Genomic DNA, 72089 nt, shown 5'->3' on the forward strand with positions numbered 1-72089 from the left:
CTCAGTGGAATAAGATTTCGGTAAATCTACAAAAAATGGTTGAAACTAAATATATAAAGAAATTAACAACTCAAAAAGTTATATTGAAAGCTGTGTGAAGAACTACCCAACTGCTCAATACCAACATAAGCAACAGAAGAGCCACAGACTTGCAATGCAAGCCCGAAATGGGTGGGAACAGACTCATCAACATAATACACAGAATACATGGCATGGTTATCGAGGCAGACTCGAACGTTACACAAGGCCTTGGAAAAGTGACACTTCGATCATACAACAGTACGCACATGACAGACGTGGCGTACCAAACTATAATTATAACCATTAGGTATGTCCATCTAGACACAATGATTATTATACATACACCTCAACCAATAATAAGTATCATGTTTTTGGAGATATTTGTTCCGACGGCATCTCTGTTCAAAGTACAAATTCTAATTGTACATGCCAAGGTTATGAGGTCTCTCCTACGGACTCGGGAATAACTAATAAATCTGTCTTCATTCCTACAACAACTAAGAAAAATTTAAACTGTACATCCTTTGGTCTGAAAATGAAAGGTTTGCAACTTATCAATATCAATATAAGACACATCTTACCAAAGATCGATGAACTAAGACTAACGATACAAAATGAACCCAACCTTGCAGTAATTGGACTATGCGAAACGTTTCTAGATTGTAATGTACCTGACAGTGCTATCTCTATTAGCAACTTTTCTTTGGAAAGACGAGATCGATCACAAGGCATAGGAGGAGGGATAGTCATGTACTTTTCAAATAGCTTAACATACAAGAGAAAAACAGATTTTGAAAATTCTACTATCGAATCAGTATGGATCGAGTTAAGTTTCCTCAGTAGCAAATCACTCTATATCTGCTCAGCATACCGACCCCCAAACTCCCTCTCCTCATGGACTGACCAATTTGAACACGAGTTAGAGGCTGCTTTATCTTCCAACAATGAAGTAATTATCATGGGAGACTTTAATATTGACCTCAACTCTGATACTAACACTAAATGGCTACATATGATACAACTGCACGTCCTTACACAGGTAATATATGCTCCAACAAGAGTAACAGCCTGTACTTCTACTCTGATCGACCACATCTATACTACCCATCCAACCAATCTCTACGAGATAAACGTACCATGTTTCCCTATTAGTGATCACTATCCTATATGTGCAACTCGTAAGCAACAGAGCGCAAAGAAAAACAACTTACACTTACACTTGCAATACAGATGTTTCAAAAACTTTTCTGAAAATGAATTTCTCTCCGAACTATATAAAAACATTAACGCAATATATTTCCCTAACATAGACCCAGACTATGACTTGTCTAACTGGAATCACTGTTTTCTTACTATCCTAAATAAACATGCCCCCATACGCATCAAGAGAATTAAACGATCAAAACAACCAGAATGGTATACTAATGAAATTGCAGAGGCACAACGCAAACGAAACTACTACCATATAAAGACTTCACAAACTATCGATTATGGCGAAACAAAGTCAAATCAATCATTGTAAAACACAAACGCTCCTTTTTCAAAGAAGCCATCACATCAAAGTCCGATAACAGATCCATCTGGAATCACTTACGAAATCTGACTTCAACGAAACCTGCGCCTCTAGCTCCATGTGAAATTATAGTCGATGGCACTAAATATACTAAAGAGCTCGATATTGCAAACCAGCTGAACCATTATTTTACTAATATCTCCCAAACGCTTGACAGGTCTAAGAATACAGAACCTAATTTAGACAAACTTACTAAATTCGTGAATGAAAGGGTACCCGATCATGTTAGTTTCAACATTCCCTTAATAACAATAAATGACACTTTTGATATTATAAATAAACTTGACACAAACAAATCAGCTGGTCTAGATGGAATTCACCCCAAAACTCTGAAAATGTCGGCTCTATCAATCTCAGAGTCGTTGAAAGAAATAATTAACTGTAGTATCACTTCCAATAAATTCCCGGAGTCACTGAAGTTAGCAAAAGTATTCGCAATTTATAAGGGAAATGAAAAGAATGACCCATCCAACTATCGACCCATATCTGTTCTATCCGTACTTTCAAAAATTATGGAAAAACATGTCAGCAAGCATATTTTCAGATATCTTGACAAGTACCAACTCCTCCATAGATCACAATCAGGTTTTCGAAAGAATCATTCATGTCAGACTGCAATGACAAAACTTATAGACCAAAATGGCTACTAGCAGTAGAATCAAGTGAACTTACTGGTGCAATCTTCATTGATTTTAAAAAAGCATTCGATTTGGTTGACCATTCGGTGCTCATTAAAAAACTTTCAGCCTACAAGTTTTCTCCAAACTCAGTTGCCTGGTTCACGTCGTATCTTACAAACAGACACCAAGTTGTTTGCACGGATAAACATATATCCTAACCAAGTCATATCTTAAGTGGTGTTCCTCAAGGATCTATATTAGGGCCTCTTCTTTTTCTACTATTTATCAACGACCTAGCCTTGTATCCAGCGCAAGCTAATACAGATCTTTTCGCTGATGATTCGACATTGCATTTATCTGATAAATCTCTAGACTCCATTAAAAATAAACTTCAAACTGACCTCAACAATATATCAGTTTGGTGTCATCAAAACAAAATGCATATTAACAGCTCTAAAACGAAATGTATGACAATTGGAGCAAGGCAGCGTCTATCCACTAACATGGATTTACTTCTAACTCAAAATGGCTTAGACGTATCTATTGTCAATAATCAAAAACTTCTTGGTATCTACATTGATCAACACCTCAGCTGGAATGCGCATATCGATCACTTATGTGCAATGGTAGTCAAAAGAATAACTCTATTAAAATTGCTTTCAAAATTTCTACCTCCACAATCACTTGAAATTTATTTTTCGGGTTATATACTACCACTGATAGATTACGGCTGTACCATATGGGGAAACACATCAAATTATAATCTGTCCAGAATTGATAGACTCCAGAAAAGGGCAGCCCGAATAATACTGTAACTTCCTGTTATGACTCCCTCAAATGTTTTGTTTTCACGTCTGAAATGGCTACCTATACAAAAACGTATTCTTTATTTTAAAGGAATCATGACATACAAGTCTTTAAACGGTCTTTCTCCAGATTATATATCTAACATAATTGAACTAAGATCATCAAATACTGAGCGTAATCTCCGATCGACGACAAACAACGATCTCCAGATTCCTTGGTCTAAAACCAATCATTACAAAAGCTCATTTTCTGTATCAGCACCTACTGTATGGCATTCCTTACCAATGAAGATACGTAATTCAACATCCCTTGCTTCTTTTAAATTATCATTAAAGAAATTCTTTCTAGACCAGCTGGAATGATATATTAAAAGCTCTGAATAGAAAACTTTAAAATCATATCCATAATTGATATATATTTGTATGTTTCCCAGTATAGTCACACAGTCATTCATGTAAATTATGTACACATGAGTGTGCGACGATATATGGTTATGTGCATGAACTTCTATTTTTATTATTTTATTACAAAAACTGAGGACCACATGGCAGATGGGTCAGTCATGACCAAATGTGTTATCCTCGTTAAAGATAGTTTATTATTATTATTATTATTACAGAAATCGTTCAATGATAGGTAGGGTACTTGCAAAATAAACTCTTGTTTTACCCATATTAATACACTTGTATTTCAATACTTCCAATCTAATTGCAAAAATAGAAAATAAAATGCTATCGTACCTGAATTTCAATGTGTACGGGGCGCTGAAGATGAGTGAATTAAACGTGCATCTTCGTACCTCTTTAAAACGAGGGACGGTCAATAAGACTCACGTGTATTCATGTGTTAGGTACATTACGATAACTTCAGTTCCAGGACTGTTTTATAATGAAAATAGAGTGTGGCAAAATTAGTCAAGACAACTATTGTTTGCTTTTAAAGTATATTTGAAATTTAGTGAGAAAATGGAACTATTCCGCTGGCTCATCAAAAACAGCTTTTGGAGGAAAAATCATTTTGGCAGTGTCTTTTTGGAAAGCGGAAACATGCATTCCGAATGAACATTAATCGCTTAATATTTCAAAAATGTGTCCTTGCCATCCAATGTTATGAAAACAAGTCTTAAAGATACTGGCCTGAACATTCTTTATGATTTAGCAGCCGATAAGAGAAATGTAAAACAGTTTGGAAGGATTAAATGAAATATTGGATGTATTTGTTGCAATCGATGTCCTTAATATCCAAAGCATGCAAAGATGTATTTTTTTTTTTTTTTGAATATATAAAATGCAAGTTTTGATAAGCAGAAGGATACATTAGACGACTAATGAAAACTAAACTCACTCAAATCTATTTACGATAATTTATTTTTAAAAAGAACAGCAAGGAAAAGCAGTACACTGCTAAGCAAGAATACTCCATGTAAACACTCGAGATTTATACTACGGTGATTTTGTTTTCTCTAAAGATACTAGATTATTCTCTTTTGTCTTTAACTTGTTCATTAAATACTCTTTACTAAAAATTTCTTTGACGATTTAAAGATATTAGATAAGGACAGATGTACTTTCTGTTAGAGGTGGAATGAACGTATTTGACATCTCTATGATTGCGATGTTACTTCAAATTTTTAGCACCGTTTTAAACAAGATTTTACATCGTTTTGCCCAAATATTGCATACTTGTCCAAGCAAAAAATATTCGTAGGGAAGTGAACAGTTATATATTTTATGTTAGTCTGGATTTCTTTAGGCTGAATATTATATTTACACTTGCAGATTAACTAAGCAAAATTCATTTTAGTATCATCATAGTTAAATAGTTCAAAGATCTATAAAGATTAAAAATATATCTCTAGATTAAATAAAATAGGCCAAAAAAAGTGACGCTGCAGTGGTGATTAGACAGCAAGTGCAATTAAATACTTTGTACACGGGAGGGGGAGGGGGACGACTGATTTTAGGAGAAGCAAAAACAAAATATTGTCACACCACAAAAAATGAATCTATCACCAGGACAGACTTTAAATACTTGAATTTGTGAATATATATTTTTATCTAAAGAGAGTTCGTGTTCATATGTGCGCAGGTGTTCATTAAAAATGATTGATTGCATATTTGCCTTAGCGTTGTCTTCCCCACCAAAATAAAGACATTTTTAAGAGGACAATGCAATCAAAACTGATGCAGCTTAGTTGTGAATGTAGCATTCTTGCATGGCAGACACACTCGCTTAGAGTACCAGTAATTCGCAATCCTCCAGATTCGCAGTCACTGTAAGTTGCAAATATACACTCGAGTGGAATGTGATATCTCTGGATCTTATAAAAAGATGTCTAATGACATGAAGCAAAATGACATGGAGGAAAATATTATAATAGAAGCAAGATAAATTACACTTCGTCCCGTCGCAATCTGATAATCGAATCAGTATCTGCGACATGGGAGAAATGAAAAAGATACATTGTATTTTCACCGATATATTCTTCACAAAGTTGAATGCATGTGTTACAGGTGTAGCTTTAGGCCTGGTTATTTCCTTGATAATTCAAACACAGCTGTTTATTATAGAATGAACTCACCATCTTCCCATGTCCAGTTCAAGACGTTTCTTGCTCCAACCCATACAGTTGTTATATTTTTTGTTAAACTGAGCGAGAGATTGGAAAATACACTCGTACTGACGTCTATTAACAAGATACCGCCTTTGTCGCTGCAAACATTGCTTGCTTCTGTCCATGTTCTTGTGGTATTGAAGTACTCGAAACAATGAGAGTTGTCAGAATAGATACCTAAGATTTCAGAGAAATTGCAATGCCAATCAATATAAAATGGAAGTATAAGACACGACTATATACAAAATATTGTTATCAAATTTAAAATTGATCGAAAGCAAAGCTATCAGAAATAAACCAATATTTTAAGTCAATCATCAACACTGATCTTCGCCGTAAATTATTTCAAAAGCATACAAGATTTACATGGTACAAAAGTATAAAAAAAAGTCCATATTACCATTAATAACCCTAGGGATGAAAAATACGTTTGTTATTAAAATGTATGCATACAAATGGATCTCAGTTAACTAAAAATCGGTATTCAAAGTTTGCAAAAATTGAAACCATGTATTTTGTTAATTGTTTTTGTTTTCTTTATTTAAAATGTCTTGTATTATGCCGTTTAGATCTTAAATGGTCTATTTTTAAAGTCAAAATAAGAATCTTCGGGAAGCACTTACATTTTACTATATATTATATTTTTATTCCTTTCGACAGACATAAAATATCAATATATGAGATCCTCCTGTAATACAAACTGTTCAAATTAATAAAGTAGAACTGCCAAAAACTCAGAACTGTTTCTAAACCGAGAGATTTTGAGTACCTAGTTTATCTTCCATCATTAACCTTTAGGCTCTATTTATAGTTAATTAAGATAAAGTTTGAAAACCCTCATTAATTTAATTAGCAAAAACCTTATTAAATTATAGGACGACACAGACGCTAAGAAAGGAGGTTACGATGAAAACGATATCGATAATGAACAGAAAGATATTTCGACAAAACGATTCTGACTGTAAAGACTGTAGAAACATCGATAATGCGAATACCCCTTTCGGTACGTACCGTGTGTATGTTGTCCTATGACCCCACACAGTATAACCAGTAGCATCCATTTCAAACGAAGCTCCACTATCCAGACCATTTCATGATATTGCTAGCTGACCACTATTTCACTCTTTCCTGCTTTCATTACATTCCAGCCGATGCAATTTACAGAAAAACACTCACTGTCCAAGTTCGTTATGATATGATTTATGTTTCGGGAAACTTCTTTAGTTATGACATCTCTCTGTATGTGTTTGATAACAGTTCATTATCATACCTGGGATTAGTTCCATGCCAGTGTACGATAATTGCTATATGTACGACAATATTGGTTGAATATAATGCGAACTGAGTATAACCCTACACTTTGTATACGCTATGAAGCTCCGAATGCATCCGGTGCATATTGCACACGGTCTTGAGAGGTAATAATAATAATAATAATAATAATAATAATAATATTATTATTATTATTATTATTATTATTATAATCGAGGATAATATATTTGGTCTTTAAAGGTCTATATAATATGTGGTCCTCAAACTTTGCAACAGGTTATGTTATTAAAAATTTGTCTCTTGCACACAGAAGTATCCTCCCACACGTACTGACACCGATTTAATATGAATTAATGTGTGAGACTCTTGTGGTCAACAGATGCATATAAAAACAATAAACACAGGTTAACACATTTTAGTATGTCAGAAGTCATATATACAGGCATCAAACAAAAAAAATAAACATGCACATATTCTGGACACAGTGATAAAATTCATTTCACTTCTTGTAATAAGTTCTCTTAATCTCTTCTGGTAAGTTTCTGTTACATATTTTGCAGATCCGGGTCAATGCCATTGTCATGTAAAGCCAGCATTTTTACTGGTTGAATACGGTTTAATCCAAAGTGGGGCTTGATATGGTTTCTATTGTTGTACGCATCCATTGTAATTATCAAAGAAAATAATCGAAACAACACACCTAAATATTAAACCATTGTGTAGGCTTCATTTATCTGACATGTACCCTATAGATAGCTCAGGTACACACACTATACGAGGGACAAACCTCAGCATTCTTATTTATTTAGGATATTATTGTTATTAACTCAAAGGGCACGATGACCGGAATTTTGTTATCTTATCATTTGTATGGCCAAACTGTTCATAATAAAGGTTTAGTGGACCACTGCCAAAAAGTAATGGCTATCTGTCTTTGCAGTAGATCTTGGCATCGTATGTATAAATACCAACTAGTGCGTGTGCACATACGCGTGTGTGTGTGTGTGTGAGAGAGAGAGAGAGAGAGAGAGAGAGAGAGAGAGAGAGATTATTTTGATTCGTCACTCATATCATGTGAAACACTTAGTCTTGATCCTTATAGCAGTCATCACGTTTATGATTTTATTTTAAATATAACCAAATACATAGTATTGTTACGCTTAAATAATGCTAAAGTATTTTTTTTTAAAAAAAAGTTATCTTTGCAACCTTACGTAAACGTTTGAACTTCTATGGCTGAAAATGTAATATGGCACTACGAAACAGTTCACTTTCTAACAGGGAAAGGACTACACGCCAGTTTTTTAGTCCAATTTTATAATACTGAATCAGCGAGACTAACGCACGTTAGTAAAATTTTCGAAGAGAAAACGTAAAGCAAAAAAAAATGGAAAGGATTGGGGAAGAATAAATAAACTTTGGGGTGAAGTCTAAATTCAAGACTGTCACGGCCACGTTTTGACTCAAGGAAATCACTATAATTACATCGTGGGAATGTGCATTTTAACAAATGAGCACTGATCTTCATTCTTTAAACCAGTGATTTTCATATGTATAAAGATTCCTTCGATTATCCATATTGTGTGGTCATCTGAGGGAGTCCACATTGGTTTGATGCCATGCCCATGGTGGAAATGAGGGTTTGAGGATTCATCCATATCTTAATTTCATGCAGTTTTATGCACTGAATACATTCGATTTCTTCATCTGACAAATAATCACTAAATCTACATACATATACCAAATTTAAAATAGTCCATGTTACATGGGGGGAGGGGATGTAACATAGTTCAGAGGTTTGGAGCAGACATTGTGTGATTGATTTACTTACTTATACACAGAATTGTAAGTCATCTAAACAGAAAGAGTTGTTTACTGGATGTAATAGAAAGGAAGTAGGATATGTCCAGACTGCATTACAGATATACTTCCAAAGTTCAAAAATAATGTAGTATCCTTCAAAGAAGAAACTTGTACAGTCTCTTTAAATTCTGATATCGTAGATCGTTATTAAAATATTTCTTCAGAACATTTTTTGCAAACGTATGATAGGAATTTCTTCTACCGAGAAGGGTCCTCTCTACTATCTAAACTTTTAAATAGTATAACCAAACGAACTGGTTGAGCGCCCTCTTACGGTAATTGTAGAGCATCAGTTTTGTTAGCCTGTGTGTCACTCTTAATTATAATCTGTCTACGACAAAACCTAATTCTTGGTATTTCCTTTTCCTGTGGTTATACTATGAAAAATTACAAACATTTCATTTTTAGTGTAGACTATATGGTAATCAAAGACAACTATTGTTTCTGAAACTTATCTTTCTAAACTTTATTTAGAAATGGCTGTTTCTATGAGCATTTGATGTACACATAATCAGAAAACTAGAATATATCCTGAGTAAGTTTTCTTTATAGTTATATTATTAAAAGTATGCCCTGGAAACGTTCACAATGCAGGGGGTTCTAGCACTTTAGCCTCTTGGCTACCACGAGGAGATCCCTCCCATAGATATCTCGCCTGCTAGTTTACGCACCTGTCCCTCACTCTCATGTTTCTGGATCCTCCACTGATATGCACCACACCAACTGAACGCATCAAACTCTCTCTCTCTCTCTCTCTCTCTCTCTCTCTCTCTCTCTCATTAGATATGTTGATAACTGACTTGCACATGCCTCTTGCCTACAGGTTTATATTTATATAATGGAGAAGAACCAGTAGGTTAGACAATTTGTTTACAATCAAATAACCTTGTAAGAAAATAAGATGTGGCAATACAAAGTGTTTAAGCCAAATCAATTCACACACGCAGATCCCCCGACCCCGCAAATTACAGATCACAGAGTTGACAGATTTGAGTGGAAAGCAGCACTGCTTTTCCTTAAATCTTTCTTTAATCGAATACAAAAATTGCAAATATTGGGACAAGTCACAATATTTACGCTGGTAATGGTTTGCATGTAGATAATGTTGTGTGCCTTTTAATGTTAAATGTTTTTTGAAAACATGGATGATAAAACATTCACACGCTCTTTGAAGAAGAAAAAAAAACAACATCAGAATTAGTAGCAAAGTTAGGTTGTTTGGGGTTTTTTTTTATAGCAGATATTGAATGGTTTCTTCGATATTTTTCATCAATATCTTGCCATCTCCAAACAAAATTAAATTAATAATAATGTAAAATGGCATATCCAAATTAAATTAGTTTATCAGATTAACTTTTTGGTAAGTATTTAATATCTTAAGATAACTTTTCTTAAAATAAAGGAATGTCTAAAATTGGAACTCAATGCAGGTCAGATTATTCAGAAATCTAGATCTCTTTTTCTTGCTAGAAAACGACTGTTGAGGGCATTAGATATAATGAAAATCATGAACTTATATTTTATTGTTAACTTAAGGATATCCTATTGATGTTCTAGCTCATATTCCAGATGTTTGTTTGGTAAGGGCTCTTTCAGCTTTGATTACCTCCCTTTGTGATGAGGTCACATGATCAATATTTTTCATCCAATATGGCGACCAAAACAGAAGTTGTGTCGATTTTTCTTTGGATATTTCTTTCTTTAACCAGAGCTGATGTGTTTGAACGTGTCTTAGACGATGGCAGCGATTGCAAAGATGTCTGCAAGAACACATATACACCGCACACCTTCGAAAAGGTGAAACGTTGCCCACTAACTATAAAATCATAACATTCTAAACTGAGGTAGATGACGTTACTGCATTTAAGGGCTATAGTATTGGTAATACGCATTGGCCTAACGGGTGGGTGCGGTACAGTCAGATATCACGTATAGCACGTAATGAATTTAAAGTTATATTATTAACTTTAAAATGTGTCATCTAAACGTTCAACAGCAAACTGTTTAAGGAAATAAGTATACGAGCTAAAATAGGCAATCGAATATTGGATTATACGCGCAGTAGATGACGGTATTGAGATAGTATCTAGCTATTGCATTGTGGGTATCTTATTTTATGAAGACTAATCAGAATGTCAAAATGCAATGAGAATTACATTTTTCATGTACATTGGGCCTTGCATACAATGCATATGGAAAACATGATGCCATAGGGGCTCGTATCGTTGCTTACAATTGACCTGTTGTACATGTACTACAACCGTGTCGGCCAGTTCTGTGCTTCGGTAATTCTGTGCAACGATACGTAATTTCTGTAAACATTTTCACTCGAAAGGCATATGAAAATATGATTTCTAAATGTCAGCATAAAGACCCAATCCATGACCTTCTTAAACCTGTAACCCAGAAAATCCTGTTTACTATGTATCTTTTAGAATCATACAAATAAATACATTATATAAAAGATGGAAAAGTTACCTTTAAATTTTTTGCATCTTAATCCAAGTTTCCAATTTTGCAACAAGTTGTCCCACACATACAGTGTCGTCTGCTACCAATTATATCAACTTGCTGCTAGAACGGCATATAGTCTGTTTCTAAAGTCATTAGTAATTCTTTCCCATAAACAAGACGTAAACACATTACATCCTATTCATTGTTGTTTCTCTTCCACATATTAGCTTATTTTTTTTAAAAATGTTGAACTTCACTAAAAATAAATTACAAAATTGGTTTGGTTTGCTTAATATCTCTTGCCATTTATTGGCATTGTTACGTCAAATTTTGTAAAACTAGCTATAAACCTGACCTAATTACGCAATTGAAATGCTGACAGAAACAGTTGAAAGTAATTTATTTCATTTCTATAGCCCAATGAATAAATATTACATCTTTTCAAAGCTGTGTGAAGAATAGGCCGACATTTCGCGAGTTATGAAAACACAGGGATCGTATCCCGTGTGTCCAAAATTAATATTATTTTGAACAATATTATGGTGACAATTGCCTGTTTTCAATTGGTAAGCATTGCAGTATTTTATTTTCGTCAATTGGTCGAATTTGGTAAGCATTTTGCTTCAGTATTGGAGACGGAATCCTTAGGTGTGCAGAAATGCCCGACAGTATTGTATATAACTACAAGGGCGGACACTTGTCTCCTTGCTCGCGTAACCTATTTTAGAATAAACGCTTTTATTTCAAGCTATTCTTTGAGTAGCTTAAGAAATATGGTGCTGATATTTAGCTTAGGCATTGGACTGTGTATCCCTATCGCGCCCATTTAATATACAAGAACAACCCACTGAATGGAATACTGCCTTCTCATTGGCCAACTGAAAATAAGTTCTAAATAAATGCAGGACATCATTTTCTTTTAACCAATGAGAGGACAGTATTCCATTCACCGGATCTCACTTGCATATTAAGCAGGCACAATCATGGCCATGTCGAACATGGGAAAATGATTTGGCATTCCTTAAAGGTATGATATTAAGTCAAACTTTTGATAGGATACACTGTCGAATGCCTGAGCTAAATATCGGTACCAAATTTCTTAAGCTACACAAAGAATAGCTTGAAATATCAGTGTTTATTCTTAAATAGGTCACATGAGCAAGGAGACTAGTGTCCTCCCTTGTAGTTATTGTATAATATATGTATGACAGGTCAATTGTAGCAATAATATGAGCCCCTGCCCATGATGCCGGGTTATACCATAATGGTCATTTTCTATAGTACCAGTCACACTGGTCATGTAGGCATTCAGCACCATCTGTTTCAGTAATGGGTCTCATTTTTTAGAATTTGATTTACATACATTTAAGTTGCAAGTATGCACTTCATTTGGATTCATATGCATCCATATTCCTTTGGAAGGTTATTATTTAGATGCCCTGAGAGGTACATAAGGCAAAATCATTGTTAAAGTGCATAGACAATTTTGGACAAACTGAATACTAAATGGATTACTAATAAGTGTGAATTTTTATTACATACCGACTTTATATTACTGTACACTGTCTTACATTTCATGGAAGGTATATCTTTTTATTATATTGTTATTTTTTCAAATACTGCTAAATGTTGCAGGATTAGTAACTGAAAGAAATGGGAAATCACTATTACATGTACCATAATTTTTAGCCAGTTTTCTTCACACTCAGAGTACCATCCCCCACCCACCTGTCTTGAATTGTGCATTACCAATAGCCCGTAAGTGTGGGTAGGGGATTGTATTCTGATTATGAAGAAATGGCTAAAAGCTCTGGTAATGGTGATGTCCTGTTTCTTTCAGCTACGTATGCACCATTTAGCAGTGAGTGTATGCAATAATAATTTGTAATAAAAACAGTTCCATACCTTTTTGTCCACTGAATTTGATGCAGTCTACAGCAATATGGAGTCTGTATGTAGGTAGTGAAAATGAAATGTCATTGAGACTTATGAATACCGTATTTGCTGTCATATAAGACAATACTTTTTTACCAGAAAATCTTAGCTTCATCTTATACTCCAAATCAATTTATATATGGATTTTGTCATCCAAATCGCTTTATCATATGTCACATAACTTTTCGTATAGAAAATATTATCCAAATGGACGAAAAATAATGTGTAAAAACATTATTCATTTTAGAAAAGAGATTGTGTTTGAAAAAATACAGGACTCCACATTGAGGATTTGAAACAGTTACATGATCGTCAGTATTAAAATTAATTTATATAAGATGTAAATGTGATACAGTAGAATGCATTAGTAATTAAAGCTCTACCGATGTCACTTTTTGCCAATTATGCCGATACTGCGTATAGCCGATTATTAAAATTGCCGATACCGATTATGAGACCGATTATTTCATTATTATTTGTTTTATAACAATGACGGGTTCAGAAACATAAACCTATTAGTGCAATGCAAGTAGGTATTTTGCCATGTGAGTTATAACAAGGTTGTTTATGCAGCAAGTGAATTTGAACTTCTGTACAAAAAGAAACAGAAACTGGATAAGAAGTACAAGGCTATTTATAGAAAACAACGATCACACAAACATAAAACTTGAAAAACTTTAAAACTAACACTGATAAAACTTATGGTTTGCCAATTCAAGATATAAATGATTGAAAATGTATTAAGCTAGTCTTTGAACTTACGTTCAGTGATGCAGGTTGCCATTACTAGATCTCCATAAATGACTAAAAAGTATTAATAACGATAGCCCAATAATAATTAAAATTAATAATATGCATGCTTTCACAGCTGCCAACCCTCACGAATTTGGTGTGAATTTCACGACTTCTTCAGCAATTCACATATTCAGGCCGCAAGCCAAAAATTCACGAATTCTACAATCCTCGATTATTTTAAATCTTTAATAAAATAACCGATTTCCCGTTAAGCGCTAGTCGTGATATTCGCAGTTGTCGAAACGGTCCAGTACTGATGGTCAAGATATTAGTAGATCTACAGCCGATTAGTACAGTTGGCCCAGTAGCAAGCATTTTAGCCTATTTTAATCTATGTGTATAAGACTAGTTTTACAAATGCTTTGGAGAGAAACTGGGGCCTAACCGGAATTTTGCTCTGCGCATGAGTCACCAACACTGATTTGAGTTACCATTCAGCATCGCATGTAAGATCTTGAAAATGTTTTCATCACCAAGGAAAAAGAAATGTATTACTCAAAAAGTGAAGTTTAAATTGAAATATATAAAAAATTGGCCGTGCATTCTGTCATTAAACATTGATATTCATCATGCTTTTTGCACTCAGTGTGCCATCGCAGAGACGATGTGAGGAAGCACGTCGGTTGCAAAAGCATGTAGAAGTTGGGAAAATTAACAATTCACAGATTTCAGCTCCAGAATATTTTAAGCCATCGGCGAAGACCTGAAGGCTACCAACGCTGAAACATTATTTGTGAGTTTTCTTGTCAAACACAATCTACCTTTATCAGGTGGAGACCATGCTAAACATTTGTTCTGACAAATGTTCTCGGACTCGAAAATCGCTTCCAAATTTTCCTGTAGAAGAACCAAAAGTGCTGCAGCTCCTGTGCATTCCTCACAGCGACAGTGACAGCAAAAGAGTATTTTCTCTAGTGAGGAAAACTAATACAGACTTTAGGGCCTCCTTAGCTGCAGAAAATTTGTCAGCAATTTTAGTCACCAAGATCAACCAGCAGGCGAGAAGTCAGAACTGTTTAGAAAACAAATTTACGATCAAGCAGTTGAGGAAGTTCAAATCTGCCACAGTATCATGTCTTGACAAATAAATATTTCTGCATATATGTAATGTTTTAGTTTTACATTGCGAACTTGATATAGTGTAGTATCGACGGTTGGAGTGGATGGAGTTGTCATGGTATTTGTCACTAATTCATGTCCAAATTCACAACTTTTTATCCCTATTTTCACTAATTGTGAGCCTGGAAGGTTGGCAGCTATGAGCTTTAAGACTCAAGTTAGATGTCAAATTATGCTGGCTGCAGCTAATACTGAAAGCCTAGTTGAGGTGCGTTGTGTTTAAACAAGAGTAACATTTCTCCCTTCTCGCCAAGTAACAATCCAGGACAATCTGAAAAATTCTAGCCTGCGCCGCTTAACATCTGCTGGCTCGGAACACTTGAAGCTGGTGCAGACAAATAGCATCTAGCTAATTTAGCGAACTAGGGGGAACTGAAACCTGAGAGTGTTCCACCAGCTGTATATGTCTTCTTCTCGTGGCAAAAGAGGGCTGGCCAGATACAATTCAAGCATCATGTCAATGGCATCATCCACGTGGTTTGTTTCGTTGATGTTATGAACACTTTCATCACAGGCCACAGAAAACAAATCCCAGAGATGGTCCAATGGCGTTTGTTTCAGTTGCAATTTTTCTTTTTTTGGTCTGGGGTTCCTCCTGCTTGTCAGCATTCTGATCCAAGCCATTCTTTGGATCTGGTCACAAGTAATTCATCGCTGAATAGGCAATGTTTGAATCATGGATCCAAGATGATGACCAAGACAAACTTCTTGTTGCTGGCAACGTGAGCAAAGCATGTGTTCAATGACGTCAACATATCATGGCACATTGTCTGAATACCATGACTTGCTTCATGCTCTCAAGCCAACAACATTCGGAGCATTTTCATCATAGGAAGAATGGCGGATACTGATGTTTGGCTATCACTTACTTACTTGGTAATGACCGCGAATGGGCCTAACGTGTCCACAATATTGTTAATCAAGATCCACTGTTGAGCTATTAGGCTAGGCAGGTCATAGAGAGTAGCGTAAGCCCACAAGACTTGATTTTGTTCATATAACGAAACTAACATATTGTATGTAGACTTAAGCATGTCTGGACATCCTGGATGAGTTTCTTATGGGCAGCGCCAAATTTTCCTGCTACTCTTCGAACTGCTGTTGTGCCAGGAGGATGTGCCGGAAATTCCTGACTATGGATCGCGAGATCGGCAAAACATCTTTGACAGCTTGTTGGGACAGAATGCCATCACTGACAACAAGCTGCGGTGTGTGTGTGCAACATAGCTGATGCTGTCGATTTCAGCCAGATGCATTGCTTTAGCCACGTTTACACCTCCATCACAGAGAAGAACATGGATGACTTTTGGAAATGTTGTATTCCTTGCATAATTTGTCCAATTTCTCACCAGATATTCTCTTGTGTGTGATTCATCGAGCAGCATTGGTGCTAAAGTCACCTGTTTCTGCTGAAAGTCTTGCATCAGCCAGTGTTCTGTAAGACTCAAGGCTACATTCTGCCTTGGCCATCAGACGTTGAAATCAAATGTCTTTAATAGCTTAAAATGATTGCACATCTACTACCATGAACTCTGCAATAGCTTTGTGCCAATGAATAGTTCTCAGGTCGTCAAATGCAAATGGCTAGTCAGAGTACGAGAATTTGCTGCAGCTGCTGAGGTTAACTGCACAGCATCCTTTTCCTTTTTATCTGCCAGAAACAGGCCATGTTCGACAATGTGCTTGCAGCACAAGTGATGGACATGATTTGATGTCGTATAGTTTTTAGATTTCTTTCCACCTCTGGAAATGCATGCTTTGCAAAGTGTGCAAATTTGCTTTGGACTCTTTGACTAAATTTACATTGAAGTAATTCCAGACTAATCTTGAGTGTTTCGAGTTCGACATTATGCATAGGCTTGGTAGAATATTTAATAGTGGACAATCACTAGTCAGTATTAATAATCCAATCATTTGCGCTCTTGAAACATTGTTTTAAATCAGGTAAGTTACTACTAAGTTGTCCATGTGGCTGGATGGATGCACGCACCAGGCTGCAAGTCGCATGCTGAAGCAGCTTAGCAGCTGGGGTATCCAGGGATAACATTGCTGGCGCTGGCATGCCAATATCAATGCTGCATAATATTTGTATGTTAGCAATCAGCTGCTGCTTCAGCATGCGACCGCTATTCTTTGATTAGCAGTATTGTAGGACTGGCTAAATAACAGATTAACTATAGTAAGTCATAGTTTCTTAGTATTTGGAAATTTTGCTACCCATCTAATCTGCCTAGCTATCTGCTAATGTGTATGCTGGAAGTTCAACAGCCACATGAGGCCTCATTTGCTGGTTGGCTGCTGTGATTGGGATGATTGCATGAATGGTATTGATAATTTGTTGTGTGCAGACAATCGGCAGTAGTTTACAGCAAGTGTGGTAAAAAGTATTTACTTTTAAGAATATATTATCTTTCAATTAACTCCCAAATCAAATGTTTATTCCTTAATTTCCACTATTTAATTCTGATTTAAAATTCAAACCATGTCAAGATGAATGTTATGATTGAATTTATATTTTGGAAATTTCTTGACATCAGCACCGATTATTTCTGCCGATACCGATTATACCGATTGTTCTAATAATCAGCCCGATTATGAGTATGGCCGATTAATTGTTACAGCTTTATTAGTAATATATGTTTTTTGTAATATACATTGTTTAAATTTGATACAGTTGCGTTAGAATTGACAAGTTAGAAGAAGAATAACCATAACACAGATATTACAGCATACATTTTCTCACTGCACTTCATGATCAAATAAAGATTATGCCCCATTATGAGAGACAGAGGAGAGAGTGAGAGAGATTTGTATGTACAATTGTATGGTAATCTTTTATTGTTCACTTACTTGATGATTGTAATCATACTCATGTACAAAAGTATAGTACCATATTCCATTATCAGTTAATATCACTAGGTAAGTAATTCCTTCTAGTTTTAATTATCACTTCCATTGTTCACGTATCACCTGGCTTTGTAGTGGTATGTACATGCTAATTAAATATGCTACAGCAGCTGTAGTCAAGTTTTTCAAAGTTAACACCTATTTGAGATCAAGATTTTGCAGACCAGATCAGATAAGTGAGGCTATCAATAGGGAAATGAGGCTAACCATGGGTATTATGAATATAGTAACATACAATAAAAGGAAATACATGGTATTACTGGTGTAAATTACTCAACCAGTGACATCTTTTGAACTTGCCAGTAGGACTGACAGCAATTTAAAGTAACATTTAGCATGAGCAAATATCAAAAACAATTGCCGCCTAAGTACAGGAAGAGTACATACACTTGAAGAAGAAAAAATCTTATTTGTTGGGAATGGAGAGGTTGTTATACTTGCAAAGAAAATTAGACATTATGCAAAATGGTCATTCTTGGGATTTAACTTAGTAAATGGAGTCTGTATTGATACATGTATAACTATTGTGAATATTCAAACCCTGGAGGAGTATGGTGTGTTTTCGTAGTGCACATTTACTATTTAATTTATTATTTTTTTTCTCTCGTTGACAACAACTTCAGTTAAACATGGGCAATAAGGTGAGAAAAAAAACCCCACAAAGAACAGGAATATCTCTATCTATCTATCTCTCTCTCTCTCTCTCTCTCTCATATATATATCAGGCCATATTTTTTTTGATCATGAGTGCAAGAAGAAAAATGCGATGGGATCAATCTGTATCTCTCTTCCCCCTGCCCCTACCCTAAACAAAATGTGGAAAAGCATCAATGATGCAATTTCCCTATAGTTGGTAATCTGAAATAGCATACATTGATACTTTTAATATTTATGAAACCAGAACTTATAGTTTGATTCCACACATCATCATGAATTTTATCCTATCTGTAACTCAATAAATTTTCAGGTCATTGTCACTGTATGTAGCTAAAAGTACATAATACATTTTAATTATTTCATGTGAAACAAATTAGGTACTTTTAGTTAAAATTTAGAGATCCAGACCTGAAAGGTTACTGAGTTACAGATAGGATAAAATTTGCAATGCTGTGAGGAACAAAGGTGAAAAAGACAATGTTGAGGTATAGATCTGGCCTCATCTTATACTCAGCATTGAATTGACTGATATATGGATGAAGGATGGAAACCTTGCCAAATTTGCTGATTCAGCTTATACGCAACATCGACTTATAGTACAGTAATCCATTTAGTGGCAAAGAGAAGTGTATTTTCAAAAAACACTTGGAGAAATTGGACATGAACTGTTTTTCTTTACATACTGTTTGCAAATAAAATTGATTCTGGTCATCCTGAACAACCTGGCCAGCAGTTCCTAATAAAACAAGGTATTAAGACCTGTATTGGTAGCAGTTCCTAAAATAAGGTATTAAGGCCTGTATTGGTAGCAGTTCCTAAAACAAGGTATTAAGGCCTGTATTGCCAACAGTTCCTAAAACAAAGTATTAAGGCCTGTATTGCCAGCAGTTCCTAAAACAAGGTATTAAGGCCTGTATTGGCAGTAAGCAGCATTTGATGATGAAGACAGTAACACAATTCTCCATGCATTTTGTTAATAATAATGGCATAATGTTTTAGTTTTGTCATCATGGAAATGATCATGGTAATATGTTGGGAGTTTCCATATTATGACCCAGGGTTAAATCCTGCAAGGTAGGGAAAGATACGGGGTATTATTTGGGTTCATAGTCAAACTTTTTTGACACTTGCATCATCGACCACACATGCCAGTTTTCAAACATGTGAGAGAAACAACAGGATTTATTTGAAATTTACATAAAATCACTTGTCACCCCCTCCCCCTCTTCATCCCAGGAAGAAAATCAAATTTCCAGAAGTGTTGGCACATCATGCACTCATAAAATTATCATTGGCTAGTATTTACAAGTCTAGCTTTAAGAATATAGAGTTAAGGACATAGCATGCACATTCATATGTATGGTATGGATGGATGTACTGTTGTCACAGTTTAACATGGATAATGGGCCTACTTAGATTAAAGCACAGTCCATTTAATACCCATTAACCCAAGAATGTTTGATTCAGTAAAGGGGGTAATGTGGTAGGTTGGGTCTTTAACCTTTCTTCCTATGACATTTATTGACGACAGTATATATGTATTTTAAGGAACAGATGAAAATGAACAATCATTTAAACACATTTGTAAATCTTGTATTTTGATATTTTCAGAATTCCTTGCAGGACTGCTGTGAAAGAGGCTGTCGTCTATATTCCATGATGGAATTCATATACGATGATCAGAATACAACTAAGGATGTATGTATGTCCTGTAAGTAGTCTGTCATGTGCTGTTTATGCTGATGTACATATTTTATTTGTTTCTGTCAGAAATAAAGAAATGTACATTTTTAGAAAGCCTACATAAAGATGCAATATGCATAATGTTATCACCAGCATTGTAATGCAACTGTCTTTCATGTTCATCTGTTGTGACATGGACCATGGACATTTATGATGCAGAACTAATAATATTTCATGTGTTTAAACCGTCAGATGTATAAGTAATGGTTGACATTGGTTAAAATGTATTCCCTGTTGGAAGCATTACAAAATTGGACCATTCCTGATATAGATAATCTTACATTCCCTTTGTGTGTGTGACTAGGATTTTTAACAGAGCTTTAACAATTTTTCAGTCATATCACTATGATGTCTGCAGTGTGGCAGTTTAAAGTGATGCCTAGCAATGGGGCATCATGCCACAGACATGTAGCATGATGTCCAACCCAGTCACATTATCCTGACACCAGGCCGACGTTGGATTTTGAACGTAGCTTTAACAATTTTTCAGTCATATCGCTACAGCATCTGCAGTGTGGCAGTTTATAGTGATGTCTAGCACTGGGGCATCATGATGTCCCACCCAGTCACATTTTCCTGACACCAGGCAGACCAGTCCTAACACTAACCTCTTGATGCTGAGTGCCTAGCGAGGCAACAGTTAGTACCATTTTTGTAAGTCTTTGGTATGACTCAGCCGGTGTTAGAACCCACAAGTTCCCGCTTCCAAGACAGACTCTCTAACCACTATGCCACCAGAGCAGTCTACATTCCATGTAGCATGCTTTATAAGATTGGACCATTCCAGATACAATCTGACATTAGAAGCATTACAAAACTGTACCATTCTAGATATAGGTGATCTTACATTCTTACTAGGAGGCATTACAATTCCAGATATAGATATTACATTCTCTTAACACATTAACCCCTGGAGGTTTTTGTCGTTTTAGTCTGAAACTTGAGTTGGAAACACAATTTGAAAGCTGATTCTGAATACATTCTAAAACATCAACTTCTAGGTGATCTTCCAATAACATACTGCCTAGTTGTGTTAGAAACATCGTTTTTCATTGGCTATTTGGCTTGCACATGAGCAGAAGGGTAAAAGTTGGATGGGTTTTTTTTGGGTGTTTGTGTGTTTTTATTGCTTAACAAACCCATTGTTTTTGTATCGAATCCACTCTTTATTCCAAATGTCCATCTTATCCTACTTTTTGCAAAGGTTCATCTCTCTGTTTGCAGTTCATACTGGTCTGCCTTAGATCTGAGACCAAAAAGTCTAAAATCCTGACACAAAATGGGATTCCGACCACAGGCGAATTTTTGGTACAAAAAATCATGTTCAAAAAATGAGGTTTTTTCCCTCTGCATTTTGTAGTGCAACTAGAAATTCAGATTAATTGGTATGATTGTAGAGCTACATCTGTCTCCCTTTCTATAATACCACCCACTTTAGTGTATCTTACATGACCTTGATGCTACAGAGCTTGGCAGTAGGATACCACCTCCTGCCATGTAAACTCATCACCATGGATTAATGTGTTAAGAAAGCATTACAGAATTTATCCATTCTATAAATCTATGACCTTAAATTCCCTTAAGAAAACATTACAGAATTTGACCATTCCACTTGTAGATCATCTTACATTCCCAGTAGAAAGCATTACAATATTGGGCCATTCCAGATATAGATAATCCTACATTTCCTGTAGAAAGTGACTGCTCCCTTGACCTAGTGGTTAGAGCATCCACCTCGGATGCGGGAGGATGTGGGTTTGATTCCCAGCCAAGTCATACCAAAGACTTACAAAAATGGTACTAATAGCTGCCTTGCTTGGCACTCAGCATTAAGATAATGTGAATGGGTGGGACATAATGCTACATGTCTGTGACATGATGCCCCAGTGCTGGGCGTAACTATAAACTGCCGCAATGCAAACATCGTAGCAATATGACTGAAAAATTGGTAAAGCTATGTTAAAAATCCAAATCACACACACACTGTAGAAAGCATTACAAAATGAGACCATTGATCTTACATTTCTTGCAGAAAGCATTAAATCTGGACCATTGATCTTACATTCCCTGTAGAAAGCATTACAAAAGTAAGGCCATTATAGTGCTGAAGCTGAAAAATTTCTGTCTTTTACAATAATTTTCCCAAGGATGGTCTGTGGCTAGATATGACTAAATAAAAGCAAACTGTTGTTAAAAGTTGCATGACATTGAGTCAGTTGTTTTAAATACTTCATTTTTTTTTAACCAACCTTCCACGTCTCAATAAAAAAATGATCATATCACAGACTGATTCCACTTCAGGTGAACTGCTTGGCTGATGTTAAGCCCACAGCATCTTAGTCTAGGTGAATTAGACAGTATTCTTAACAGAGCTTCAGAATGCGGAGTCCTGGAACTTAGGAGTCCCCATCTTATTTTTTAAAATTCCTAGCATAAACCCAGGAGTTCCTTATTAATTTTTTATAAAGAGTAGAAAGGAAAATGAAAATGTATGCAATCGTGATTTTATTAGTATCTGGATTTAATTCTTAGCCCTTTTATAAAATCACATCGAATACGTCATTCTGCCATCGGTAAACTGGTGATGATGATGGCATATAAGATGGATTAAACATTTTATTGATATTCTGCAACTTCCCCATCCTCAGATCTGTCGAATCAGGTTATTGCTGAGTTTGTCGAAATACACTGCTGATGCTGTCTGAAATTGCATTATATTTCTTGTGTCTCTGTAATTCAAGCCCCTTTATAATCAAAATTAATTGTGGCCAGTTCATCATGAATTGTCTGCCAAGTATTCTTGTTTTTGCTCTTCAACTGATAAATTTCTCGTGTGCTTTCCGCCATCACATTAATTTTTTATATTATAAACAGTGACCTCATTTTTAGAAATACCTTTGAAAATTTATTCATTGCGCACAAGATATGTTTCAAAAAATTGTGGTAAAAAGAAATGTTGATGTCTTCATCTTATTATACCTATATACCTCACTTTCTAATGTGCTCACCAGAGCTGTGTTAACTTCATAGAGTACCATGACAACAGCCTCCAAAGATGGCCACCTACAATTGGTCAGTACCAGAAGGGTTAGATGCATCATGATCTCATCACCCATACTTGTTACCATGGTTATCAGCTGATTACAATGTATTGTAAAATTATGAAAACATCTATATAATGTTTTGAGAATCTGTTGAAATAACTGAAACATGGCATGCCCTTGCAAGTTGGGCCCACAGAAAGCAAAGGTCTATGTGTAGCACAATGTATCTATATGAGCCATTGATTGTGTGAAGCTCTAGATCTTGTACCGACATGATGAAGTCTTATGGTCATTAATGAAGCACCATCACTGACTATGAATATTACTTTACCAAAGTCCAATCTGAGACATTGACATTAAATTCACGATTTCCTCCACAATGGTAGTGGCTGTACCATTTAGAATGGATATACGGTCCATGTACATCTGACTCAACTTTCACTCTGTGGAAATAAATATTAAGCTTTTTGTGAATTGGAATATCAGTAGTTTGATCAACAGTTATCCTATTAAAAATTGAAGAATACAAGCCCCTCTCAGTGGTCTCCTGAGTAGTGTCATTTATAGCAATTAACAGCTCTAATTTTAATCCCACACTTGTTTAGGTCATGGACTGATCTTGAAGATATGGACAATTTTTACTACTACAATAGCACTACAACAAAAACTAAACCACAACTGTTGATGAAATTATCAGCAATTAATTTCAATCCCAAGAATGATCATTCAGAATGCTCTGTAGTTTTCCCCAACAGTTAAAATAGAATTTCAATTCACACCAATGAAACTTACACGAATAAACACCTGGATTTACACTAGGGATAAAAAGATACACCTGTGCTGCATATCGAAACAATTCACGATACACATCCTATGATATGATACATGTATGAACTTGATAGTCCTTCCATCTTTGCAAGGTAGGTGGAACCCATTTATGTATGTTGACATACGGGTTGTATTTCTGGTATGCAGATTTTAGATAGAGATATAGTTCTTATATCTTTATATGCAATTCTCATTGATGACAAGGAAACAAAAAAACTTTCAAACACCCTACATGTTGGTTGTCAGTGAGTTTTGTTTAGCATTTTAGGCCATTTAATGGTGGCTCCATTTAACTCACTTAAGCCACCAGGCCTTTGATTTGCATGGCACGAATGGATTGAAAACATCTTATTACCAATTGCATGTCTCACTTAAATGTGGAAGACATTACGATGTTATCTTCAAAACAGAAGAAATAGAGCAATTTTCTCATGCATAAAAATCTCATCTAGAACAAATCTGGGCATGGGTATGAGGATGAATACCAACAAAATCTATCACACTGTACTTCCTGCAGATGCAGCAGACTGCTGCAGCCACAGGTACTTGTATTTGTTTGTGAAGAAGGAAAACTATTGACAACACCCAGTTATATTCTGTAATTTGTTTTTTTTTTCTTTTTTTCACAAGGTGATAAACTTGAGTGGTTTAAATTCTGCCCCTTGCTGATTCTGTGCTGATTTTATTTATTCCATCAGCACCTCCAATCACTGGTTAGGGGCCCCGAGTGGCCAAGTGGTCTAAAGCGCTGTTCGTTAAGGATCACTGCCATCTCACCCCAGTCTGCATGGGTTCGAGTCTAGGATTTGGCCAATGTGGGTATGTGAGAAAGCTTGCAAGTAACTTCTTGGTGGTCAGTGGTTCTTCCCAGGGTTTTCCCGGGTTCTTCCTCCACCATTAATACTGGCCGCCATGTATAGCCTATCTTGTGTTGAAAAATGGCGTTAAACCCCATAACAACAACAACCAATCACTGGTTAAATATCTCTACATAAAAAGAGAAATTCCAAATTTGTTCCTTTTGTACAATTTAAGGAGAGATGCTGCCAGGATTTTATCTTGAAGGGGACTTCACCCTTTGTCACTGAAAAAATGAAAGAGTCGAAAAGGAGGTGGAAGAGGAAACGGTCATAGTTCATTATTTACCTAACACTTCAATATCTCTCTCTCTTAATTCCTGCTCCATTTTTTTTAGAGCTGTACTGAAATCAAACTCTTTAAAAGATGCCACCTCAAGTTGTATAAGATTAATCTGTGAATTATTTCTGAGCATACTCGCTTCTTTATCTGTGTATGAATATTTTTCTGTGCTTCCTTCTAAAGGGCATATGCATGGCTAGTTTTATCAGCTTGAAAATGTTGGGGAACTGATCCCATTCTTTATACATACCGGTGGCGGTAAAGATGATGTTGATGACAACCACGATTATTTTCTGATTATTATTGCTATTAAGTACTTCTTTTCATTTGGGTTTTTTAAATACATTTATAGCTTAAACGAAATGATTGTTCTGATTTAAAGCAACATCTGACTCTTTCAGTTGTGAGTCCAGCATGCTATCTACTGAGCAATGATGGCACCACAACATTTTGATAGAAAATACCACTTCATTATGGAAGAAAGATCCACAACCCACAACATTTTGGTAGAAAATACCACTTAATTATGGAAGAAACATCTACAACCCACAACATTTTGATAGAAAATATCACATAATTGTGGTAGAAACATCCACAGCCCACAACATTTTGATAGAAAATACCACTTAATTATGGAAGAAACATCCACAACCCACAACATTTTGATAGAAAATACCACTTAATTATGGAAGAAACATCCACAACCCACAACATTTTGATGGAGAATACCACTTAACAAGAAATGCAAGTAAAATGACATCCGTGAACAAAAATTTAATAAATGTGACTTCTAACCTAGTGTATCTAAAACAGCCATTTCAGGCTAGAGGTTTTGTTTAAAGTTGAACATTTTTTCACTTAATTATAAGATAGGTAATGAAAAAAATATTGTAAGAGTAAGTGAAGATGTTAAAATGGTATGTTACACATATTTCATGTTGATGAAAGCTGTATGCATAATCATATTTCCACTCATTTAATCTCTCTCTCTCTCTCTCTCTCTCTCTCTCTCTCTCTCTCTCTCTCTCTCTCTCTCTCTCTCTCACAGACACTGTACAAACTTTAAAAATACTGAGTTTGGTCTGTGTTGTGCTTTGCAGCATGTAGGGAGGCCTATGAGGAGACAGAAGAATATGATGCCTGTTTGATGGGGTGTAACAGCCAGATCCCATTCTCTCTACAGCGTCAGCAGGTAATTATATCACTGAGTAACTCTAGACTGAGTAAACTTAATACTTAACTTAAACTTACCTTCTGGATATATGAATGTGCTTTGTAGGTGCCATGGTTTAAGGGGTGTACAGTATGTTAACATATCAAGTTTTATGCAAATTTGATATGGTCGTCCTATAGAAACTAACTTGTTAGATAATCATGCATATTTCATTACCCAGTTGTTTGATTTTTTTTTATTATGTTGGTAATTATGTACATAATGACAGAAATGCACTAGTGTGCTTCTTGTAACACAAGATTTGTTTTCATTTAAATTTATTTTGGCCCCAGGTGGCCAATTAGTCTAAAGTGATTGCCTTGACCGTTCATTGCCATTTCACCTGTTGGTTTGAGCTTAGCCTATGTGGGTATGTGAGAAAGCTTGTCAATAGCTTCCATTGGGTTGGTGGTTATTCCTGGAGTTTCCATGGGTTCTTCCTCCACCAGTTATACTGTATAGCTGCCTATCGTGCTTAAAAAAAAGGCATTTAGCCCACAACATTTTTATAGTGAGAAAAGTTGTTCCTCTTCTGTAGTTGTTTTAGATGGTCATTAGGTTAAACTTAAGTTATTCTACCTCATTTATTGTATATACTGACTTGTAAGTCAAGTTTATTAAACCTAATTTATTGTATATACTCACTTGTAAGTCAAGTTTATTAAACCTCATATTGTATATACTCACTTGTAAGTCAAGTTTATTAAACCTAATTTATTGTATATACTCGTAAGTCAAGTTTATTAAACCTCATTTCTTGTATATACTCGTAAGTCAAGTTTATTAAACCTCATATTGTATATACTCACTTGTAAGTCAGGTTTATTAAATCTCATTTATTGTATATACTCACTTGTAAGTCAAGTTTATTAAACCTAATTTATTGTATATACTCGTAAGTCAAGTTTATTAAACCTCATATTGTATATACTCACTTGTAAGTCAAGTTTATTAAACCTAATTTATTGTATATACTCATAAGTCAAGTTTATTAAACCTCATATTGTATATACTCACTTGTAAGTCAGGTTTATTAAATCTCATTTATTGTATATACTCACTTGTAAGTCAACTTTATTAAACCTAATTTATTGTATATACTCATAAGTCAAGTTTATTAAACCTCATTTATTGTATATACTCACTTGTAAGTCAAGTTTATTAAATCTCATTTATTGTATATACTCACTTGTAAGTCAAGTTTATTAAATCTCATTTATTGTATATACTCACTTGTAAGTCAGGTTTATTAAACCTCATGTTGTATATACTCACTTGTAAGTCAAGTTTATTAAACCTCATATTGTATATACTCACTTGTAAGTCAAGTTTATTAAACCTAATTTATTGTATATACTCGTAAGTCAAGTTTATTAAACCTCATATTGTATATACTCACTTGTAAGTCAAGTTTATTAAATCTCATTTATTGTATATACTCGTAAGTCAAGTTTATTAAACCTCATATTGTATATACTCACTTGTAAGTCAAGTTTATTAAACCTCATATTGTATATACTCACTTGTAAGTCAAGCTTATTAAACCTCATTTATTGTATATACTCACTTGTAAGTCATTTCCAATTTCTGGCTGCAGAGATCCAGATCTTCTGTCATATAATACACTGGCAGATCTGTGTCTGTCAAGTTTGTTTGGAGTAATAAGTAGAACAAATAACACAGACACAGATATGCCAGCACATTGAACCAGGCATGCCAACCCTCCTGTTTTTTGTGGGAGACTCCCCAAAATCAACCCACCTCCCGCACTCCCACATTATTATTTTTATCTCCGCATAAAACAAATCGGGAAAATTTTGTTTCCTTTGATGAAAAATGTTATGGAAATTCCCCAGCATGTAAGACCGGAAGTGCGCAGAAGTTTTTGACAAGCACGCAAACTTGAATCCATATATTTGGTGATCTCTTCTACAATGTCTAAAAGAAAGGGAGATTTAGACGAAGTTGGAAAGTAAAAAAAATATATAATTTCTTTCAAAGCTTCTTGTACCCTTGAATTTTCATGGAAGTGATAAACATACAGCATTTTGCAAGACGTGCAATTTATGTTTCACTGTTACCATTGGCATGCGCGATGATTGTTATCGACATTTCCAGTCACAGAAGTAAATTTTTAATCTTACTGTTTATTTTTATGGCCTTAATTGTATGCTGCAAATTGTAATTTGAATGCTAGCATCAAAATTATGATTATCTTTAGTGAAATTAGGATACACTGATAGATTGGTTAAATCAGGTACAGTTGAATAAACAACAATGGAATTGATACATCCGCAGATAATAAAAATACTAAGACTTCATTAACATTATTATTATTATTATTATTTAGCCATAAACCCGAAACTGTACTTTAACAATTTAGGTTTATCAGCTCTTTCCTAAGAACTGCATCTACTTGCCAAAGATATATAGTAAGATTGGGAAGAGAAACAATTACTTAATTGTGCCTGAAGTTTTAATAAAAAGTAAGAACATTAAATGCAATTCATTTTTGCGAATGATTGCAATTTATATTTTGTTATCTTTTGTTTCTGAGTCAGTATTTTAAATTTCATGTACATTCACAGGTACTTAACATTTGCACAGACAACGAGAAACACTCAGGATGTGTCAAATTTGTTCAAACTTGTGCATTCATCCCTTGAAGAAGCTGTGACCAAAGCTGAAGCACTTTTTACTGGGTTTCTCATTGAACATAATATCTCTCTATCTGCAGCCAATCATGCAGGTGCCCTTTTCAAGGCTATGTTCCTGCATCCATCCCATTCAGCATACAACATCATTAAAAAATAGCAGTGTGGATGAACAAAGACAACATGTATTGTTAAGGAACTGGCAGCAGCTTCTACAGAAACTTTAGTTTAGACAATGAAAAGTGGACCATTTAGTATTGCTACAGATGGTAGCAATGACAGGGTAGACAAGTTATATCCACTTGTTTTTCACTATATTGAAAATGGAAATACAAGAATGAAACTTCTAACATTAATGGAGTGCACGGAAAAGGGAACAGGGAAAAACATCTAAAATATGGCTGACAAAAAATTTGAGGAAAAAGGCATCCCTTGGAGGAATTGCATAGCATTCACCACATACAATGCCAATGTTATGATAGGAATGAAGAGTGGTGCCTATAGATATTTGCTGCAAAAGCAGCCAGAGTTGTATGCAATTGGTTGCATTTGTCATCGACTCCACTTGGCTGGTGAATGGGCTTGAAAGAAGCTTACTGTTAATGTAGAATCATTCTTTCATGACATTTACTACTGCATGGAAAAGAGCACCAGTAGGATGCATGCATTCATATATTGCCAAGAAGAAGCAGGTGTTGATATCACTAAGGTGTGCAAGCATGGCAGTACCAGGTGGCTGTCTCTTGGAAAAATGACAAAATGGGTACTCAAGTAGTGGGATCCACTTACAACCTTCTTTGAGGCAGAGTGCAAAGAGGAGAACTCTGCCAGTAAAGAAGTCAAAACAAGACAAAGTGTGGAAGCCAATCACTCTAGGAAGCAGAGAGTTCTGGAAAATTTGATGTCCAGGACTTTTAAGTTGAACCTTCTCTTCTTGGACTTCATCATTCCCTTTTTGACAGGGTGAAGCTTGAGCTGCGTCAGAAGAACCAATGATCCACAAACAGGCTGCTCAGATAAAAGAGCTTATTAAGCAGATTATGGCCATGTTTTTGAAACCCTCTGCCATGATCTACAAGGATACAGAATCTGTTGACTTCTGGATTGGATACAACATCAAGAATGATGAAGAAATAATGATTGGTCAAGCAGCTCGGAGCTTCATGCAGGAATGTAAACTTCCTAAAGAAAAGGCTGATTCATTCTTTACCTCCATAAAAGCCTTCATTACAGCAGCATGTAACTCTAATTAAGCATGGAAATGTTTGAGAACCTCATCTTAAAAATGTGGTTGTAGCAGATGTGACAAAGAGGCCCTTCATCAGCTTCGCAGTGCTGGATTTCCTTGTGAAGCGGTTTCCAGTAATCATGCCTGCAGGAGCTTCACTGCATCAGCTGCAGAAGCAGTTTTCTCTATACCATGTTGAAGAACTACCTGATGGAATGCTGGAGCCTAATTAGCAGATGCCATGGACCAGACTTGGATGAAGATAGCATTGGTCAAGCAAAATTTGGACTTATTGCCAAAGTGATGAGCTATATTCTCGCCATCCCTCACAGCAATGCATCCTGTGAAAGAATATTTAGTTTTGTGAGGAAGAATATGACTGACTTCAGGATCAGTATGAAAACTGAGACACTAGAAAGACTTCTTGTTAAACAAGAAGGTATTGTTTGCTCAGAGAGACAGTAGTTTGACAGAGTTATGCTTAAAAGATGCAAAGGAGCAAAAACCATGTCTCGACAGGAGTCGTGTTAATTGATGTTCTTCACTGTTAAGTTTTGTTCAGTCTGTTATTTATATCTTGTTTTTATTATCAAAAAAAAAAACATTTTAGAATTGAATTAGTATTTGTTTATATGAAAATCATTCACTTTTTGTAAACATGTTCAACACATTTCTCCCTTGATGAAATCCTCCCAGCAATAATTGAAATCTCCCTGAAAAAATTTCAATATCTCCCTTGAGGACTCTCATTGGGGTTGGCAAGTCTGCATTAAATAATTGCATATCAGTGCCGATGTTGTTTGCATTTGGACTTTACTTCATTTTTGTATTTTAAAATGATCATGACAATTAATGCAAATTTAGACTTATCAAAATGCAAATGATTTTCTTTCAGAGCTTTGGAAGATAACATACAATTTCTGGAGGTTTTTGTCCCTTTTTTTTCTTCATCCTGGTGGAATTTTGGTGCACTTGCACTTAACTGATTAGTCTGTGTTTAAAATTCTTCCTTAAAGCTGTTCTCAGCTATCACTTATTTGAAATAAATGGAAACATTTTCGTGGTTGATATGTATACCCCGTGGAAGAGTCATTTTCATGAATATTAGTCTCATGGCATTTTCTAGGTTGAAACAAATCAACAAAATATCCATGTGCTTTACCCACTGATGTTCATGCACAGCGTGTACAGTGGCATGTTTGATCAGATGTTCCAACAGATGACATACACCTGGTCCAAGTTCTTCAAGGAAGCAGATGGCACAATTGTCATCATCCAGTCTCAACAGCAGCGGCCCGTGTACTTCTACACAGAGATTCTGGATGCACCAGAGGAGGAGGAGGGAGAGGATGGTATGTATGGGATTCAAGTGAGAAGGCTCAAATTTTCTTAGTCACATTAAGGTAGATTGATAATTAACAGAATTACAGAAATTCATGTTGATGTCATTAATTTTGTACAAGATAACAAGGTGATAGAAATTAAGCTGGCCCTTACCAGGCAGAATACTTGGTAAATAACAAATCATTGTAGTATTCCCTTGTTTAAATTATTAAAATATTGGAAATTTTCATAGTTAGAATAGTCGTAATGAAAAAGATATAAAATTTTAGGGCACATCCAGTATATTTAGGAAATATTTACTTGATGAAATTTCTTCTATTTAATCCTATTTCTGTTAAAGAATTCAATTTTACTCATTTCTTTTAGGAAAAATCATGGGGTTATTTAGAATGTAATTGTTGTGATGAAATATTTTTATCAATTAAAGCCTGAGTGGTGAAGGATCAGTTATTATAAACAAAACATGGGGTTTCCAGCAAGAATGTAAAGTTTTCAGATTGTTTATATACTGTTGGGGAAATAGCTGTGCTGAATTTCATTCCATTTCTCCATGTTTGACATATTGGTCAATTAGATTGTAGTGGGTTTTCTCACCCATATGACAGATAAAGCTGTTTTGCTAACTTTGCTTTTCTTATCCAGCCTGGTTTTCTCACTCTGGTCATCTTAGTCATGGTGTCCAAAAGCTAGGAACTTCTTTCTAAAAGAACAAAGCCTGGTTGTCTTCTGCTGCGCCTGATGGATTTGTTATAAAATAGAACAACAACAGATATATAACAGAAAAAGAAATTCACTCATAAAGCAACTTAAGTTCTCCAACTTAAATATTGCACCATACAAAAACATTTTGAAAGAGATGGACACACACACAAGCACACAAAGTCAAGCTGTTATGCTAGAAACTTTAGTTTGTTGCACACAGCATGGCAGATTTGATCCTATCTGTAATTCAGTAAATTTTCAGGTCAGCAGCATTTGGATAAAAGTACCTAATTCATTTTAAATATTTCATGTGAAATGAATTATGTACTTTTAGGTACATTTAATGATGGTGACCTGAAAATTTCCTGAGCTATAAATATAAAATTTGCAATGCTGTGTTGAATGAACTAAAGCAGAAAACACTGTTCGAGACACACAGGGTATACACATCACACTGACTACAAAAATTCAAACTCTCTCGAGAGCAACAGCAAAACTGGCAACAACCAGAAATGTGTCATGTCAGACCTGCATTCATTAGACTTTGTCAGATACCCCTAAACAGCCACAGCTGAATCAAACTTTGTGCTGTAATTGCAATGAAACTTCCAGTACTTGCTAATCAGAGTTGTTTATTCATCAGTCCATACACTATTTAGCAAGAAAATTTCCATGTAGCCTATCATTGTACTAGTAATAGCAACACTTGCCATATTTCCAGGGTATAAAAATTTCAAGTAATTAGAAATCTCCTCAGTCCCTACACACTTCATTTGAACTGCGAACCCAGTATTTAAATGTATCATATCATTGCCTACCATAGAATGTTTTCCAAATTAGAACTGATGAAAGTTAAATGAAATATGTTAATCGCTTATTTTAATTTTCGTATGATATTCATAGATTAAATGTAATAATACTCTAATAATATTGAATGCTTTTATGTTTCTATATTCTTATGCATATTACTTATGTACTTAGGATCGACAGTTCTTCACACTACACTCATTAACATATTCTTACTGATGTGGAGTATTTCAGAACAATAGTATGTGATGTGGCTCGAGATGCAATACTTCCAACACATAGTCAAGAAGCTTTTCTTGATTATTTTTTTCTAAGAGAAGCATATATAGCTAGATTGTACTTGAATAATCGTTCAGATTTTCGTAAGTGTACAAGACCTGATGACCTTTATATAAAGTCAGGCAATAATAGTAGGTGATTAATGCAGTATGCGTTGAATCTGCTAACTATATTGTAAAAGTGCAGGGTTATTTTAGTTTAGTTGGAAAAACAATTCGGCGAGAAAAATGATCTAGGTTGGTATTTATACCAAGACAAGGAAATCCAAGTTTTAGGGTAACATTATTTGTCTTCCCAATCAGCAGAGCCTTGTGGTGCGACAAATAATATAAGCCCTTTACTGGGATTTCCTTATCTCTGTGCAAACTCCAGGATAGATTATATTAATCTCAGATGCAATATCAGCTAATGTTTATAGAGAGCTCAAATGCTGAACACTTCAGAGTACTATGTACTAAAATATCGGGGCCCCGAGTGGTCTAAAGCGCTGTCCATTACAGATCACTGCCATCTCACCTCTGTCTGCGTGGGTTCGAGTCTAGGATTCAGCTAACATGGGTATGTGAGAAAGCTCGCCAGTAGCTTCTCGTGGGTCGGTGGTTCTTCCTGGGGTTGTTCCTCCACCATTAATACTGGCCACCATGCATAGCCTATCATGTGCTGAAATATGGCGGTAAACCCAATAACAACAGCAACAACTAAAATATCAATGGAATTTAGTGAATAACATTTTTTTATTTATCTCCCTTGAAGTTCTTTTTTGATTTATCTCCCTTGAAGTTCTTTCTAAATAGCATTTAGATCCTTCTTCATGTAACATTTCCCATCATGATGCTTCATCTTTCTTTCTTCTGAACTTTCATGAAAGAAATTTGCCCAGACCCATAGAATTTATGTAGAATTACACAAAAATCACTATAGGATTAAATGATCATGGTTGGGTATTTATCAATGTGTAAACTTTACCTACTCAGTCACAAAGTAAATAAAGTCCGAAGGACTTTATGTTAACTTTGTGAGTGATTAGGTAAAATGTACACATCGATAAATACATAGCCCTATCTTTGCTAGGCAAGAGTCATTGATCCTTTATACAGTGATATGGGATAGAATGTCATAGTGGGTCATGCCAGTGATAGATTGTTGTGATCATTAATTTTATTTGTTCAAAACAATGTGGTGGTTAAACCAGGATATTTCTTTTTTTTTATTGTTTGAAAATTAAGCACATGTTGTTATAGCAACTTTGTTTTTGCTTTCTACGCATTTTGATCTTCCAAAAGCAAAATCATGTCCATTTCTAGCGAGATCCCTTGTTTGACAGATGACCCTGACCTTTAATAACCACTGCTGTAACATGTTGTCGAGGTGAAATGCAATAATTCCTGAAGATTGGCTTGTAAAGCCTACCACATGTCTTTGTCTGCAAAAGGGTTGAGTGGTGGAGTGCAAGAAAGTCCGCAGAATTACACTGCTTTAACTTAACAATGGTCCATTTTAATATGTGGTTTGTAAATTTTGATTGGAAATCACAGGAGTGGGTGGGTAGGTTTTTGTTGTTATTTGGGTTTAATGGGTTGATACAGATACAACTTAACATTAAATGACATGGAAACAGGGAACCAAAAGTAGTCTGCAGAATTTATCAATGTGTAAAAACTTCCAGTTCAGTATCACATGACTGTTTACATGCAATCAAATTGCAGAAAATGCGTTCATTTCATAAAAATTGGAATTATTGTATTTTAAATTGGTGTAACACGGGTAAATTTACTCTGAGAAAAGTTTTAAATGTCACTGTTTGAGGAACTTTGTAAATATCAGTTATTGATCTTAAGTTTAAGTTAATATTTCCAGTTTTTGTACAATCACTGGCTCTGAAAAGTTTAAAATAATGTAAAGAGTATCATTTAAGGTAATGTCAAGAGTCTTTGAAAATATGTCAAGAGTAACATATAAAATAGTGCAAACAGAATCGGTTAAAATAATGTAAAGAGTATCGTTTACAATATTTAAAGAGCATCATTTAAAACAATGTAAAGAGTATAATTTAAAATAATGTCAAGTGTCTTTGAAAATATATCAAGAGTAACATATAAAATAGTGCAAACAGAATCATTTAAAATAATGTAAAGAGTATTGTCTACAATATTTAAAGAGCATGATTTAAAATAATGTAAAGAGTATAATTTAAAATAATGTCAAGTGTCTTTTAATATTTGTCAAGAGTAACATATAAAATAGTGCAAACAGAATCATTAAAAATAATGTAAAGAGTATCGTTTACAATATTTAAAGAGCATGATTTAAAATAATGTCCAGAGTATCATTTGCAATATTTAAAGAGCCGTGATTTAAAATAATGTAAAGAGCATTATTTTAAATTGCATCAAGAGTATCTTTTAAAATATGTCAAGTGTATCATATAAAGTAATGTCAAATCATCATTTAAAATGTTGTCAGTAGTATTATTTAAATTAGTATCAGGAGCATCATTTAAAATAATGACAAGAATGTCATTTAAATTAATGTTGAGAGCATCATATATGATGTAATAAAAATTTTGTGTTTATCCCATTCAACACTACAGATTGGTAAAAACTGTAGACTGGTATTCCTGTCTCACATACATGTCTCTTTTTGGCGATAAATTCTCTAATTGGTCAATGTCTAGGATTCCCCTATAGTAAATATTTTAATTGTACATTGATTCATTTGCATACTATTTTATGCATTGTGACTTTAAGGTAGGTTCTTTACAAGAATGTTTTTTTTCCCCAATCTATAAATGGAAATCTTCGAAGTCACTTAAGTACATCCAAACTGATGCACACGTCTGATGATGAATTTGAATTATCTGGGGATGAAATAATTGAAAATATTGGCAGTTTTGATCTTGTAAAGATAAATCAAAAATGAGAGGGAACATATACAACAAGAATGGTGTGATGTTGTTGGCAGTAGTGATGACATTGAGGAATTTGAAGGTTTTGAACTCGCCGATGTGGATGAGGCACCTGAATTTTGTCAGTGGACAAAACCTCCATCGGAATGTAATCACACAGTTTCCGAATGTGTAGGTCCAACACAAGTATTTGATGAATCAGGAACACCTCTTGAATATTTTTAGCTACTTTATAGCAACTTTGTGTTTTCAGAAATAACAAGATTTAAAAATACCAGTGCACACCTGAAGCGATAGACTGACCCAAATCAACACAAAGGTGTTTGGACTGATGTCACATTATCAGAAATTAAGACATTTTATGGCCTGTTGATATTGATGGAAGTTATGAAATTCAACAAAGATGAACTGTATTGGTATAAAAGTTAGAAATTCTGGCTTCTTGGATCAAATTTCAGAGAAACTATATCATGTGACAGGTTTGTCCAGGTAAAACGCTACCTGCATTTCAGTGATGATACCAGTCAAAATCTTCAATGTGACAAATTGAACAAGATAAGATTCATATTAGACCACTGTCATAGGCAATTCAAATTAGATTATGTTCCAAGAAGAGAAAAATCTGTGGATGAAGCATCATAGCCTTTAAAGGTAGACATGGAAATTAAACAATACATGAAAGAATCCTGTCAAGTTTGGCATCAAGTTATGGGTGGTTGCAAATGCAGTGTCAGCATATTGCTACGATTTTGAGGTCTGCCTTGGGAAAAATGGAACTCTTGTGAACAGAAATCTAGGTTTGGCAGCCAGAGTAGTTATTAAAATTAATAAGACCTTTTCAAATGAAAGGCATTGTCATCTACACTGACAATTTTTACACCAGTCCTCAGTTAGCAGATTACCTTTATCGCCTAAATACCTACCATTGTGGCACAGTGCACACAAATCGAAAGGGATATCCAAAGGTCTTAGTCTTGTCAAATGCAGTTGCAAGTCGCCTAGCCAGAGGATCGTCAGACTGGCTCATGTGTGGTCCAATACTTGCATCTTATTCGAAGGACAACAGAATTGTACACTACCTGTCATCTTTCCATGCACCTGTCAAACCTGATTTGACCACAGCATGGAAAAGCAAAGACTGAGAATGTGCTTCCAGCAACACCAACTGTGCTCACCTATGCACAATAAATGGGAGAAGTAGACAGGCTAGATCAGAATTTAAGGACAAATCGTTCCAAGAAGTCTGTGTAGTTGGACCAAAAAAACGAAACGAAATTGAGAGAGCAGTCGTTGTACAGTGTCTATGTCATTGATGGAACAGTCATTGATCATAATCTTCCTAATAAAAGGAAACGGGACATGCTGTCATTTCGTCTTGATGTTACTCATACACTTATTGGAACATTCAGGTACAAGCACTCTTTCAAGCGTCACTGAAGTGAAAGCAACAGTGACACTAGACTTGATGACAAATGCTATTGGCCAACAAGTGAAGGTGGATCAGACAGATTGTGCACTGTATGCAGCAAGAAACATCACAATTATTTGGCAAGCCACCCTGGTACATCAGTGAGGAATAACCCTTACAAAAGGACCAAAACAACAATGGCTTGTGAGAAATGTGATGTTCACCTGTGCTGCAATGCTTGCCGCACTTGCTTCCATGACTATCACACAAAAGTATAAGTCTGGCAATGATATTTGGGCCTGCACAGGTGTGCATGTACATGTAAATGATGTGTTTATCAAAGAACTACCTTGGATATTTGCTAAATTAATCTGGTTCACAGTCATTCACAGTCAGAACATGTTTTAATTCATACTTATTTCCATTGAAATGAACATAAAACCTTGTATACTTCAGTTTTTAAATACCTGTAGAAATGTCATTAACACACCTTTGGATTTGCTTGAATTTTGAGATAACATTGCATTTATTCAAGCCATGATTTGTAAGAACACAACATTGGATTAAAAACAGACCACATATTACTCTTTAAACACTTGATTCAACATTTTATAGAGAATACAGTGAAATTTACCTCTAACTTAACCTTTTAATTTACCTGTATAATTATCTGTGTGAGACCAAACTTGCTTATGAGAATATTTTCAGAACCCTGAATTTGTACTCTTCACAGTGGTACCAAATATGTTGCCTACATTTATTAAGATCTTGAAAGTTACTTAGTTTTGAATGGTAGTCTTTCCTTTGTGGTTACTTAGTGGTGAAAGGGTTATGAGAACTTTTTAGAATTTCCTTGAAACTGAGACAAGGTCAATTCCCATCCTTTCATAGAAATTCAGTATTTGTTCCCTGGCAGTGACCAGTTGTATATACCCCTGCTTCAAAGAGTGGATGCATATATATGATTCACATTGTTGTATATTTTCCATTGTTTGTTTTTTTATATTGCTTAAAATTTTGTGTCTGGCCTCTTACAGGAATACTTTTTAATTCACCTTTAACCATAAACTTAACACTGAGGACAAGTCCTGTAATATTGAGGACAAGTCCTGTAATGAAGGTTTGTCATGCACCAGGACTGGATCAATGTGACAGACTTGCTAGAAGTTATTGAACACTGATTGATAGATAATCATTCATGCTCTAGAAGCAGTGTCAACTTAAAAGCTTATCAAACTGTTGTACTCTTATAAAATTTACTGGTGATTTATCCTCACTGATACAGGAGAGATGATGCTTCAACCCCAGTAGCATTGGTATTGGCAAGGCTAGACAGCGGGTCAAAGTTTAAAGTTTTGATTATGGCTGATATGAAGAAACTGTACATTTATGTATCTCTGCAGGGGGGTCATTGCCATATGCCAGAGCTTGTTTAGCCCTTTTCTAAAACCAATTTTGTTATACTTTTTTGGAAATATATGGAAAAAAGTTTGAGGTTAATCTTTGTGTTTAAGCTGTTTTATTTTTGGTTATGTTGTTTGTAAGACCAGATGGCCTGCTGTTCATTAACTGTGCATTAGCACAAGTTTGTTATCTTTCTCCTCCTTTACTACTGAGAAGATGGGAAAGCCTGCCAGTAGCTTCTCGTGGGTCAGTGGTTCTTCCCTGGGTTTTCCAGGGTTCTTCCTCCACCAGTTATACTGGCCGCCATGTATAGCCTATCTTGTGCTGAAAAATGGCGTTAAACCCTAGAACAACAACAACAACTACTGAGAAGATCACCATGAAACTTGACACATGCATTGATCCCAAGATTTAGTTGATCCTAGTGCGCCTTGCACAGCCAATATGGAATTTTCAATACAGCACTTCTTATGATGATATCTAATTAACCAAATGCAAAAGGTTTGACGCTAAATATGAAAATCTTGAAAATATTGTTACTCCTTTTGAATGTATGGTCATATTGATGTGGACAGTTTTTTCCCTCCAGAGCAGATGATCATGTAGAGATTAGGTTTTCACCAAATGACTTCTTGGCATATCTAGTTTGTACTGAATCAAAATGTGCTGATTCACTACTGATAAACTGAATATTACCAGTTATTCTGGCACTTTGTGGGGAAAGTTTGAAGTGAAAGTTTGCCATTTAAGGTTTTGTTATTTGTAGGGTCATGCATATTAGTGTGGTTCCCACTTGGGGAGAATGAAATTGTCATGCAAATGGGTCACCATGAACTGCATTTTATTATTCAGTGACCTCTTTGAGTACTACATGATTACATCAAATGTAGGCTGTTTGACTTACATTTCATGCTTACATGACTTTGATCTATGCCACAGGTCACTTTCTCAAGCAGTCTTAATTGTTGGGTTATGTATCTTTGTGGTGTAACAAAAATTGGTCACTGTGACCTAAATTCCATGTTTTTTTACTTTTCTCAAATTGTAACTTTGGGATAAGTGTGTAGTGCATAAGGGGCTTTACAGGTAAATGTCTGTTTATTGATATTGGTGAGAAAGATTCATGTAAATCAGAGTGCTTGGTTATATTAATTCATTCTCTTGTTCTGATATATGTCGACATTCCAAGACAAAAAGTCGTAGTGCCCTTAAAAGGCAAGCTGTGATGAGAACAGGGTTATTTGATGCTAAGCTTTCATTATGAAAAACATTTTTAAGAACGTCATTGCCTACATAGCTAGATTTTCCATAGAAATTCAAACAATTTAGTTGTCACCTAATATGTGTACAGGTGGGGTATGCTGTCTTCTGACAGCTTGTATTTCACAAGTTGGATCGCTCCGGTGGCCTAGTGGTTAGAGCATCTGCCTTGGATGCAGAAGGTCGTGGGTTCAATCCCCGACCGAGTCATACCAAAGACTTACAAAAATGGTACTAACAGTTGCCTCGCTAGGCACTCAGCATTAAGAGGTTAGTGTTAGGACTGGTCTGCCTGGTGTCAGGATAATGTGACTGGGTGGGACATCATGATGCCCCAGTGCTAGACATCACTATAAACTGCCACACTGCAGACGTTGTAGCGATATGACTGAAAAATTGTTAAAGCTACGTTCAAAATCCAAAACACACACACACACATTTCACAGGTTGGAGACAATAAATCAAGCCATTTGAGCATTGGTATTTTTCTTTAACTTTGTTAAGTTGTACAAAATGCAGTAAAACAAAAATGTGCCTCTGTTTCCACAATAAAAGTACACAACGTGGCATCTGTTATGTACTAGTTGGTTTTGAAATCTATTTACCTTTTTTAAAGTAAAATTAGGTAGAAGATAACTTTTATACTTCTAGGTGGACTTGCCGAAAAGAAAGTAAGTTTTAGTACAAACAAATTGTCATTTTAAATCATTTTAGAAAAACTTTCCTTTTGGATGATAGAAAGACAAATTTATTTGGATCTAATTCCAACAAACTGATGTAAATTCCTAAGCATTTAAACATTAGAAAAGACATTTAATGGAAGGGGACAACAGCAAAACTGAATAACATTTCCAAAATATTAGTCATATCTTAAAAATAGCTGAAATGTGTCTATCCAAAAGTATGCTATCCTCTAATTATTTCTGATACCCTATATACTCACTTTTAAGTCAGATCAACTGCAGACTGCATGGACCCAGATCACCATTGCAGAATTCACTGGTAGATTATGGTCTATATGTTTGTTCTACTGATTCCTCCTATCAAACTGCATATACCCTGATCTGCCAGCACATCATGTAATATCAATATGGGTCCATGTAGTTTGCTGTTGGATCTGACTTATAAGTAAGTACATGTGATATTCACATAATTTCAGAGTACAAGACCGTCAACTATCCTGAGACTATTCTTGAAGCCCTGGATAATTCAGCCACGCCAATACTGAAAAACTCCCAGTTGAAATCCCATCAAAATGATGAAAACGGCGATTTTGTCAGCCTCTCAGCCCGTGAACTCCAAGAGATGGAGGACTCAAATGATTGGTTGTCATGTGTGGCGAAAAAATCGGGTTTGCCTCGCCTTCTCCTCAGCATCCTTTTGTTGATGTGTGCCATAGCCATGATCTGGTTGTGTCTCACAGCAGCAGCTACAGCACCAGATCAGAGACTCTTCAGAAAACCACAGGTAAATATAAGTTTAGTATGTACCTTGATTAACCAATGACTGGTCAGTCCTGAAAAGATGTTCAGATAATTTTATTTCTTATGTTAAAGGTTATATATAGAGGCCCATCTTTAAAATTTGTATTGACTGCTCCGGTGGCATAGTGGTTATAGACTCGCCTTAGATACAGGAGGTCATGGGTTCCAACCCCAGCTGAGTCATACCAAAGACTTATAAAAATGGTACTTGCACCTGCCTCGCTTGGCACTTAGCATTAAGAGAGGAGTGTTAGGACTGGTCGACCTGGTGTCAGGATAATGTGACTGGGTGGGACATCATGCTACATGTCTGTGACATGATGTCCCAATGCTGGACATCGCTATAAACTGTCACCTTGCAGGCATCATAGCGATATGACTGAAAAATTGTTAAAGCTGCATTCAGAATCAAAAACACAACACAGATTTGATATTGAATATTCCATAAAATTCTAATGCATAATTTATGAATTATTGTATTTAAATGTGAGACGTTTGAAAAAGTTGGTTGAGGTATTTCCTTCCTCGTATATGTGAAGTAACATTTCACCAGGAAGGAGGTTATTTCTGCATGCTTTTCACCAGCAGGTTACCGATGTGTAACAGCGGTAAGCATGAGTTTTACTGGTTCACAAAACTTCATATTCACTACATCAAGGTCTGTAATTATTTTATTTCTTTATTTAGTGCAAAACTCTGAAATATAATTTGTTACAGAATTGTACAAAAGTTACTTCATCTGCGTGATGTCACTAATTATCCCAAATCATTTGATATCTCATCACCCTATTAAAAAACTATGTCTCAGAGGAACCCAGTAATAGATTTGTCTATCATTCATGGCCTTCAAATTTTATTGCGATATCTTGAAATATATGGAACTTCAGATATATCTTGCTGCTTCAAAAAAATCTTATATAGATTTAAAGTGGCCGAAACGTCTTGTCCTATATATATATATATATATATATATATAATTACTTTTCTATATTGACTTGAAGTATTGTAATTTTCAGTACAAAAAAATGTTATGTTGATTCTTCAAGACAAACTTTTTTGTAGCAGATACGAAATTGAATCCATTAGAAAGCAGAATATTTCATCAAGGTGTTTATCAATAAACAAAATATTAAAACCACATGCTAATTTGTTTTTCTTTTTCAGAAACTTAGTATAAATGGTGATCTTGAGGTGATGAATGCCATGTTGTCACAGGGACTCAAGCCAAGCTACCCACAAGAGACAGCTGAAGTTTACCCACTTCCAATAAAAATAAAGATTCAGCAAGTTTAGTTGCTGTGTTTCAGATACAAGGATTGTATATTGACATGTACAGATTCATTTTCAACCAATAAATCAGTTACCACTTGGTCAATGTAGCTAGATGGATACTGATTGTTATTTCCAAAGTTAAATTTTTTTACAGTCATCAGAATTGTAAAAAATATTGCTAAAAAATTTATTTAAAAAAGTTGAATTAGTTCTTACCTTTCCTTAGCTTGAGGTATTGAAAAAGAATTTTAACATTTTGATTTTTTTTTCTCATTGAAAAGCTACTTCAAGTTGCTTGCATAAATGAAATTACTAGTATAAATAATTGATTAGAAAAGTTAAGCTGGATGGGAGTTAGATATTGACAAGTGTCCTTAGAAAAAAAATCACGTAAGTTGATAAATGCTATCTTTAGAATAATAAATTTTATCTTTAGAAGCTACTTGTGGCATGTAGGTTTTTGTCCTTTTCCTAGAAATTAAGTCAAAGACTCCCGCCTTACAATTCTTTTCAGTAGAATAGATTTTCTTATTTGGTTGAATGTGACTTTGTATTTGGAAATACACTTTGAAAGTTTCAGAATTCCATTAAATTACATGCGTAATGATCATATTTTGTCTTTCATAAATTTGGTTGTACATTTGTGCAAGTTGTGTTGATACGACATTTTCTATAAACATAATTTTGATAAAGCCATAAGTTCCTTTTGGCATCTTTGTTTTTCATCTGCTTAAATTGGCTTTGGTATTTATCTTTTTCTACAAAGTTCAGAATCTCTGCAGACTCTCATCACTATAACTCAGAACATAATTAGCAGAAAAAGGTACAGGTGGACTATGTTTTTTTTTCTCCAGCACATTTGTGAATTATGGGTATCATTTTTCCAGTTATGACAGTAGTTGCAGCATCTAAGCTTAGATTCTCTGTGATTGTCTGTGTTAATAGGACTTTTTTTTTCATTGGGGTATATACTGGTGCACGAGGCACAGGCAAAATACCCAATTCCATGGATCCTTAAGTAAAAGAGAATCATTTCATACTTGTTCTCAGACTTTGTAAATACTTAATTTGTATTTGATAAAATTTGATTTCAGGAAATCCAGATTGTGTCATATGGAAAGTATTTGTATTTTCTTCTATTTGATATCTATGTCCATTTTGGTGTCACTTGCTACAAATACATAGACAAGTATTTATTCTTATGATATGACAGTCACATTGTCACTTCATTGTTGATGTATATTATGAAATTAATGATGGTTTATGTGTAGCTAGTACTTTCAGTACACCATGAATCAATCAGCATCAAACGTATTGGAGGTTTTTTTTTACCTTGCTCCAATGCTTTACGATCGGCTTTATATTCTGTAATGATCAGCAAAAGTTAGCATTCATTTAATAATGATTTGGCTTAAAAGGAATGTGAGCACAAACAGTATCCTCAACAGGCTGTAGTTTACCACAGGTGAAAATATTTAAACGGGGAATTTATTGAACTGCAATCTTCTGTATGTTTACCCTGATTTGGGTTTTAAACAGCAGCTCTTCATACATACAGCAACCTATATAAACCACTCACTCAACAGAATTATCAATTATGACCCTATAAAGGATACAATTGTAGAGGGGAGGTAAATTATGTAGATAACATTAAGTGAATTGAAAAGGATAACCTGGTTGGATATTACTGAAGGGTGACCACATAACTTTGCACGATATTAAAGAAAGGTGGCCGGATAATCTTGTTTGATATTACATGAGTGTGACCAAAAATCTAGCTGGATATTAAAGAACGGTGACAAGATAATCTTGCTGAATATTAAAGAAATGTGCCCATATAACCTGGTTGGATATTAGATAAAGGAGACCAAAAACTTGATTGGATTTTAACAACAGAAGAACATTATTGGATTGTACTTTATGCTTCTGAACTCAGGATTCATAAACTTTTCTCATTTTAACTATATATCACGAGTTTGGTCTGACCCCTTCCATCATAAAACTTTACTCAGTATTTTGAGCAACAGTTTGTTACACTAGGCACAGAAACATACTTGAAATGTGCAGATATTGCCTTTTAATTGGTAAGATTATATTTGAACAAGATTTGGAGTCGAGAAGAGTTTCATAACAGGTGCCCAGTTTATCCCAATTCTGTTTATATATTTATATTTATACATTTAAGATGGTAATTTGTAATGAATGTAAACAAGTTATAGACAAGTAATTCACCATTGAACCATATCCAGCCAGCAGATTTATTCAGCACCCCCATCACCCTTGAACCTATTTATATAATAATCAGATTTATTCATGAACATATTTATCCAAGAAATTTATTTAACACCTTTGAACCTATTTATCCAATAGTATTATTAAACACCTTTCAATAGTATTATTAAACACCTTTGAAACTATTTATTCAATAGATTTATTCAACACCTTTGAACCTATTTATCCAACAATATACTTGAACCTGTTGAGTTAGTAATGAAATGTATTCACCCATGAACCTATTTATTGAAAAGCCAGATTTAATCAATGTTCATAATTGTAGTACTTTGCATAGAGTTAAGAAGTTTTTACTGTAATTGTGTTTTCTGCTCTCTGGCAAGAGTCTACATAGAGTTAAGAGGTTGAACTGCCATTGTGTTTTATGCTGTCTGGCAAGAGTCTACACAGAGTTAAGAAGTTGAACTACAATTGTGTTTTATGCTCACTGGCAAGAGTCTACACAAAGTTAAGAAGTTTTGATTGTAATTGTGTTTTCTGCTATCTATTATTGGTCATGATTTCAGTTGTGGGCATGAGTGTAATTCATTTGTTCAGTTTATAAATTAATTCTGGAGATATTTGAATTTTTCATTATACAGTATAGCCTCCCTTAAGCAGTCAGCCAAAAGATAGTACGCTTTTTGCTATTCAAGGGAGATGGTTGGTAGTTGGAAATAAATTATACAGGCACAAATTAAAGGAAGGAAAATTAAAAACTGGATTGAAACGAAATGCAAATCATAGAAGCATGGAGGTCAGATTGTATATAAGTATCAATATCTATTTCTTGGTGATAATAATCTTTATTTGGTATGGAAAGTTTTTTGGGATAAATTACTTGTAAACCATCTTCAGTCTCGACTCTTTGTTTATTTTTTTGTTTGCAGTCCATTTGTTTAATGGCTTAATTGTTTGTACATCTTAGCCTTGGCCCAAGTATCTCTGTTAGTGTGTGTGTGTGTGTGTGTGTGTGTGTGTGTGTGTGTGTGTGTGTGTGTCTATATGAATAAGTCAGCATAAGTTGTTTTTATAAAGGTAAAATATTAATTACACAGACCAGTGATATGATCCCTTAATACATGTGTTGTTTTGTACGCATTTTTGAGTTCTCAATACAATCATTTATATGCAGACAAAATCTATATCTCCTTGTGTGTCCAGATAATTGCAGTTTATTGAACCATAGTTCAGATGACATTTATTTCATTAAATTCTTTGGGTTTCTAGTTGTTCTGGTGAAAATTATGCATTTTTGAGTCAAAATCTTATAGAAAATTTTAACTCTGGTTACGAAGTTATCAAAGATTCATGAATATGGTAATTGAATTTTCTCTGTGAGAAACTGTGAAAAAATCAATCATATGGTTATTTAATTTATCATAGATTTATGTTTGAAGCTTTGAGAGGAGAATGTTTGAAAATTGAGAGGAATTGGATGTAAATGTCACAAAATAAAACTTCTATTTGGTTCAAACAAAAATAACAATAACGTGCACACTGAAGCATTTATTGCTCATTACAATATAGTGAATTATAGATATGATATAGCAGGTTTTGTATCCCAAAAGATTAATTATAAACTAGGTTTTACTGTAATGTTGAATAAGCAATTTAAATTTTCTGGTAAGTGGTTTTTTTTTTTACTTGTAGATTTGTCCATTATGCAGTGAAACTGTTCTGAATGGTATGTAATGGACACCTGATTACAGAGGATACAATTCATGAACCCCTTCTTTTATTTTATGTGCATATTGCACCAGTCTTTAAGGATATTTTGGGTTCTTTGAAAGCCCTTTTTCAAAAGATTTCACCATACTTTCTAAAAGAGAAGAAAGGTGTGCAAATCTTGAGAACACACTTTTTTGTTCACACAGTTTCATGGTCTGGGACATTTTTAACATCACTAGAAAGATTCTCTTTACATAGTGATTTTAAAAAGATAATCAATAAACTGTGCTTGGAGTTAAAGTTGTGGCGGTTTGAGTTACTTGGGCATTTTTTTTTATTTATTTACAAAATTCTCCAATGAGAAGCTGAAGGGGCCAGAGCTGTTTTCATGAGTGGGACAAGGAAACGTACTCTGGAAGAATTAATATGTTCTGTAATTGCTTGAAAAGTACCAAGATTTTGGGACTAAGGTATATGCAAGTATATGATATTGAGAGAATGAGTGTTTGATATTTTCTGTTTAGAAATTATGTGTGGTACATAATCATATTTTGTGGGAATATAAGAAGGTTTTGAAATATATCATTTATTATATAGCTTACTTACACATTAAATGTTTTTGTCATTGTTTGTGCACAGTGCTACATGTGTTTTAGGAGAAAACACACACAAGTTCAACCCAAGTGTGGAAAAAACGGGGTATTATGGTTATAGCTTGTTGTGTTCTGTAATGTAGCATAAGATTTTTTATTTTCAAGAGAATGGAAAACTGTCTTATGGTTTTTTAAAAATAAAAACACGTGAAATACACTGAATACAGGTTCATTGTATTATGAAGCTATAGGTTCTGTGCAGCAGAGTGCAACTGAGGTTAAAGGATCTATCTAATTGCATATTAGTGTTTGCGTAACTGTGACGAGGTTCATTTTAATTATTAATTTTGTTCCAACACTTCCTTCTTGCTATTTGCTCTATATGACTATAACCAACACAATTTAACAAACATACCATATTACAAGCAAAGTTACATACTCTTCTCCCAGCCGTCTGTATTAGACCTATCAGACAGTGTGAAGAAAGATGGGAAAGCAGACTTTAAATAGGTTACTATTGAAATTCTCTATTGTCCTAATGATGTTCATTGTGTATCAAATGGCTTGAATAAAAGAAGGTATGATTTTGTTACATATGATTTGGAACTTCAAGTAATTCTAATTTGTTCCCATATTATGGTATTGCTTTGGTATTTTAGTCCAAATCTTGTTCACCCTTTCCTTTAAGGTTTTTGCCAGTAACAGAAGCAGCTGTTGGAATTTGCAGCATGTATCAAGAAGTCCTGTCTCTTAGCTAGTAAATTGTCAGGGTGGTGTGATTATATGGGAATTATAATCAGAAACTATGTATCTGCAGGCAGGCATTTTGCCTACTTTAAACTGCTGTCCATCCCCCATTTCTTATTTAAATCTACTCTCCACCATGTAAGCTTTTGTAGTCCCAGCTTGTCATGTATTAACATTTATCTCTTTTAAAAGGTCTGCAAATTGATGGAATATTAAGACCAAATGGCCATTTGATAATAATCAGGAAATTGTTTCCTGTTTCACATATCAGGCTTTTTTATTTTTTTCACTGCTATGCAAAGTGGTCTCATTACAAGCAGTGATTCTGAGATGGACCGATATTTGAAGAAGGTAACATGAAGAACTTTGCGTTTGATCTTGCAGTCACTGTGACCAACCTTTGCATGTAACTTAACGTTACTTGAAAATCAGATAAGGTACATCAGCACTCTTTAAACTAATCATTTGAGGAACCCACTGACATAGTGCCATGAACTTTTATGAGATCTTGCATGGTCTCGATTTTCAGTGTTGCTAGACATGATGGTAAACTTTAAGGAGCTGTCTAGTTCTTGCACTGTTTTAAGTATGTGTATCATGTAAACTTGAATAAATTATTAGTTAGTGCTGTTTTATTCTAGTAATATAGACACAGACATGTAAGTTAATGTATTTACCTCAGTGTAAAGTAGAACCAAATGTGAACAGTTTAGACCCAGAACTACAGTTACCGAATGTGCTGTTTGATATAAGTCTTTCTTACATGTTTGATAACATTTTTAGATCAAAAAGTGTTGACCATATCTGTTGGTGCATTTGTTTTGTCGACAAATATGGGTCTGTGTTCTGTGCAGTTGGACATCTGCTAATGTTCATGCAAGCTCAATAATGTGCTCTAGATGAATTGCACAGCTTTCTAGGCATTCTTAAATATTATCATAATGTTGGTATTTCTTACCTTGGAATTTAAAATAAAACCTGTTGTGTTATTCATTTGAAAGTTTTAAATGACTTGAACTATACTGGATTTACCTTGCTGGCATCTCAAGGACAGTTCATATTTAATTTTTGAACTAAACTCTACTGATTTTAGTTTGCTGGAACTGCAAGGGCAGTTCATAAGTAATTTGAATTTAACTATATTGACTCTGTGAGGCTTGGGTTTTTAGGGCAGTTCATAAGTAATTCAATCTTTACTGATTCTGCCTTGCTAAAGCCTGTAGGGCAGTTCATATGTAATTTTAAATTAACTCGACTGGTTTTATGATGCTGGGGCATCCATGACAGTTCATAATGTTTAGTAAGTCGTGTATTGTATATATTCAACATACATGTTTACCATGATTTTCAAGAATGTCACAATTTTTTCTTTTCTTGAATGGTTGAGGAACTGATATGTGGGTTTAGACATTATTAGTATTATTCTTCAGGTGTAGATGAGAGTTAAAAATAAAGAATTAAAGGTAAATGAATTGAACCTTGTTGGAATTTTATTTCTTCCATGTGTTTAAATCTTTTCTAAATCATAGGTACTTGCATACATGTGATATAATATTGATTTTCCCAGACAGCCTTGTTTCTTTGCTTAAGTAATTTTAGGACATCTTATGATTTATTTCCTCTAAAAAGAGCTCAGATAACAAGCAATTTTTTATTTTATGTAGGAGTTGATAAAACTGTTCAGATTAAAAAATGCTTGACTTTGAGAATGCATTTTTTTTTCTCCAGTGACCATGCAATTGACAGTTAAAGAACCGAAGATACTGTAAATCATCTACCGATTAATTAATACATGAATATGCAGGGCATTTTGTTTTAGCCGATACACAATGGTGAAAGACCATTTCTTAACTTGCATTGAAATTGGGTATTAAGAGGAAATCATGTTATATATCAATTTGAAATCATGTCATTGACTCAAGGTATGTATACAGGATAGTGACACCCTCACTTGCCTGGGAATCAGCTATACTGTCTTTCGTAAAATGTAGCTCATTAAATTTCATTCAGATTCACTACTGTGATGAGCATACAATTAAATTTTGTTTATATTTAGTGAAATGTGACTTGGTTGAAGGAAATGGGTGAAGTTATTTTCAAGTTTGACCTTTATCTTTCTGGTTAAATACCCAAAGTTCTGAACTTTGAAATCAGAAAATAGAAAAGCAATTTTGGAAATATATTTAATGCAGTTCTGCAGCACAGGAAACAAAATTTTCCTGCATTGCATTTATCACATGTATTTACTTGATTGATTGACTGTGAAACAACTTGCTTTATTAATATTTTGCACTACTTGCCTCTCACTCTCTCTCTGTTGGTGTGTTTATGTAACAAAACCATGTGAAGCAATTATATTTATGTATCTTGTCAATGCAAGATTCAAGGTCATATACACCAGCTCACAGACTTCTTTTAGCATGTGTGTGTATGTGCATTTAATTTATTGAAGGTTCGTTGAGTCAAGGACACTTGTTGTAGCTTAGTTGGTAGGGCATCAGACTCATAATCAGAAGGTCACAGGATCAATGCCTGCTCAGGCCAACCAGGGATGGCTGCCTCAGTTTGTCCTTGGGAAGGGCATATAGCTCATCTTTCCTCAGCATAATATGGACAGCAAAGTGTTCCATGTGCTATTTAAACCATCAACCATCATCTTGTTTTTTGTTTTAAACAATATTTTCAAAATTCCTATGCCATATGAATGGATCATTAGAAAAATCAAAAGATCATGATGCAATCCAAAATTTACATTTGCTGTTTTTGTAAAAGATTCATCAGTCTGTTTTGTTTTATAACAGTGTCACAAGAAAGCAAAGCATCAGCAGTCACAGTCTTTGAAAACCTGCTCCTCTTGCACCATGTTAACAGTGTATCATCTTCAGACTTTTACTTCAATCAACAGATTTAAGGAATATCCAGAGGGATGAGTGGCTAAAACATTCTGAGGTCAAGGTCACAAGGGACAATATAATGGGATGAACATGGTTATTTTGGGGTTTTGGCCGCATCTTTTTTTACCAAAACAAATGCTATTGGGGATTGCACAAAAGTTTAGAATCAGACCTGGATAAATATAGGGATTTACAAGTCAGGGGTCAAGGTGACCATGGTAAATTTCTAAGTTTTTGAAATTAGCAACTTGGTAAATACTGGTCTATCTTTATGGTATGTCTCAGTACATCATTCATCATCAGTTGTGTATTTGTTGCTATTTTCTCCCTCTTCTTAAAAACTGTTGGGGCAGTTTAAAGAAAACCTGGCAAGAATGCTCCCCATGATATGCTCTATCAAATTATTGTTGTGGTGGCCCCTGCAGCAGTAATGTGGTTTCCGTAGCAATAAAAATAGATGACTCATTTTTAGCTTCTTTTCTTGAACATCTGAACTATTTTCAACTGGACTTTGTTCTGAAATTTTGTTTCGACATGCACCATCAGAATGGTGTTCAGGGTGAATCCACTAGCAAATAGTGTGGCTTCCATAACAACCTGGTGGAAAATCTCATTTCTCACATGGCAGAAAAGTTAGGACATGTTCTATCCAAATTGTGCCTATGGTGATTCCATTATTAATGTTGTGGTCTCATTAATAAAGAGGTGGAAAACTAATTTTTTACTTTATAATGGTTGAGCCAATTTCAATAATATTTGCAGTGTTTGTTTAGCACATGCTTTATCATGATTTTATCCATGGTGATTCCTTTTGTAATGGTGGGGCCACCAAAGTAACCATATGAGAAACCTATTTTCAACTTCTCATTGTCTGAGCCAAGTCTGATCAGACTTTGTATGATTATTTCTTAGGACATGCTAAATCAAAATTGATTCCAGATCACTCCCTTTGATTCAGTCGCTCATTTGATTCAAAGTAACAGGAGGAACAAGTGCTTGCTTCACTTTCAGCACTAGTGGTTATGATCCTGACTGGCCAAGTCATTTAAACAGTCATGCTACACGTAAGCGCCTCATGCACCTCTCGTATGAGCACATCGGTTTATGTTCAACAGTTCTATACATTGAGTGATAGCTGTAGCTGCAAGTGATGCTAGGCACAGCCAAGATTGATAAGCACACATTTATAACGAGGTTGGATGGCTCACATAGGTTAACAAGCATGTTCTAATGGGAAGTGTTTCATCTTGGACTATCCATGTTGTATGACCACATTGTTGAACATATTCACTGACCTTGGAAACAAGATCTGTCAACACAGACGGAGAGAGAGCCATCTGCCCTCCTAAACTCAGAGGAGGCACAATCAGTATCGTTGTAGTAGACAACATCGATCATAATCCCAGTTCAACCAATGCAAATGACTCCTTTTATTGAACTGGAATATGTCTGTTCCAACGTCCAAGTCATGAGATCAGTGTAGTGTAACCAGCTGTCAGTACTAGTTGTGACCAGATCCAAGATGCTGCCAAATAGACTGTAGCTCATATACCAGTCATACACAAGTGTGCTATCCATTGTTCTGTGTAGAAAAGAGCCACATTTCCCAAAGCTAGTAGGTCTGAACAAAGCAGACTGTCAGCTCATCCCTCTGGCCATGCAGAAAGAATACAGATGGCTGGACTATGTGTTGCAGGTGGTGGACACTGAAACACTCCAGAGGTCTCCAGAACTGCACGTCCTGCCTGACAGCAACCACTCACTGTAGCAACATAAAGAAGTGTGGCGCTCATCTCTGCTTCAATGACCAGGTCCAGACTGTGGCAATGATTTAACTTGCTATGGATTTAGTGAAGAATGCAGGTGACATTGAATGTCACCACTGTGATCAGAGTATAGAACTTTTACTATGAGTAAAGGTTTTTCATCCATAATTTGGATATATATATATTGATTTTCACACATATAGTGATATGTCCCGCCCCTCCCAGTCTGCCGAAGGGTCCCTGAAGAACCGCTAGTAAACCACGACAGTCCTCAGTGCCAACGTAACCATCGACAACAGCATCAAGGTTACACGCAACCCTACAGAGTTCTAAGACTCCCCGTGCGAACTCATCTCAACAGCTGTAGATTCCTCGAGTAAAGTGGACGCTTCCTTACACTCGTATTGTCTTTCACAGAAAGGTGACAGTCTGAAAAGAGACAATAAAAACATTCCAGACCTATGTAACGGACCCTAGTTGCTCTGCCTAATTTAATCCCACTTAGGATACCATTTCAATATTGCCTGTCATTATGATTTGCACCATTTCCTGATTGACAATTTCCACCTTTGGTAGTGCCAGGCTTTTCGGTTCTCTTGGTCTCTTGTGTTTAGATTGATTACCGGCCTTATTGCCTCTTGAACTCAGTATTTTGAAACAACATAAGACGTAAATAAATCATTCTTGGCTAACGTTGAAATTCGAGCACATTTTAGTTCAATTATAATGCATAAACATTAATTGCCCACAATCACGTGACAAAGACAAACTTAGAGTATTGTGAATTAAATCCCAAATTAGCCTTAAATTTATATTACAAGCCCAAAAGTATAATGTTCAGAATGCCAATATTTAATGTTCTGATGTACCGGTAATCTTGAATGAGCTAATTTATCAACTGTTTTTATGTATCGCAATGATTGAATCCAAAATGTCATTTAATGAATTGACAATACTCCAAAAGGAGTGATTTTGTTCAAAATGGCAATAAGTGCCTTATAATTCCAATGAATAGTTTAAATAAATCGTTCATTTCAAATTATATCTTAAACGTAAATGAAAATGATTTCAAGTACTGAACTTAAAACGAGGATGAAAACATTTGTTGAACACAGCCTTTAATAAAACTCTAAGACACAATAAAATGACCAGGATGTGAGTCAAAAGTTCTCTTCCAGAACACTGTAAGTTTGTAAACAAGGCTAGACCATGAACTGAAATATCAACAAACGACATGACAGTAAAACCTGAGAATAATCAGGTAGGCCAAACGTCTACCCTCAATTACAGTCAAAGATCAAATACACAATACAAATTAAATATACGTAATATATATTTGTCAATCAACCAAGAAGGGGAAATAACTGAGATAGTCATAAATGATTCGGTCCTAAATTGTACTAAACTGGTTTGATAAGACAAGCCATTAAAAATTACATCTACCATCACCAAACTTGCATAATATATTATATACAATTTTTGAAACTATGTGTCTAGTAACAAGTCTATCCCAAAGTATAACGGCTCTAAACAAATTAATTAAAATGATCGAAAGAAACCTACTGGCCTATTCAGACAACATATACTGCGGGTACTTTTACTCAAAGAAACACTACTTCATAAATTTTCAAAAATTATACTTTACTTTTGTTTTGTCTTTTAGATTCGATATGTCGATCGATGTTGAAATCAAGTTTGTGTTGTATCTAAGAAGGCTGAAAATCGCGTTTAAAGGCGGTCAAACTTCCACATACATCTGGCTTCCCTCTTCTAACAATAGAGGCTGACGATGCTTAATATGGTCACATTACAAATCAAAAGAGGGAATGTATTTTGTGAATATAAACTAAACCCATTCATTGGATACACAGTATGTAATATACAGATCTGATCTAGGTAAAAATATATACATGGACTCCTAACCATAACAGTTAAACGTTTCTGTATAGGCTAAGTTCACACTAAGTCTCAATGGACAAAGGGCTTTGGATTCTAATATACGAGAGTCACTGAAAAGCATGTGCTGTGGTGGCTTGAATAGTTCTGCTAACCAATGGTTTTAAAGGTCTTTTATGAATAAGGAATATAAACTAAAATGCGTTAAGTAAGATGACCTGCTGAATGCATCTGCAGTACATGCAATGCGCAACGAAGAAATGCCGAGTAAAGTTACTGAATTGGAGCTCAACAGTAAAATGTTTTCTGACGTACTATTAATGACAGTAGAAAAACTATATTGTTATTAAAGGTTAAAAGGATGAGTATATATGTACATGTTAATTTCCAGCAACATAAGTTGTCTCCATTAAACCGAATGAATATTCATTCCTTCATCACTAATTTATGTAAAACTATAATTACGATGATTTAAATTTGCTGCCAATATCGATTGGAATCATGCTATCAACTATATCATTAATAATCCAGTGTTTGCAGTCAACTGCTTTGAAATGTCATTCTTTCTCTCGTATAATCATTTTTTTAAAAATTAAACATAAGTTGTCAGGATTTTACATGTTCCCCCATAATCACCACCTGACCAGGATATATGGGTCATTACTATTAGATTATTTCCCATCCTGAGCTTTACTCATGTTCCTTTACTGAGACACAATAGCCTCGAACGCACATCTTCATACACAGACATGTAAGCTATCAAATCTTGTACAAAAGAACCACTTATTTACAAAGCCCCATGTGTTTTACTATGCCTGTTTGTTTCTTTGATGGGAAAGTAAACAAAACCTAAGAAGTGAAACTCAAAGTTGACAAAAGGGTCCGCTTTTTCTTTAACTCATCAGTTCTGTTATTCACTTTGGCGACATATTTTTCCAGTCTTTTTGGAAGATAATACACAATTTTTATAATAGGTGAGACTTGGGATTTTTTATGCACAACATCATCTGTATACAACATAGAAAGTTGACAAGATCATCAATTTTTTTTATTTCCTATCAAGACATTTTTTCGTGTAATGTTAAAAATATGGGTATAATGTTTGGATCCATTTCACAAATAATTTCCAAAAATGGTCAATAACTGAACAGTCAGAGAAAAAAGTGCTCAATTTGTTATGTTCCCTCCTTACAGGAGGTACATTTATCACTATTACTTAAATCACTCCTTGTCAAAAACTGATTTGTGGCAATAGCTCTATGTAGAAATCTAAACTCAAAGCTAATCAGTTTTGTGTCTTTTTGTATAAAGCTGAGCCAAAACAAAAGAGCTGAATCATTTATTTACACCAAGAACACGCCCTAGCTGCCTGGACCAAGTTTCATATTTACCATTTGGCTTTTGTATCTTGGTTTTTATTAGGTCTTTATAAATGTATTCGTTGCTCTTACCCTAAGAAGTGAAGTTTTGTCAAGTATTACTTGTAAAGTATTTCCACTTTCAAAAAAAAAAGAACGTTTTTCCATTTTCCACTTCACTGATATCTTTGTGATAAGAGCAAAGTACTGTATAAAATGATTAGTTTGTGTTGTTTTGGGCCTTTTTTATCAAAACGTATTTCAGGTACATGTGCATCAAAAAGGTGTTTCTTAAGTGTGTGTGTTTACGTGTGATTTGGATTTTTAATGTAGCTTTAACAATTTTTCAGACATATCGTTACGATATCTGCATTGTGGCAATTTATAATGATATCTAAAACTGGGGCATCATGCCGCAGACATGGAGCATTATGTTCCACCCAATCACATTATCATGACACCAGGCCGACCAGTCCTAACATTAACCTCTTAATGCTGAGCGCCAAGTGAGGCAGCTGTTAGTATCATTTTTTTGTTAAAAAAGTCTCTGGTATGACTCGGCCGGGAATCGAACTATACCAAAGTCTGTTTCATACGTAAAACACTGTTGTTCTCCACCTTTTGTATGATTGTCTATAAGTACTAAATAAAGAATATCTTGAGACAAGTATTCCTGAGCAGTCGATGGTTCATTTATCTATTGGGATAAAGTAAAAATAACATCGCGCCGAAATATATTTTTAATTGTTTCCGATATAACTTTCAATTTAGTTTTCCTAATTTTAATAACAGTATACCTCCAAATTTTCTAAATACTTGTTTGGAAAACACGATTTTTCCATAACTATCTTCCTTAAATATAAGGCGCCTAATGCATGAAAGTTTTATAAAACACATAAATGAGTGCAAGTGAAACATATCCAATCCCCCTTCCATAAAGGGAGCTGTAAGAGTATCTCTTTTTGCCCTCTCGCTTCTGGCATCCCAAATAAACTTGAAAAATAATGTATTCAGTTCATTTTCTACATGGGCTGGAAAACTTGGTGGAGCAGCAAAAAGATGAATAAATTTTGGCAAGATAAAGGGTTTTAACAAAGTAATTGCTCCAATTAAGGACAATTTTCCTCTATTCCGCCAACTGAGCAATATCTTTACCTTCGTCAAATAATTAAGTTCACCATGTTCTCCAAATTCAAAGAGAAATATACTCCCAGGAATCTAAATTTGGCAAGTGACCAGTTAATATAAATTTCAGGACATATTTTTATTTTTTATTTCCAATCCAAATAGCTTTTGATTTTATTTTTTATATGTAATTTTTTGAGAGTCGATGATGACATAACAGGATGCAGTCTGCTCAGTTTGATAGACTGAACTATCGTTGACATAGGAATGTGTACTTTTCTTCTTATTTCTTATTATTTTTGTACACATTCTTCTAGAAACCTTCATATCTTCTATGTTACTCGGAGTACAATAAGTGTTATTCTGTTTTAAAGACGGTGAAATACAGTGAAAGTATCAGAAAACCATCACAATTCTGGGTACAGCGATAAAGATCATGCAAAAAGGTGATCAGAACATTTGAAAATAAAAGATAACATCAAATTTCGATCCAAGAAGGGTGAGGTAAAATGTTTAGCCAGATATTTGTTTACGAAATTGTACAACTGGAATATAAGCATTGCATAGTCAAATAGTGCCTAGGAATGAAATTTTCATCAATTGGAACTTTTGGAATGTGCTAAAACTCGTGGTCAGAAATTAATAAATTTGTCCAATCTAGTACTTGATAATAATTCTTAGGTCTTAGAATCTTTAAAATACCCCAATCCCCAAGAAAATGTCAGAAGTGATTCGAAATTCCATAATTTACGTCCAGACGTTTCCATAATTTATGTCTAGAAATTCACCAAGATATTAGCTCTTCTAAAGTTTCTGAGAAAGAAAATATTTCATAGAATCTTTGAATGGTTTCTAGAAATATGAACTTAACATAACTCTTTATGAATCAAAATATACATAACACCTTTTATCTTTCCCCTGATACGATGAGATTAATTTAATCTTTATCGTTCTGAAATATGAAGCTAACAGTATTAGTAAATTTGAAATGAATATTATCCCCCCCTACAGCCACCCGCATCCCCAAAGCAACCAAACGTTCTGGCTGAAATTACTTGATTTGATGTCATTTTTTTAGCATTTTAATTTGGTTACATTTTCAATTGGTTACATTTTCAGTTCTAACTGATGAGCTTTTGAGCAGACATTCTGGGTGCCCCAGGCTCAGGAAGTTTGGCGGTACATCCCCACCCCACAGCCGTCCAATCTCTCAGAGAGCTTTAAAAGCTTTCTCTTGCACCAGCCATTTCCTTATAGACTGATTCAACTCGTTGTTTGCTCAGTCGATTGTTGCTCCGCCCCCCGCTCAGATTAAACCGAATTATTGATTTAAATGAAAGAATATACAACCTGAAACTGGTGTTTAATGGCAAAAAACAAGTGCACTCAGTTAAACAAGGGAATAAAGAAGGAGAAACAGTGTTGGTGAGTATTGTATCATCAATAGCAGAGTCTGGAAAACCATGTAGAATCTACCCATGCTGGAGGCGTGGTACTGGAACATGGACCGACTACATGATATGTGTGGGTTGTGGTGGTATTAATACGGCAAGATATGTAAAGAGAATGAGAAAATAGCAAAGTGACATTTTAATAACGTGACGAGTGAGCTTGAATAAAAGATAAGATCAGCTTATATAATAAGTTGTTTCCGACAATTATTTGTTACGAGAAATGCTCTTAAAATAAGTAACAGAAAAGAGTGAAGATAAAAAGCTTTGCAAAATTAAACAAATAATTTATTTCCCTAAAATACAAAGTAAAAACTGCGAAAAAAGCACTTAAGATATTGCGAATTAAATATAAAAAATTCCAAGAATTAAAACACAGGTCCTAGTAATAAAAAGTTCTGAATGAAACTCAGTTCAAGACCCGTAGCGATCCGAAATTGAGGGCGATGACGTGTCTGTTATAGCCTACGAAGTACTGATGTGTCAACAATATGTTGTTAAATCACAGAAATAATATTCCAGGTTTGAATTCAGTATAAATTCCAGTGAATGTCTTTATCCAAGAATTTAGTCAGAGCACTTTTGCATTTCCAGAGAAAATAGTCACTTGAGATCAATAATTTTAAGAAAATAAAATTCAGACCAAACTGGACAAAACATAATACAACTTAAAGTGCTAGATGTTAAAGCCCAATTGGTAAAATCCTCGCAGTCACAAGATAATAATGTTCTCTGCTTGACCCCAGGTCACAAATTGGCATTTTCTAAAAAAAACTATTACCTGATGGAAAATAACCTTCTTGAATGATCTAATGAGCCTTGCTTACTTCCAACACAATAGCCTATAGAATTCGCTTAGGAATCTCTAAAACCCTGACCCAAATCAACATATTTACCTAAATAAAAAATAATAATTCGGTTAATAAGCTCATACACATAGAGAATAATGAAGCTATTATTAGTTGTTTACATAAATGAAACAAACTTTTTTTAAAAAGTCAATCAGGTCAATCAGAAATTAACTCAGTGCTGCACAAATTCAAGTCCAGCAAACCATGGTACATTACAATAACATGTAATGAAATAAAAACAATTAAAGCTAACAAACAAACAATTAAATGTGCATAACATATTATAATGCTTTCTATAAAGCTTGACGTAAGTAGTTCGTCTACTCTCACTTTTGGAGGGCTGGGCTCGCCAGTCAGCTACACAATCAGATTCTGTCCGACAGCCAGTTACAGCTCTAGGCGCACAATTGTTCCTCCTATCTTGACTCCTAGGCGCAGTATCCAAAATTGATGCTCTTGTGCCAGCCCAACAGCAAGTTCATGTTATTAGGCGCAGTGTTGAGGCCCTGACTGTACCAGCCTTTGTAGAACAGCAGGGTAGAGCCGACGCCACCATGTCATGAAAGCACGGGCTCGAAACAGACGCTTTGGAAGTATCTAATGCCATGGTGCTTAGTACCTGAGATGTCATCGGCAAGGAGCTACGGGAACGTGGCGACCTGACGTTTAGTGGGTTATTGAGGGCACATCTGTAGAAAGTAGCACCAGCAGAACGTCTACGATGAAGAAGCTGAGCTAGAAAGAGTTAACGTGACAGCTCTACCGCAGCCATCAAAATTGAAGAGGTCGAGCAGCTGGTCGTCCAAAAAGCCAATACCACAATTCAACGGCCCATCGAAGAGTATGTGTCATAGTAGAGTGCATTCCTCTGCGATCCGTTATCAATGCTGAAAATACTGACAACTGCTATTTTGAGTGGGCTATTATAGTGGTCATATACCTAGTAGACGACAGAAATTCTGGTAAGTTAGGCAAGTACCGACAGCATATTTGCAAGTCCGGCTCTGTCGTCAGTGACTTTAAGGGAAGGCGAGCGACCTTGGCAAGTTTAAACGACGCAATTCATAAATCACAGTTAGCGTCATTGATTGGTAAAAAGATCTCTAGCATCAGTGAGGAAGTAAAGCAGCACGCAATCGATCTGTTGATGCTCGCCTGAGTGAAAAGATCCACTACATCAAGATAAAGTACCTAAACCTCGTGTTGTTTAATCAAAACAAACACTATGAGAAAATAGCAGGTCTGCCACCTCTATCACCACGCATTTTATTCGCGTCAATCTATTGGAAGCTTGTAATAATGTTTGCCGCTGTGTAAACTAAATTCCTCGAGCGTGTGTTTTTGCCCAGGGAGACACGAACATCCTGTCGTTCTAGAACCACGACCGACGGATGCGGGTTCTATGCATGATTTAAGCGAATTTCGAGGCAACGAACGTGACAGCGGAAGGCCCTGCCGACAAGCCAGACAAAATCAATACGCAGAAACTCGGTGATCAGTTCCCATCTTGGCTTCGGCTACAGATTCGTCTGCTGCGATGAATTATGCAAAGAGCCAGTGTTATGCCTAGAAAAGTAGCTCGTCGCCAACTTCATTCAGAGCCTCGAGCACGAGATAGTTTAGATTCGGTAGGTGTTCCGAATTCAGGCCGAGATCAACATGGAGACTAACGTAAAGTCTTCCAGGAAACGGTAGACTGCCATGTCTGCGACGAGATGGTGTGAGCCGACTAGAGACATGACTACTGTTATATTACCAGCAAGTGTATCGGCTGAGACTTTAACCTAGAGCTGTGCATCTACCCAGAAAAAATTTAGGTGCATAACCTGCGATGCTAAGCTGGTCACTTAATCATGGAGGCTATCGGAAAGACCCCGGTGGTAATAATAAGAGCCATTCCAAATAATATGTAAATATACATGGCATTCTGCCTGGGTCACTTGCAGTATATTGTCAGCCGCCAGTTTATTAGTCTCGATAAGCTCTCTGCCGCATGTCTAAGAGGGCGTTTTATATCATGAGCCGGGCCATAGAACAAGGTGTTGAACTACCAAAAAGGACATCTACCCGTACGAACAAATGAACAGCTGCGATTGTTGAGAAGAAACCAAGCTTCTGCCGCTGTTTCTTCTGGTTGATGTGTTTGAAGCCTTTCAAAATACTTCGCTAAAAATCAACAGGCCCGATCATGCATATTACTACAGCTGCTTGCTGTGAATGGGCTTGCACACTATCCTGAAAAAGATTGGCTTCCACATAGAACTGCTGACTGACATCGACAAGCACCTGTTCATCGGGAAGGGGATCAGGGACGGAATCTCACTGGTAAACCACACGAACGCGTAAGTTAACGCCCAGATGTGCCTGGGCCATGACAGCGGATAGACATAGAGCTGGATTGTCTACCTTCACACAATTGGGTGATCATGCAGAGTACGTTAACTGGTGCCCCTAGTTTACAAAAAGCGTTATATCTTTGAAGTAGACCTGGAGTACCTCCGAGGAACACACTGCGACTACCTGCTGCCCCGATGGCATGTGCGTCAAAGAGAAGTGTCTGAGCGACCAAGAATGAGGGAAAATATCGTTATGTAGCTATGTACCAAAACTTCCAGCTCTACATCACGCTCACAAAGATCTGTCTGTAGATCACTAGAGTTAAATAAGAGTGAGTGGATGACACAGTATGTACAGATGAGCACAAACTGGAGAACGACGACGAGGAATGAGTTTTAGAAAGGCTTTTTAAATCTCATGAACATCACCGTGTTATGGAAGAACATGAAGAATTTAAAAACGGGGTTCTGGGTGGACATGATGAAGCACGAAGGCGTGAAAGACAAGATACGCCGCATGGTTACTTACTCAACACTCCTGTCGACTAAAATCTCTTCGCAATTAACAGCGCAAACGCAAACCTAGAACTCAAGCGGTCAATATGCATAGGGATGTCGGTTCTCGACGTTAGCAAGTTATTGGTGTGCTGCAACATCAACAAGGCCACGTACAGCGGAAAGGCGACCCTTATATGTACGGACAAGTTTAATGCAAACTGAAACAAAGTATGTGTTCCGTATCCTGGGCGAACAAGCTAATTTGTATGACACAACCTATTTCCCAAAAGAGCGCCCGCTGTTCAGCACAGGCAACTAAAGTGTCATTGTGGTTTGTGGAAATCCTAAAAGCCAAGGAAATCTCCGAGGCAGTATTAAAGAATGGTTTGAAATACTACCTGTCCATCGAAGTTGTTACCGAGCCAAAGGAGTTTTATTACATATTAGTATTATGTGTGCAGACCACATCAACAAAATGAGCCTTATACCGCTGGATACGAAATGGTGGATCGCATTGGATGATATTACGACGTGATAATACGGTCACTACGACAGCGCTTAAAAGCAGAAGAGCAGCACCACGAATTCTTTGGTCCTGGATTAAAATGTAATTGGCTTATTTCCTCCAGAAAGTTAAGGAGATTGTATGTTAAACGCGTTTGATGTGGAAGCATATGGAGCCAGTAGTCATGACAAAAGCCAAGAGCAACGTTGACAAATTCATGGAGATGTTTGCACATTTACCGCCAATATTCAAGGGATCTGTTATAAATTTTGGCAAGGTTTCTCAGCCGCTCTTTTGCCCTATCGGCGTTGAATGCAAGGTAATGTCGTACGACGCACTCCACATTTAAGTTCCCATCGCAAGCTAGATCTAAATAACATGGATGCATTAAGACTCACTATACAAGTTTATTTCTAATGTGATCCAAGAAAGATGTTGAATGATCTATTTGCGTTTAAGTACCAACACACCTCGTTCGTCCCATTTCACCCATGCCAACGATTAGGACTGCCTCAACATGCTATTTGGCATGAGCCAGGAATTCCTTTGGTGGTAGATAAGTATTTTCCGGCCCAATCTGTAGTTCATTAATTGGAGAATCACTACCCAAAAGATAGATGGTACATCGGTGGCACGACTTTGTGTCTCATCCAGCTCTCAGTGCAAATGTATATACCGCATCACTGAATCTGATGAGAGGCGCTGTACTTTCGGCTCGCATTACAGAGCTGTAGACCTAGCTGACAGCCCAGAGCTGGCATGAGTAGCATCAATAGGTTCTTATTTACCTAAGAGTCGTGTTACCTCGCCAAATCCACTCACTGATAAGCTTTGCAATTTCACTCTCGAAAACAACACTTGAATGCACTGAGACCCGACAACCGCTAGACTTCTAAAGGATGGCTAAACCTCTCCATAATGCCCATCACACGGTGGACGTTGACCACACCTATCCTCATCCGCACGTTCTGCTTGGCCAAGATATGCAAAACGGCGCCGAGCAACATTTGGCTGGGGTCATTCTTCAGCAGTCTATTACACTTCAGCGGTCCTCTCTTGTAGATACGTGTCAGCGCGTTGACGATTTTGGGAACATTCCATCTGGTCAAGGACTCAACCTCCTTTTAACAACTGACGACATCAATCATGGCCAGCGTACAATGGAATGTGTATCGTCAACCCTTTTCATGCGGCAGAAAAAGAGGTCGGCCTGGTGCACCTGTGCGAGATTAGAATATCAAATTGTGTCCGGGGAATTATGTGTGATGCAGGCAGGTAAATCTGCCAAATAGCCAACTTTTTAAGCCATGACCCGACAACATATTTTGAGGTTTTAGCGGCTTCTGCTACTTCTGCCAACATTTAGGCCTCTTCCACACCCTTCCAGTAACTTCGTGGAATGTATTGTTCGGAGCTTAGTATCCATCGCGTTTTCATAATCTGCAAACTAGCAGATGCCGGTCAAATTTAACAGCACAAAACAAACAAACAAACAAACAGTGATAACATCTACCAAGTTATAAATATTTATAGGTCAAGTAGCGCACAGATGCGAGTACTCCGACAACAAACACCATCGTATTTTTGTTGTTCGGGTGAGGTGGTACAGATGTATGAAAACTTTGGCTCGTCACCGAACTGCATATCATATCCAGTTTTTTTCTTGTAGTCACCGGTTCGTATGTACGTACAGATTCTTCGATGTATTGGTAAGTCTGTTCGGTCAAACTTTTATCTTCCTTTCTTTCCTTGAGATAATCGAGTCGCTCATAGCGCTTGTCTAAGCAGCTTGGTGGTTTTCAAAAGATTTGTCGTGATGGATGTGTTCTTCATCGGCTTCATTGCTATCCCTATTAACCAACTGAGAGAAGAGATAGTTTGAGCTGGAGAATGTACTCCTACGATCTGTTTAATTCGTGTGTCCAAAAGAATTAACGATATGATGGTTCCAGCCATTGCAACGTCATCGAAATCAAGGTAGCAAAGGTCATCCGGTTTCATACTTGACAAGTATTTGGTTATTATCATATACCCAATCTCAAAATCGCCAGGTAGTTTTCCATGGTACAGGAGATTTCTGAGGTCTTTGGGGCACGGTAGCCATTTTGCATTTTGAATAGTACTATTCAATGTGAAATGGGTAGGACGTGTATCTAATAGCAGGTACCGGTGGTGTTTGTCGTTCAGTCGGCCCTGCTGCTTTCATCTGACGCTTTCGATAATAATTTCAACTCTACACCAGCCGCCAAATCTAGATCGACCCCAGGGACACGAAATGGTATCGCAGGCTCCTCGTACAGCCATCGCTGCCTTTATTACAGAGGCGTGAGTGTCTTGAATTGTTTTCAGCTCAGCGTAATTTTATTTCCACATCACGTCTTTAACCGGCAGCAACTCTATAACTTTTGTTACTTCCTGAGATTGTTGCGCTGAGGCATCCGATATCACAGTTCGCTGACGGTACTGCTATTGCACTCATGCACTCATCGTTTGTTATTTCTCTGTTTCTCTCTCTCTCTCTCTCTCTCTCTCTCTCTCTCTCTCTATATATATATATATATATATATATATATATATATATATATATATATATATATATATATATATATATAGCCACAACATACGCATTGCGTTACATTGAGACAGGTACACTTAGACTGACTGCATGATTAACTTCGGTATCTCTATCAACATACTCCTTAACATATTTATAAGGAAAGGTATTAATAATGTTATTTAAGTCAACTGAGTCAGGACCCTAATACTTAGCTTAAAGAGGATTTGAAGCATGGGCAAGAGAGCCAGAACTCTATCCTCAGGCTGAAAACTGCTTTCCGTTGTATTTATGTCATATCTTGATTTCATTTTTTATTTTGTCTTAGGTTAGGGATCGACACAGTCTACCATTATTTTGCTAAATGGTTTATCAAATGCAGTAATAGGTTACAGGTGAGCCTAATGTATATTCTGAACTGCTTTTTCTACCATTTGACACGCATGACAAGATTTACAGCATTTGCAAACGTAACTTTAAAATTTCGGCCAATAAAAATGATTCAAGATTGTGTGATAAGTCTTACTGACACATAAATGACCAAACAAAGACTATTCATGAGCTAGACGACACAATTTCCTATCTATACGAACGACTTAGGACCAATAAATATTTCAGCTAATGAAAAATGTCCTTATCAACATCATTCTCAAGAGCTTTCTTTACCTTACCGATAGTAACTACACAAGCTATGTATAAATCAGGGATTTCTTTTTCAATAGGATCGACTTTTTTTAATTCAAAAGCTCTTGTCATTTACAAGTGGGTTGACCACAACCTTATTTCTAGCTAGGTCATTGTCGAGTAATAAATGAATAGCCGCGATGGGCAAATGTCACGTGTCCTGAGACTAAGTCTAATGACCAATTTACACAAAGGAGAGAAACATTAAAAATGCCACACTCTACTACCTGACTGAGAATACTTTCATTTATAGAAAACACCTAAAAATGCAAAGTACCTGATAACTAAAGACTCTGAGAAGCTCCTCTGTCCCTTAAAATTTTAGTAGGGATAAACTTGGCAGAATAAACCAAAAGTTGATATAGAGCTTTCTACATGAATGGTTCGTAATTCTCCATAATAAACTCAGACTGGGGTTTCTTTATTCCAACAAATGCATGACCGCGACCTTTACCTATTAGAAATAAGAACATTTGAAGTGGTTCTGTCTTGATTATGTCGCTTATTTTTCAATATGTAGCAATCAGAAGTAACGTGCTTTTTCTTTTTGCACGTGCGAACGATAGGAACTTCTAAATAATCTTACCAGAACTTGATTCCTAAACTTTGTGCCAGCTTTGAGATCTGGAAGTGCATGAATGAGACTCAGATGAGTTTTTCCGAAACAACCGCTGTGAAGAAGACCTATGGACAAATGAAATTTTGTCAGTCAAGGAATAGTCGTCATTTATACGATCATGATTTTCTAACATTTCGACCTTTTCCTCAACAAGGAAGGTTTTGACTTCGCTATGGACGCAATTCCTGAACTCTTCAACAAATAGAAACTGTCTAACTTCTTGGTTAAGTACTCGTATCGAATAATTGCACCTTTTCTCTTGGAAATTCAACATGAGTCTGTCCAGTTCCTTTATGCAGTTCTTAAACCCTTGTTGATATGCCTCAGGTACCAACTCATAATATTCAAGATATATTCCTTAACAACATCATAATCAGCACTTTGTTTTATTGACAGCGAAGCGTGGACTTTGCCAGTAATACCACTGTGTAATAATAGAGTTCAATGTTTATTTGCCCATTTAAAATGTTCATCAATCTTTTCAAACTGAGGAAAATATTTATCTTCTTCTCTTTCCTTTAAAGGGTGTACTAACTTGCTATTTTTGATAATATCAGAACTTGAACTTGTGTGCAGAGTGAGTGCTCTAAAAGTAGCCATTGCACAGTAAGATGATAATGTTTGGCCAGCTCAACCAACTCCTTTTCTAATGAATCAATTCACATGTATGATTTAAAATATAGTTTTCCACTTTAGATGAAATTTTGAAAGTTTGTTGCTTTTCCTATATATTTCTCAGATGTGTGAAACTAAATACCTGGAACTTAGAGAAGTTCGTGTCCTGGACGAGCCCCAAAGTTTCTGTTGCGACGCTATGTTGTTAAACTAAGTAACATTAAAGAGCGAGAATCAACAATTTTTCAGTTTTTGTAAACTTCAACAAATAATGTTTTGCCCTAGAGTTCAAAGTAAACATTTAAAGATAACTTAATCTTTGTGAACATAATCGAAAAATAGTCCTAACTGTTCCGTCAAATTTACAAATGTATAAAATTCCATTTGACTTTCAGCGACAATCCAAAAAACTTCCAATATTGAATGCATTGATTTGCCTGTAGTCTAGAAGATGCTAATGTGACAATCGCCTGGAATTTGAGGATGTGTAAACTTTTATTTATTATATATTATAATAATACAATCAAAAATGTCTTTAACGTAATTGGCTGTAATTCCAAATTAAAGTTTGAATCCAAGAATATTATTGAGCACTTTATAATTCAAGTGAAATAATAATTTTGAATAAATACATTCACCCAAATTAACAATTAAACACAAGGATAAGACTAATTCCGATCTGGACGTTAAGGCAAGAATGAGTAATTTTTCAAGTAAACAACATTTATATAAAAAGCTATGAAACAATAATTGGGCCAGGATGTATGTCAGTCATACAAAAGCCTGAAATAGGCAGCAGGACAGGACAAAAGCTGACAAATGTCTAAAAGGTTTTGATGGCGGGAACGACGGTGTACATTGATGATGCATGAGGTTCTACGGGTACAGGAAACGGTGGTCAAGGAGGCAGAGGTGCAGAAGATCGCCAGTTTCCCAGTGTAGGGGATCATGGGCCTCAACAAAGCACTTCAAACTCATAAAGGTGTGCTTTCAAACAATGCCGCCAAAACTAACCATACCAAGAGCGGCATAGACACGTTAAATAATGATTCCTAAATGATACAAAGAAACAGCAACCAGATCCCTAACGTATTGTCTAGGCGGGGGAAACTGGAAGACCTTGCCCAGGAGGCCGACACATTACGAGAAAGGTTCTGCATCGAAATTGCCGGTATCCGGGAGTTTATCAGTGGATGCAAAACTTGACGAAAAGCTGCGATCCTTCTTTCGCTGGCAAAGCATCATGATCGCTTCAATTCTCTATGCGCTCGGTTTTATCATAAGCAGAATTGTGCTCGCTGTCACAGGGGGAGGAAGCGTGTGTGGCACAATGCCATCTCTAGCTCAGAAAAATAAACGCACGCACGTTAGTGTGGCATACATCAACATTGTCAGGCCGATCGCCAATGTTGACACTATAATTGGACATCTTACGAAGGTCTTGGTTTCAACGGTGCTTCTACCGTCAGTCCGAATTGTACGCACATTAAACTCGTTGCAAATGCACTCCTTGTCGATGTTATTTCCAAGCGCGTTCCACCTTCTATGTTCCAAAAAGACAAATCGGAATTGAGTGAGAATCATCTCACATGATATTATACATGAAATCGATACAAATTGCATGTTAGCTACTGTAGTCTTGTCTATTTTGCATACAACAAGTGGTCGCTAAAGCTGATGCCACAACCGTTGGTCTTGCACCAATCAGCAGTGTTCAGTTGATTTTGCTGAAATGTCATCTCGCCCTCTGCGGTTCTGGAGTACCAGTTGTTGACAACTATCTTCCACTCGACGGTAGGTAGCATCTACTTATCGGTTATGCCAATAAAAAGTTGGTCTCAAACGAGATTGAGCAAACGTTCGTGGATGTATTCTCTCTCTCTCTCTCTCTCTGTATCGCTGTATCGCTTTTGTTAAAGACGGCCCTAACACTACATTTTGAATCGTTGTTAAAGGGAAATACTTGTGGCATCGCTACATATGCATGTTATACTGACCAACCCTCTAGTTAAGCTCCTGGCTTTATAACAAGAGATATGCCCCGTTTCAAGAACTCACGTTGCACTCCGGGAGATCACATACAAGCCAGAATGGTTCAACTTTTCGGCATTGTTCCGTACTGGTATTATAATATACACACCATCTGTGACGCAATTTAGGCTGTCTCTCCTGGAGTGATTTTTAAATTTCAACGCAGTGACTGAACGGGCTATCATCAAACTCTCTTTTCGTCCCTATGCACTATGCTCTGGCTCCCGTTGCCATTGGCACCATTTGACAACTCGTCGACTCTTATATCGTGGTACACGTACGTACTACCTGAAACACCAACGTTCATCAAAACCCGACTGATCAATGTCGTCTCAATCAGAGACACACGACTAAGGTATTTTTGATGGAAAAACAACCTTGCCACAGGTTATTCCAGAGGGTGGTTAACCCCTTGGTAATTTGCGTTTTGTTTCCTATGGAAATCCAGATTCGATTTGATTATGTGAAGGTCGCATCTACGAGGTCTTGGTACGTATTTTATACAAGAAACAAATAACAGACAATATGCTGTAGTGATATCACCTTTAAATTCGATGTTCTTGCACGAGAGCAAACGACAATTACGTTATGAGTGTACATGGTTCTATCTTTATTGGTGGTGCCGCCGCCAGATCTTCGGGCAATATCCGCCACCGTTCACCCGTGGGATCAAAATTTCAAACCGAAGGTTTCCGTTGTAAGCATCTCATAGTGCTGTCGTAAAGGCCGAGTACATAACAGCCGACTAAATCACGTCAGCTGGTGGGGGTTATGGTATTAAATGATTCTGGTTTGTGTCGCTCGGATTTAATGCAATACTTTCTGCACTCGGCAACGACAATGATTATGTCATCATCCCGAGCGAATGTTTTTACTTCATTAATCTCCACGGGAGTCGCGTTGATGAAATGCGGGCATCACATGGAATCCGAGTAAACGTAGTCTTAGTGGTACATGATAACGGTAGTGTAGTTAACACTAATCTTTCAGAGCCATACAACTGAAAGTGCATCTATGTTTACCACCAGAGACATCATTATGTGCACGGTCGCCTTCGCCAAATAGATTTTTAATCACTCTAACCATCTTTGGCTTTCGCAATTAAATCTCACCTATCATTGAAACAAATATGTTCAGGATCGAATCATTGGATTGAACGAGGATGCAAAGCAAATAGGCATTGAGCACTGGGGTAACCCAGAGCACCTAAGCAAAACCGCAATCAGCTTGGGGTAATTACACTTTCGCTACAGCTGTTTTGACTCATCCTTCTATGGTAATAATTTTTCTTCGGAATATACAATGCTCAAACCAGACTAAAAGATGTGTCATGTTTTAAAAAGATATGTTTTGTCGCATTGGGTGGTCGGTCATGACATACAACCGGCTCCTGGCAACGAACTGCTAATGGAAGACACGCTGATTGTGATTCGTTAACAGAAGGTTTCATTATAGAATCTAAAAGTATTAATGGAATGTACATTTTATTTCACTGTATCTCCGTCTTGCTGGTATACTAAATATACACCGGTTGCAGGTGAGTAATCCGTGTGATAGCTATCCCCATAAATCTCAGAGGCTGAGCAAGCCCTACGAGCAGAGGCCGAATAGCAACGAAACCTTTCAAACCGTATCGGCGAGCAGTAAAGCGTGGTGGATGTCGCAGACACACTGAGAGACGTGTCTCTGGGTACCGGTGTGACGGGCATCTGTCAACCATGATTGCTACTTCCATCGCGGTTATCCTTGAGGTCGCAGATCTGGTCTGTAAGCTGGTGTCCATAGTTTGAAATTTTATCAGCTGGCGACTCTCTCTGAAAGTAAAACAAAAATGATGATATCCGCGTCCTAAATTGTATCCTGTTGCAGATAAGGCTTTTTAAGGCCCTGCAAGACGATGCCGTCTCTAAGTTTTCTTTTTTTAAACTTCATTCTCGGTGAGTGCAAGTCTTCAACCATAAGAAATGCATCGCACATAGTACAGGTTTCCGTCGACATCAACGAAGTAGTGTAAATCCGATTAAATTGTCCACAGAAGGGTCAAGGCCCAATTTAAGCCTTGAAACAACTTTCTAGGGTTGGGGTTGCCTGGTAAGTTGTGTCATGTCCTCCAAACAGACCACGTCCACAATAGGATGCTGTCTTGAAATAGCCAGAGAAATGCTATCTCAAAGCGGCCAGTTTGTATCCCTCTTTTTATTACCTTTGTATTACGACTCTATGGTCTTAAAATAAGTAATAGTAAAAGTAATATAAAAGAGTGGGAAGCAAC

General features: G+C 35.9%; 1 protein-coding gene across 1 annotated transcript; it reads left to right on the forward strand.

Moving 5' to 3' along the window:
* The first annotated feature begins 10412 nt into the window (after positions 1 to 10412).
* LOC149807826 (transmembrane protein 59-like) lies at positions 10413 to 50111 on the forward strand. Its single transcript, XM_089971045.1, has 6 exons — positions 10413 to 10567; positions 20249 to 20348; positions 26493 to 26584; positions 31614 to 31839; positions 41756 to 42063; positions 43245 to 50111. The coding sequence occupies exons 1-6, from the start codon at positions 10421 to 10423 to the stop codon at positions 43371 to 43373; spliced, it is 1002 nt and encodes a 333-aa protein (XP_089827171.1). The 5' UTR covers positions 10413 to 10420; the 3' UTR covers positions 43374 to 50111.
* Positions 50112 to 72089: the final 21978 nt, after the last annotated feature.

This window comes from Sinohyriopsis cumingii, chromosome 1 (genome assembly GCF_028554795.1).
Source record: "Sinohyriopsis cumingii isolate HCF-2022 chromosome 1, ASM2855479v2, whole genome shotgun sequence".
NCBI classification, from domain to species: domain Eukaryota; kingdom Metazoa; phylum Mollusca; class Bivalvia; order Unionida; family Unionidae; genus Sinohyriopsis; species Sinohyriopsis cumingii.

Bases quoted from the DNA above. Each gene is read 5' to 3' on its own strand.
- LOC149807826 (XM_089971045.1), top strand. From the start codon at position 10,421: ATGGCGACCAAAACAGAAGTTGTGTCGATTTTTCTTTGGATATTTCTT. The intron at 31,840-41,755 runs GTATGTATGGGA...ACATAATTTCAG, and splicing joins GGAGGAGGAGGGAGAGGATG to AGTACAAGACCGTCAACTAT. The intron at 42,064-43,244 runs GTAAATATAAGT...TTTCTTTTTCAG, and splicing joins GACTCTTCAGAAAACCACAG to AAACTTAGTATAAATGGTGA.